The 72,089-nt window shown below is 38.7% G+C and overlaps 5 protein-coding genes across 5 annotated transcripts; 4 read left to right on the top strand and 1 right to left on the bottom strand.

Annotated features, from left to right (window-relative positions):
* Positions 1–8,579: 8,579 nt before the first annotated feature.
* Positions 8,580–9,539, top strand: LOC128123883 (olfactory receptor 52N4-like). Its single transcript, XM_052760163.1, has one exon. The coding sequence runs from the start codon at positions 8,580–8,582 to the stop codon at positions 9,537–9,539; it is 960 nt and encodes a 319-aa protein (XP_052616123.1).
* A 10,002-nt stretch (positions 9,540–19,541) lies between these two features.
* LOC128123882 (putative olfactory receptor 56B2) lies at positions 19,542–20,501 on the top strand. The gene has a single exon (XM_052760162.1). It carries the CDS (start codon positions 19,542–19,544, stop codon positions 20,499–20,501), a length of 960 nt encoding a protein of 319 aa, XP_052616122.1.
* Positions 20,502–25,978: 5,477 nt separating this feature from the next.
* On the top strand, positions 25,979–26,944 carry LOC128123880 (putative olfactory receptor 56B2). Its single transcript, XM_052760161.1, has one exon. It carries the CDS (start codon positions 25,979–25,981, stop codon positions 26,942–26,944), a length of 966 nt encoding a protein of 321 aa, XP_052616121.1.
* A 15,034-nt stretch (positions 26,945–41,978) lies between these two features.
* Positions 41,979–42,944, bottom strand: LOC128094834 (olfactory receptor 52N1). Its single transcript, XM_052713418.1, has one exon. It carries the CDS (start codon positions 42,942–42,944, stop codon positions 41,979–41,981), a length of 966 nt encoding a protein of 321 aa, XP_052569378.1.
* Positions 42,945–63,690: 20,746 nt separating this feature from the next.
* On the top strand, positions 63,691–65,262 carry LOC128123879 (ubiquitin carboxyl-terminal hydrolase 17-like protein B). The gene has a single exon (XM_052760160.1). The coding sequence runs from the start codon at positions 63,691–63,693 to the stop codon at positions 65,260–65,262; it is 1,572 nt and encodes a 523-aa protein (XP_052616120.1).
* The last annotated feature ends 6,827 nt before the right edge of the window (positions 65,263–72,089 follow it).

Raw genomic sequence — 72,089 nt, 5'->3', positions numbered from 1 at the left:
TGCAAACTCAAACCAGACACATACCAGCATGCATGGGGAGATAGGCATACAATCCCACCGTTAGCAGCTACTGAAATTTCATGACTTGTGGGAGAAAGAGAGTCAGTTTTCTTTACACTGTAGGCCACCACAGTCCAGGGCAAGCCAACATTCCCAAGAGTAGCTGGGCAGCATGAAGTGGATGTTTGTTTGCTTGCTTTAAAAAAAAAGGGAAGAAGAACTATCAAAGGTGGGCGGGTAGGGAGGTGAGGGTGGACGGGGTGGATGTGAGAGTAGGTGGGAGAAAGGGGCTGAATATTATTAGAATTTACTGCCACTAGATACAAGGATTATCTACACAAAATATACTACACTTGTGAAAAAAATAATGTCTTTTTTTTTAATAGTCTGAAAGTGGAAACAACTCATATGCTCACCCAGTGCTGAGGGATTAAAAAAAAAAAATAAGGATTATCAGAGCCAGAGGTTACTCAGTCGTAAATAAATGGAAGACTGATACTTGTAATAATGTGCTAGACACAAAACTAAATACTGTATAATGCCATTTATAATAACTATCCTGAATAAATAAATTCATGAAACAGAAGTCAAATTAGTGTTTTTTAAGATTTATTTTTATTTTATGTTCATTGGTATTTTTCTGCATGTATGTGTGTATGATAGTGTCAGAATCCCTGGAACTGAAGTTACAGACAGCTGTGAGTTGCCACGTGGGATCTGGGAATTCCATCCAAGTCTTCAGGAAGAGCAGCTAGTGCTCTTAACCACTGAGCCATCTCTCCAGCCCTCAAATTAATGTTTTCTGAGGCAAAGAGAAGGTGTAATAAAAATGGTCATTTAACTATCAAGTTTCTACTTGAGATAATGGAAATACCTTTGGACTGTGGTGATGGTTGCCCACCACAGAGAGTACACTACGAGTCTGTGAATTGTTTACGTCAAAGAGCTAAGATGCCCAACACAGTTTTCTATGAATATCATCTTTATAAAACAATGAGCTGTAAATTTTTTCTTTTTTTGCTTTTTTCAAGACAGGGTTTCTCTGTGTAGTTTTGGTGCCTGTCCTGGCTCTCACTCTGTAGACCAGGCTGGCCTCGAACTCACAGAGATCAGCCTGGCTCTACCTCCAGAGTGCTGGGATTAAAGGCGTGCGCCACCACCGCGCGGCTCCCTGTAAAAATGTTTTAAAGTATGGAGGCTGGAGAGATAGTTCTGTGGTTAAGAGTAGCCCCTCACAACCTTCTGCAGCTCCAGTTCCAAGGAATCCAGCTCCCTCTTCTGCCCCCTTGGGCATCAGGCACAAACAGAGTACAATTATATATATGCAAGCAAAATACTCATAACATAAAATAAAAATAAATAAATCTTAAAAGAAATTTTCTCTCCATGATTTTTTAAAAAAAATTTCTAGCAAAATAAAAGAAGCTATATAAGAAAATAAAAACATTCATTTTTAATATTGTATCATTGAGGCTTCTACTAAAATCTATATTTTATGTTTATTAAGAAATTGAATAGTAGAGCAGGGCAGATGAGAGATGGATCACAGATATGTATTGACTAGAAAAATATAGTTTATTTATACATCATATAATTAGAGGTTGCTTTTTATCTCCTTCAAAATACATTTACATTTTTCCAGATTTATAAAAATATGTAACATTATTGATATCTTTAAAGAAATATAAAATTAAAATCAACTATTGATTTAATATTGCTATTCTCACCATTTCATTGTTTCCACAAGATTTAACATCTAATTATTTATGATTTCACATGTATGTATATTCTTGAATTTTTGATAAATTTTGACAATGCCTTCATATTCATCCACAACCTCACTGTACCAAAACTGGAGCCTAAGTTGTCTACCCTGACTTGGGAAATACTGAAAATTCAATGATATAAATGTAAATATAGATTTGTAAAAATAAACAAACAAGATAACATATGGATGTGTACTGCTTAGTGGTAGAAACATTCTACACTAATTGCTTCCAGCTTCTTCCTTTCCTGTTTGTATCCCTTTCTCCTTCACTTGTCTTCCTGTTCTAGCTGAGTAATCAATCATATTGAATAGGATGAAGGAGAGCAACATCCTTGTCTTGTTCCTGATTTTGGTGGAAATGCTTTGAGTTTTTCTCCATTTAGCAAGATGTTCCTTGTGGGTTAGCTTTATGATGTTGAGCTATATCCCTGTATCCCTAGATTCTCTAAGATTTTTATTATGAAGGGTGATGGGTTTTTCAGAGGCCTTTCCTGGATATAATGAAATGATTCTGTAGTGTCTGTATTCCACTTATTGATTTGTGGATATTGAAACATCTTTGCATCTCTAAGACGAAGGCGACTTGATCTTGGAGGATAACATTTTTGATAGGTTTTTAAACTCAGTTTGAAAAGTGTTTTACAGAGAATGTTTGCCTCCATGTTCATCAGAAATGTTGTGCACCAGAGTGTCTAACAAAGAACCACAACTCTGTAATCAATGCTACAGTCCCTACTTTTCATAAATAGCTTTTGTTCATTTTTTCCCTCTTACTTGCACATGCCAGTAACTAGCAGGCCCTTATGTATGATCCATGCACACTTTCACATCCTCTCATGATATTGCTCCTCACACCAATGCATTCTTCTCTAATGTTCTCAAGTATTCCCTTGAGATATGTAACACAGATGTTCTTTTAAAGACTGAGTGCGGTAGTGGTTATCAAGGTGTTTAGAAGCCAAGGGCCATGCACATGCCTGTACTAGAGGACAGTGACTTTTTCTTCTGAACAAGACCCTGAACATCTGGACCACATTGTCTTGATCTTGGAGTTTGGCAGAACAGAAACTAGGTATTAAAGGGCACACCATGGTGGTAGGAGGATGGGGGCAGGATAGTTTTTAAGGCAGCATGATATAGTGGAAAGAGGCTTTGGTTGCCTATGAGTTGGTTATATTGTCCTTAGAAATAGTTTTGGTTCTAATCACTATCTTGATATTAGAAGTGTTAAGGAGAATTTGGGCTCTTAATTCTCAGATCCATAATTCAGTTAAATTTCCATGATGATTATGAGTATTTATATACTTACTTTAAGCATATAGGATATAGTATCACTGGGTTCTGCTGTGATGGAAGTCAGGTATAAATCACCCAAGGAGAAATCGAGAAAGAAAAGAAAGCTAGAAAACTGCCTTTGGTCAGTCAGAATGCTACTGTGTCAGCCCTGACTTTCCCTTAGGCACAGGTTTCATTTTAGTGACAGGAGACTCATTTATGATGTTTAATCCTTTCTGATGATACCAGAGGAACTTACTCTCATATGAAGATAAAACTGTAGATATTAAAGATGGCTTATTGAGGAGGGGCCATTATTGTCTACGGTACTTATAACAGAGAATAAACATCTTGTGATTTCTAAACTACTGTTTTATTTTATTTTTCAGGTAGGGTCTTGATCTGTAACTCAGGCTGGCCTGGAGCTCACTATGTAGCTCAGGCTCCTTGAACTCATGGTGATCCTCCTGTTTTGGCTTCCCATGTGCTGGTATTAAAAGTGTGAGCCACCACATCTGGGATAGAGTACTGCCTTGTAAGTGATTACATCCATGTATTGATGTTACTCTTTCAACTTATCTGTCCATACTCAAAATAGCATGATGTAAATTCTTAACAAGAACAATTAAATTATGATATCCTGGAATTGATTTTGGTAAAATGTATTTTGTGTTCTGGTCATGAGGTATTACTTTGACACGTGTAGGTCTCTTGCTGAGTTTGGCAAATGTACTCAGAACAAGATTTAAAGTTGTGACAATATACTCTTAATAATTAAAGCTGTAGTATGGATATACATAATACCTTGGTAGAGTTTATAAAAAGTTCTCTTCAGAAAACAGCATATTTATCAGAAATATATTTTGTATTTTTGATTTGTGGATCTCTATGTTTTTCCTAATGTCAGTATTGTCTTCTATTGTGCAGCTTCTGCACAGAGTAGAGTTGGGCTAGTTATGAACATTAAGGAAAAATGAGTCAGGATATTCTTCTCTTTGCAACAACTTGTGACAATTTAGTACATACTACACATTGTTGGGGAAATGAATTTAATCTTTATTTTCTGACAATCAATTATATATGTATATATCCTAGGTGCACATATATACAGGCACACACACATATGACACAGTTTTTATTTCTTTTAATAATATCTGTTAAGATAATCTGAAAAATATAATATATGCAAGTATGAAGCACACATTTATAGGCCTGACAAAAAGACATAATGGAATTTTGGTTTTCATGGAAACATAAATTTTATATTATTGGGCTGATTTGTTCTTTCGATAAAAATACAAATTTGTAGCTTTCTTAGCCTTCTTGTTGTTTGTTTAAGAACAATTAATTAATGCTGAAAAAATTTTAGATGCAACAAGAACCTGATTAAGTGATTTAAGTGACTTCTCCATGTAGCAATTTGTGTACTATCAAAGTAAGAACTTTAACCAAACCTAGAGATGAATCAGTGCGATCCATTAGCTGTACACTCACCACTTTCTGATTCTTGATATAGTTTTTTCTTGTTTTTACTTCCATATTACCTGGAGTTAATGTACCTCTGATTTGGGGAATAGTTTCACTATTGTAATATGTTTACCATTTACCCATATTTTAAAGACAATTTTAATTCTTAAGCACCTTCTTTATGTTCTTAAAAAAAATAACTGAATTATGACCAGTTTGTGGTACTAGTCAAATACTTTACTTTTAAAGGAAACATTTAGATTAATTCAAATCATTTTTTGCCATTTTGAGGGTAATTTTTATTTTTTCTCTAATTTTTATAAGCTTTGGAAAAATTTATGTTTCTTCTTATTTATGGGGTAGAAATTATATTTTTTATGGTGACTCCTTTTGTGTTTTGCATACAATGTTAGATTTAAGTTTAATAATGTCAGGTAATAGGGATTAATCTGGCCACCCATTCAAAAACATGTTTACATCTGATAGCTATCATGTAACTTGCTATATACTGCGAAAAGAAAAATAAAGAACATTTGTTATAAAATTAAGACTTTTAAATTTATAATTGATCCCAAAATATAAGAAGATTTTATACAACTACAGTTAAAATTTCAAACTAAGATTGATCACTCTAATACTTTTTTACTAACTACAACATTAAGTCAGGGATTGTGTATTACTCAAGACAGAGCTGAATGTTTCTAGAGTCAGTAAAGTTTTAGAAGGATTTTGGGGTGATGACGGGACCTAAAAGGAAATATTTTGCAATCATACCAGTTAGACATGAGTAGACAATATGACATCAACTAGAAGGAATTCTCTGCCCCTTTCTGTTAGACAGGATCATAATCATACTCAGATCTAAGAACAAGAAACATGTCTTGTTAGGTCGTAAAGTTTTCTTTGCCTTTATAATATTCCAAGAATATATATTTTGAAGAACACTATTATGAACATGTAAATGAGACAACAGCAACTCTCACAAAAACTGGTCTGTTAGCCTCCAGTGCAAACCCATAAGAACAAAACAGGGAGGCAGTGAGAAAAAGTGAGTAATAAACGATCAAATGCCACTGATTCATCTGTGAACCTAATGCTAAATAACCACTTGTAGTGACTGGAAGTTTATTCTGAGAGACTTTAGAAACATTACAAGTAAATACAGATCAGGTGTGACAAAGGTCATATAAAAGACATTTAATAAACTGGAGGTTGAACTCAATGTTCACACTTAAGTTTGACATCCTCTGGACCCTCCACTCTTCCAAGAACACTGGCATCCAGGTTTCCACATGCTGCTGTGGGATTAAGATCAGTGGGATCCTCCTGGAAATTTGAAGGCTCTCAGGAAAAGATATATGAAAAGTGTAATTAAAGATGTCTCCAGTGAAGGAAGCTCCTTATGTGCGAACCCCTAGCAAACCACACAGGTTCATGAGATTCCCTTATCACAGGAAGTTTCTAGATTTCTAAAGCCTCTTAGGCATATGCCGATCATCCAGTTATAACCTTAGGTATAAAGTAATCAATAAATCATCTGAATTAGCAAGATTAAATAAAAACTAATGTATGAGGAAACAAGTCAAAAGTAAATAAAATCAACTTGGAAATGACATGAAACCTGCAAAGGTCACATACATTATACAACAGTGTGACGGCCAATTTTGTCATCTTGACGAGACTTAAAATCTTTTGGCAGACAAATCTTTGGGCATGTCTGTTAGGGAGCTTCTAGACTGGAAATACTTACTTTGAATGTGGTTGACAGCTTTCCATGTCCTGGAGCTCTGGCATAAACAAAAACGAGCAAACAAGCAGAGCACTGGTGGTCATTTTTTTCTGTGATTTCTGACTGCAAATGCAATGTGATCTGCTGTCTCATCTGCCTACCGCCATGATAGACTCATCTTCTGTGATAGGCTGAATCTATCCCCTCAAACTGTATAGCAAAATAATTCCCACCTTCCTTAAGTTGCTTTTGTTGGGTATTTGATCACAAAACAAGAAATGTAACTTATATGCTTACATATTTATTGCCAGATTCACAAGAAATGGAGGGTTAAGTTTTGCCATTAATGCTTGAAGAAGTCTAATCTATAAATTACTGCCATTTACTCAGTTATAAGGGTCAGGCTACAAAAAAATATCATTGCTAGATGATAGTGAGGATCAAGTCTGTGAAAAAAAATATATATTTCTTAGTACAATACTAAGAAATGTGGTATAGTAAACATAAATATGAGCTACTAATTTAAAATGAGAAAAAAAGAATTATCCCAAACATATCTGTTATATCATGATGAGATGCTAACAAAGTTTTCTTAACTTTTCCTTAAGAAAATATGAACTTGAGACAGGCATGATGGAGCATACCTGTGATCCTAGTCATTTGGAGGCAAAAGACCAGAAGCTCAGGAGTTCAAGGTTATTGTCAGCTTCATAGGAAATTTGAAACCAGCCTGAGATATAGGAGAACTTGTCTTCAAAAAGAAAAAGAAAAAAAAACCCTCACAAAATCAAAAGGAAACAAACAACCAAATGATAATGAGTCTAGTTGTAAACATTTACGTAAGATAGAGCAATGACACTGTGAAAAAGAACAAAGGAGGTTATTACCTTTGTTCATAGTTACCCCTGAACTTGATAGTAAGATCCTATTGATGGAAACCTCATACCTGGGTCACAGAACATGGAGAAAATAGCTGGTAATGACCTGCAATTTCTCCTCTACCAGAATCTGCTACACAGGCTGGTAGAGGAGAAAAGTCATCAATAGTCTTACCCAGCTGTGGATCTGCCAGTATGGTCATGACTGACTTGGCATATTTGGTATCGTAGATGTTACAGAGGCAATCGATGGATTTCTGATTGGATTTAGGGCTCTCTCCATGGTATAGAACTCATGCTTGGTACTGTAAAACTGGCTATGAGTCCACAAATGGGTACATCATAGGCATTAGTGGAGATCTTACTACTTTTTTTTGTGAAACAGATATAATATCAAACTGCTTGATAAATACTTATCTGTATACCAACAGATTACTGCAGCTCTCAAGCCTTACCTAGAAAGCTTGTTTTAGCAGTGAACAGCCATTAATAGAGAGACAACAGGTCAGAATGCAAAGAATGAGTGACTGTGGGGTGTTCAACCCTAAAAGGGAACATCTGTACTGTACCCACTGCCGTTATGGCTTGGGGAATATTGTGGATGATGGGACAGAAATATTGCAAGAGCCAGATTGGGGAGGGCTATTGTGAAGCAGTGTCTTCTAGAAATGACAGGGTCATCACTCTCATGAACTCCTCACAGCATCTTGCACAAAACCAAGCAAGCCAAAATTTCAGCACAGATGAGAGAAGAGTTCATGAAGTCTCACCCCTACCTGAGGTGCTTTCATAGTTAAAAGACTACCAGAGTAGGGAGACTGAGTGTTCTTTAGGAAAGTGGTACCTTGTAGCTTGCCCATACTCCAGTGGATGGTGCTACCCCCATTCACATACAGAAATTTCTGATAGGACTCAATGGGTTGTGATAAGTTGAGATATGTGATAAGTTGGGTATGGCAAGTGAATTCTGAGAGGACTTATGGGGGAGAAGAGAATAGATATGACCAAAATACATTTTATGTGTGTGTGAAATTCTCAAAAAATTAAAAGTTCATAAATAGAACAACTATAAACTTGATGAATCTTTCTCCTTTCTTGTTTTAAAATAATAGTGACAAGACAAAGCACTTAGTAATTGTTAAACAAGTGGGCATGGAATTGATGGACAATTAATAAATTGGCAAACAACATGTTATCAGCTTAGAATTTATATTTTGTATATGAATTGAATTCAAAGCCTTTAGCATGCTAGGCAGATGTTCCACCAGTGAGGAGCTATATTCTTGGCTTTAAATTACTTACTTACATAGTTAGTTGTTTGGTAATAAAATGACTACTTAACAATTGGAGAAGAGAGATGAGAATTTATCTTTCTCATTTATCCTAATCTTGGAAGGTTATACTGCCAAACAAATAAAAACCCGGACATCAGAAGCCTCTTGAAGATGATTCCAACCTCAACATGCTATTGCTGAATCAAACAGAGGTGACCCCCGCCTCATTCATTCTGAATGGGATCCCAGGCCTGGAAGACATGCATGTCTGGATTTCCTTCCCGTTCTGTTCTATGTATGCAGTAGCTGTGGTGGGGAACTGTGGACTCCTCTACCTCATCTTCTTTGAGGATTCCCTTCACAGGTCCATGTATTACTTCTTGGCTATGTTATCCTTTACTGACCTGGTCATGTGCACTGCTTCAATCCCCAAAACTCTCTGCATCTTCTGGTTCTACCTTAAGGAAATCAGCTTTAGTGACTGTCTGGTCCAGATGTTCTTCATTCATACTTTCACAGGGATGGAGTCTGGGGTGCTGATGCTGATGGCTCTGGATCGCTATGTAGCAATTTGCTATCCTCTGCGCTATTCCACCATCCTCACCAACCCTGTCATTGCAAAAGCTGGGCTTGCTACTTTCTTGAGAGCAGTGGTGCTCATTATTCCTTTGGTTTTCATCACAAAGCAACTCCCTTACTGCAGAGGCAACATGATACACCATACCTACTGTGACCAGTTATCTGTAGCCAAGGTCTCCTGCGGGAATATCAAGGTCAATATTGTCTATGGTTTGATGATTGCCCTCTTGATTGGGGGCTTTGACATCCTGTGTATCACTGTCTCCTACACCATGATCCTGAGGGCGGTGGTCAGCCTGTCCTCAGCAGATGCTCGGCAGAAGGCCTTCAGCACCTGCACTGCCCACATCTGTGCCATCATTTTCTCCTATGGCCCAGCCTTCTTTTGTTTCTTTTTAAACCGATTTGGGGACCGTGTAATCCATCCATCTTGCCTCATCATTGTGGCTAATATTTATCTGCTTTTGCCTCCCACTATGAATCCTGTTGTCTATGGAGTGAAAACCAAGCAGATACGAGACTGTGTCATAAGGATTCTTTCAAGGTCTAGTGATGAAAAGCATAGCTGACAGGAAAAGGAGTGAAGAGGGATGGAAAGTCAAGAGAGCACAGGATGATAGGGTTTAAATACAAAACCATATGCTCTTGTGTTGAATTCTTTTTTTAATTAAGATTTTTTTTCATTTTACACACCAATCAGAGGTCCCCCTCTTCTTTCCTCCTGCCCCCACAGCCTTCTCCCCAACCAACTCCCCACTTCCCCTCCACAAGAAGGCAAGGCCTCCTAGGGGGAGGCATATTAAGTAGAGGCAAGTCCAAGCCCTTCCCCCTGCCTCAAGGCTGCATGACATGGTGTCCCATCAGGAGTCCAGTTGTGTTAAATTCTTTGTCCTCTCCTGGATGTACTATTTGGGAACATTTTGGAAACTTTTCAAAGTAGGGCCTCACTGGAGGAAGTAGGTCACTGGGAACCCGCCTTTAAAAGGTCTGCTTAGTACCCCTGTCCTCTCTGTGCTTTCTCTCTGTCATGAAATGAAGAGTCTCCTCTGCCCCATTCTTCTGTCACCATGACGCTCTGCTTAAATACTGGGACCTAGTAACCAGGAAGAGAATCCTCTGAATTCATGAGAAAAAATAAAATGTCCCTCACTTAAGTTCTTCTCTCAGGTGTTTTGGTCACAACAGTAAACAGAATAGTGCCGCTGAGGATCCAGGAAAATGAACCGGAAGAAACATTCTTGTCAACTGTGTAGACAGGGTCTGGAGATGTCTTTCCTAGAAGCTCATTTTGACCATGACAAGGAGGGTGTTGAGTGATGCAGTCTAAGTTGATTTTCAAATGTCCATGTCACAGCCGTCTGTATCCTCTGGGCTTTTCCTTCCTCCCTTTTCTTCCTCCCTCCCTCCCTCCCTCCCTCCCTCCCTCCCTCCCTCCCTCCCTCCCTCCCTGTGCTGTCTTTAGTACAAATTTCCATGAATAAATATGAGAAGTGGAAAGAAATGAAGGTCAACATAAAGAAATGTATAGGAGGAAATGACAAAGCAGAGGGAGGTCAGGCACCCAGACGCAGTTTGTCCTGCTGTTGGATTGTGGTCAGAGTGCCACATGGAAGGCAGCTGCTGCATTCCTTTGAGAAATGTGTGGTGTCCCCACTATAGTCCCTCTCATACATCACATTGTCTTCCTGATGGAGAAGATGGGAAACTGCCAGGTCATTAGTGTAAAACATGAGCCTTTGTTTCCAGTTGTAAGAAGTTTAGAAAGATGTGTTGTGAACATTAGAAACAATTAAAATATGTATGTGTACTGATTAGAATATAGAATATGTGCAAAAAAGGAAATGACAGTCATTTAGTCTATAAAAGCAAGAAATAAACTGAAATAAAATAACCGAGACTTAAAAGTGTAAATCAGAAAAAAATTAAAACATGCAGACTACAAGGAAATAAAGTCTGCCCGACTCTGCAGGAAATCAATTGGGGAAAGCAGTAGACTGTGTATACCTAGGGAGTACCAAAGATGTGAATGACAGGGGACAACAGCAGTAGAGGCAGAGACTTCTTAACCTCCACAGTTTCAGCACCACTACTAAAGCCATATCGGCAGTCAAGGACTAGCTCAACATAGGCATAAGGTCACATCTAGCCTTGGGTTCATCTCCCCTAAGCTGGTGGAGCCAAGGCACTTTTTGACCAAAGCCCTACAATCCCTTTTAGTTCCCTCTTTCTGAAGATCCTGGTCCTCAAGACTTGACTCTTTGTATTTCTGGGATATCCATAATTGATCCTTAAGGATCAAGATACTTCCTCCAAAGGACCTACAAATTTTTGTTTCTGGCCTTTGGGTGCCGTGGATGCTATAGGATGTGTTATGGCTCTGCACATCTCTTACTTGTCTCTGAATCCTTGGAACTGGTTGACTGTCATCTAAGATGGCAAATGGAATTTTGTGATGGTGATATTAAGGTTTGGGATGGAGGATTATTCTGGATTATTCAGGTAGGCCCATTGTCAATACAAGAGTCCATATAAGAGAGGAGGAGGAGAGCCAGAGAAGATGAGGGTAAAGAGAGAGAAGGTAGGATGGCCATTATGGTGTCCCTCTGGAGGGTCAGAAAGGGAAGGAAGGAGCATGAACTAAAGAAGGCAGGGGCCCTCTAGGAGCAGGGAAAGCCAAGAAATGGATTCTCCCCTTGTCTGAAGAAGAATAAATGCAGATATATGGATACCTTGGTTATAGTCAAATAAGACCCATTTCAGATATCTGCTCTATAAAACTGCAAGACTGTGGTGGTTTGAAAGAAAATGGCCCTGAAAGGAGTAGCAATATTAGGAGGTGTGGTCTTATGGAGAAAGTGTCACTGTGGGGGTGGACTTTGAAGTCTCTTTTCTCAAGCTTACTTAGTGTGACAGTCATTCCACTTCCTATTGTCTCTGAGTCAAGATACAGGACTCTCAGCTCTAGCACCACATCTGCCTGCATGCCAACATGCTCCCAGACATGATGATAATGGTCTGAAGCTCTGTAAGCAAACCACCGCAATTAAATATTTTCTTTATATGCATAAAAAAAGCTGTCAAAAGAGATGGACAATGTTCTCAAATCTCTAGTCAAATAGCAAAATAAAATGGGACATTAAAAATGCAATGTGAAAAATTCAGACTGCATCCCAGAAGGATTGGTATGGTCTTGGGAGCTGCCCACTTCTAGTGAGAGGTAGTGACTGCAGGCACACTTTAGACCAAACAGGAAATTAGTATTGGAACTATCAATAACTGACATGTTTAAAAGGAAAAAGAGAGAGAGAAGGAGAAAAGGCTGCATGCAGTAGCTTCAGTGTGAGGAAAGACACTGGGAACATTCTCTCCATTTGGTTTCTACTGGAACAGTGAGATACCATTTTAAACAAATCCTTGCTGAGTTCAGCAGCTCAGTGGCCCAGGACCCTTGGTGAACTGCACTCTAAGGGGATCACAGCAGATGTCACAGGATTATGTGCAAAAATGTGCCCAGCAGATTACCTGTAGAGCACAGGGAAGAAGCTTTGCATCAGAACTTGGAAGTATGTAGAAAGGTAGAAAACTTGGAGATAACATCTGCAGAGGAAAATAGACACAGGGTCTAAATGCCTTCTCAACATCAGGAAGGCCAGTCAAGGGGCAGGGCCAGCATTTGCAAAGAGACCTCACAGAACATGTGACCTGACCCGCAAAGACACTCCGCACTGATAGGACCAACATTTGTGATTTAAATTCAGCCTTGCAAAGCACCATTCGGGGCTAGGAACATATGACCAGGAAGGAACAAGAGAGGCTTCACCCAACAGTCAGAGGAGACTGCATCCAGACTCTGTGCACGCATCCCACTCCCTCCTTTTTGTGTTTGGTTTAGCAGTCAGTGTCAGTTTAGAAGGCCAGATCTCTCCTGCTCTGTTCCTGCCTTCTCTTTTTATTTTCATAGGCTTCACAGAAAATAGGCCAACCTGGCTTGTGAGCTATCTGTGTCTCAGCCGTCTGAAATGAGTTTAGGTTATTTGATTGTATTTCCTTGCTTATCTCTTTGCATTCTACCTTTAACCCAAACAATTTAATGCCTCCTCTTCAGTCCCTGCTCACCTCTATTGTTCTACCTTCTATCCATTTGCCCTCCATGAGCTTTTCTCTGTCAATCCAATATTAATCCCTAGTCTTACACTATTTATTTCATTTTATTTTTTTCTTTTCCACTCATACCCACAGTAACTCACACCTAAATGTAAACTATAATACCAGTGTTACTTTATTTCCTAAAAATGATTGGGGTTTAAGGAGTGGTTACTTGGTATTTGTCACTATATTTTCATAGTGGGCACACATTTTGATAGTGATCATTGTTACAGACAGTAATCTACTTTCAGGAGATGAAGTCTGGTGTCATGAATGCCAGCCTAGCAATGAAAATGACACCTCAAACCTAGTACAACCTACTTCCCCTTAAACACTGCAAGCTCTTCCACTGAAAGAATATGTTTTAAAAGTCCAACCAACATCCGGCACACAGTCCAAAGCACCAACACAAGAAACAAGAAAACTCAAGACAGTAGGCCTCCTCCATAAGCTATGAGGCTCACAGTGATGTCCTCCACCAAGAGGAAATTCAGATGAAATCTGAAAAATTCAAAACAATACTTATGAGTATGTTCAAAGAAATCAAAGAAAAGATGAATGAACCCTTGGATGAATTCCAAGAAAACATACACAAACAGCTGAATGAAATAAGGAAGTCAGTACAGCATGTAGAAGTAGAATTCAATAAACAGAAATACTGAAAATAAGTTAGTAAAAAGTTCTACGAAAAATCTTACAAATTGTATGGGTCAAGGGAAGGTAGAATATCAGGACTTGAAGAAAATACAGAGTGTGATGCTTAATATTAGTCATCACCTGTCAGAATCACTGAGGAGAGGAGTCTCTAAAGACATCTGTGTGGGACTGTCAGGAATAAGTCAACTGAGGTGGGGAGACACATCACAAATGTTGGTGGAATCACTCCAGAGCTGACATCCCAAATCTCGTTAAAAGAGAAAATTAGCTGGGAATGAGCATTCATCTCTCTTCACTTCCTGATCGTGTGTGTCATGTGACCAGTTGCCCCACACTGCAGATGTTATGCCTTCCCTGCCTCAATGAACTGTAAACCAAATTAAACACTGCCTTCCTTAAACTGATGTTGTCCAGTACTTATTTTTCTATAGATTTAAGGAATGTATATCCATAAGCCATCTCTACAGAGGATTCCAGAAGGCATACTTCTGTCTGAAGAGAAAATTAAACATTCCCAAAGAGGGAACAAGGAATATATAGTCCTAGAATTGTTAACTACCACAGAATAACAAGAATTAATAAACAGCATTCCCTAATAACTTGTGATATTAACAGCATGAATTTCCCCAATAAAAAGACACAGACAGACAGATTAGATTAGAAAACATGATCCACCTGTCTTCTGTCTTCAGAACACACTTCATCATCAATGAGAGACCCATTTTGGATAAAACATGGAAAAGGTATTTTAAGCAAATGGGGAAAAAAAGAGTGAGTGTACCCATTCTAACATCTAACAAAATAGACTTTAAATTAAAACTACTCAGAAGAGATAGGGAAGAACATTTCATACTCACTAAAGGAAAAATCCACCAAGAGCATATTACATTTCTAAACATTTATGTATCAGACGTGGGCACCCGATTTCATGAAAAGAAACATTATTAAATCTAAAATCACTGCTTGACCTAAAATTAGTGATACTTGATGACTTCAATGCTATATTCTCATTAATAAATATGTCATCCAAACAAAAACTAAATAGAGAAACTATGGAACCAAATAGCATCATAAATCAAGTGAGTATAACAAATTTTTATAGAACATTTTCTCCCAAACAATAAAGAATGCACTTTCTTCCCAGAAGCCCATGGAACTTTCTCCAAAACTGACCAGCGTCCTTCAGTTCTTGTTTGAGAATATTTGCATGTATGGGCAACACTGTGCCAGGTTAGCACACTTGTTTTCACATAGCTGTTCAGCTGAATAGTGACTCAGGTGGTGCCTTCCATAAATGGCTCAGGCTAGTCATCTGCAGGGTTCATGAAGAATTATACCTTCAGGCTCTGGCGTCATGGTATAAATGCTGTTCTAAAAAAGTACCGAGCTCATGCTTGCTTCTCTGCAGCCCAGTCAGTCTGTCTCCAAATCACCTCATGTTCGGTGTCGATATGGAGCAGACTGGAGGTTGCAATTGACTACAGTCCTGTACAGGTGGAGCCAAACCTTCAGCTGCCACTCCTGGCTGTTTCTTCTGTAGAACAATAGCTCTCTTTTAAAAACATGTTTACTATGTCATTCAATTACAAATGACAAAAAACTTGGTTTGAGAAGTTATTAACCAAAATTTTCTCAAAATATATAATTACATGTTAAGAGATATTTATTTGGTACCTTTTTTATCAGATCTTTTCTAAAACACATTTTTATTTATTTCTTTTGATTTTTATAATTTCTATAAACATATATAGCATAGACATTAATTTGTTACCAATTTAAAAGAATATAAAATTAGAGTTGTTTATTGTTTTTTAGTTTTGCTGTGATCACTATTGCCATTTCTACCTCAAACATTGCATATCCAATCATTTCTAATTTACTAAACTTTGGCTGAATTTCTCCATGTGATAATGTTTATTGTCAATCCCTTTGAAACTAAATAAATTTCATGAAAATCAGAACAAATGTTATCTAATGCCTTTTTTCAAGGTTTTAGTCTTACTTGTAGAGTTCTCAATAATCCATATTATTTCAATAGACATAATAATACAAAGTGAATTAAAAGATGAGTCTTCGTATGTGAATGATTCAAATATTTAGTATTTTAGTTTGTAACTCATAGGCCTTCAGTAGAATGCTGCAATTATATAAATGTCATGATTGTTATTAAAAACAACACACTTATTCTCATTGCCTTCACTATATGAATACTCACAAACAGACATGTGCATGATACACATGGAATCATTTACTTGTGTCTTCAGGAAGCAGTAGGATTGAAGGTTCTATCTACTTGTCTTCCTCCCATAGGGTTACCTTGTTTTCACAACAGCATTTTTGTCTCTAAAGCTTTGTTATGTCCTCTGGGATGCAGAACTAAAGGCTTAGTTCAACATTTCAGATATCAAGGGATTTAAACAGAAGGGCTATGCACATGTATATAAGTACAATATGTAATAGGATTCTGATGTTTTTGGATCACCAACCTGAACACCTGAACACACGTGACAGGCTGGCTAGGCACAGGGTGTCTTTCTGAATGGTAGTAGATCCATTGCTATGTTGGAGGACACAGGTGCTTTCAGTGTGTGCCAATTGATCCTCTGTTCTCAGAAAGGCAGGTTTGATTCCATTCACCTAGGTCAAAGGCAGTTTTGAAAAAGATTGCTCTTTCCTTGGAGAAACTATTCCCTACAATCTTCAGGTTTCATTTCCGTATAGTTTTTCATGATGAGGATCATGATGATGATGGTGATGATGATGATGAAAATATCTATTTTCCCTAAACAAACAGACATCATTGGAAATGGTGAGAGTCAGATGTGAATCAGTCGTGGCCAAGTAAGTAGCTACAGAAGAGATGCTGATCAGGGTCCAGACATTTGCTTGTCATCTGTGTTCTCCTTGTTCTTCAGAAGTAAAATCTAATTTACTTCCTTCTTTTGAGACATACTTAGGTACATCTGTGCTTCATCTATCTTAGACAGCAAAGCTGAATCAGGTGAGTCCATTGCCACATTGAGGGAAAAACAGACTGTAAAGATTGAGAGTGGTCAGAGAAAGACGTGGACATATTTTCTTCAGGGCTGGAAAGGAAGATGGACATCAGACGTTTTCAATGTTGTTCTGGATGCATTGAGATTTTCATGTTTCAAGTAATTATCTCTATGGACTTCTAGCATAATAGAAGTCTGGTTTTGATGCAAAAAATAAGGGTGTATAATATTGAAAGCATTTTGTATTTTTACTGGAAAATGTAATTTAATTTATACTGACTGATGAGCAATCAGGTTGCTTCTTATTTACACAGATTCATAAGACAAAGACAGACACATGATTTTTTTCAAAATATACAGATTATATCATTTTGTCCCCAGACATGTGTTTGATTTTCTATAGCATGTCTGGGGTCATAAGTTTAGTTGCAATTAGTGAGTACAGATAGAACAGATTTTGCTTTTACCATTAGTCCCATAACCCTATTTCAAAGACTCTATAGACTGTTTTGCTAAGGCAAGCATACTTAGTATTTAGCAGCCTGTTTCCAGGCTGTCAGCACTTGTGGTTTTAAAGAGCTAGGTAAATAGAAAATATCTGAGCCAGTTCTAGTGAATCGTCATGGCTTGAAAAGTACACTACCAATCCTTAGTGTACAAAGTGCTACTCATATATCAGCCTGTCACTGAACTTCTATTTTTCTAACGAATACCCTACATAACCACCTATTAGTATGTTACTTTTCAGCAAACTCTGATCGTAATATAAGAGGAGACCTGTGATCTGTTGCCAAATTTCCTGGTCAGTTGGAGCTCATCAGTCTCCTTTAAGTTGATATTATTTTAATTGCTCTGTTTGAGTTCACTTAGAGGTGGGTGTACCAAGAAGATCCTAGAGTCATGGAATCATAAAAGAGTTTTTAGTGTTCTTGTGCTTATCTCAATCTCCAGGACATATGGAAGATTTCTGAATAGGGCCAGATAAAATGATCTCCCTAAAGGAGGGGTAATAAGTTTAGGACTTTCCTAAAGAGACTCAGTCATAATTTTCTCAGGGAAAGGCATTAAATGAATTATGATCTAGAAAGCCCATCATCCAAACATGCAAAACACAGAGACCAAAACTGAAAGTGGGAGACAGTGTGACAGTGATGGTAGCACTCAGCTCAGCTCTGCTGGAACTGTGTCACACAGCTGTGCTGGCTTCATGAATCTCACCTTTTCCAGTGGACACGGCTATGCCAGTCATTATGAGATTGAATCCTTGAAAGAGATGTTTGAAAATATATTGAAGATGTAACAAGTAAACCAATAATAGTCATTAGAACTATACCAATAAGGAAAACATGGGGAATATAAATGGCATTTATCTCACATGTGGGAAATAAACTTAAGGATACAGAATAAGCCACCTTGAAGATACATTTCATATTTTCTTACATTTTTGGTTGTGAGTCTAGCTTTTAACGGCTGAGCTATCCCTCCAGTCCATTTCATATTCTCAACTCACACGTGTTCATGGATTCCTTGATCTTCCAAGTTGGTTGTGATGCATAAACAAACGCATTGAGAGTTGACTGTTCCTGGGTGTGGTGGCACATGCCCTTAATCTAGCACTCAGGAGGCAGAGGCAAATGGATCTCTGTGAGTTCAAGGCCTACCTGGTCTACCTAGTGATTTCCAGTACAGTCAGGCTAAATAATGACACCCTGTCTCCAAAAAAATAAAAAAAAATGTTGACTGTTATTTTTTTGAGGGGGGCAGTGATAAGTAATGATCTTTAAAAAATAATTTGTGACAATTTTCAAGCTAAAAAAGTAAGTATATAATTCTGTTTAATTTATTTTATAGATTTTTTAAATGGTCTTTGTATAAAAAGGCAAAGTTGATTACAACAAGATCTTGGCTTCCTTTAGCAAGGAGGAAAGAGAAAAGTGGCTGTCAAGGAGTGTGGGGAAGCTGGTGTACTTCCTGCTCACACAAGTGCATTCATCTAGTTATAATGCATCTAGTTTCACATAAATGTATGCATGTTAATTTGTGAATGTACATCACATAACAATAAATATATTAATGGTTAACTGTTTTGGATATAAATCAGTGGCAGAGTATCCAGCACGTAGGAAACACTAAATGCAACACACAGCAAACAAAAGAAAAATAAAAACAAACAAAAATTAACTATTAGATCCACATTCCACACTCTAGCTTATTTCCTATTATGAGATAAATACGTATTTGATTAATCACATGTCCATATGTACACACTATTAATAAAAGTTTCTCATACATGTAAGTAGAAATATTTCTGCTCTAAAATACACTGCAATTTAAGATTATAGCAAAGAGAAATTTATACATAAAAGTTTCCATTGGGGTCTATATTTTAGGTTTCCAAAGAAACCATTAGCCAACTTAAATACAGCCATCACACTGTGATATCTGGTTATTTCCACCATGCACAGAGTCAAGACCTACCACATGAAAGATCATAAACAAAATTCTGATTTCTTCTAATTTTCTGTTTCTCAATTAGGAAATAGAGGGAAAAAAGGATCCATAGAATTTTTGGTTATTTGATGAATTAAAAATATACTGTACCACCTACAAGAGTTCTTGCATCATAAGAATAATAAGTGTCAGTAACAACAGAATGGAAAGATGAAGATGCAAAATCATCCTTCAGTATCATACCCTGGGTAAGTCTGCATCCAACACTGTCACACAGATAACCAGGAATAGTACGGCAGCACTTTTCATTATTAGCAAGAGATGTTCCAGATCCTCAGAGATTTCAACAGCTCTAGGTTCCAGGTATCTGAGTTCATTCTGATGGGATTTCCAGGCATCCACAGTTGGCAGCACTGGCTCTCCCTCCCCCTGGCTCTGCTCTATGTCTTGGCTCTCATTGCCAACACACTTATCGTGACTGTCATTTACCAAGAGGCATCACTACACCAGCCTATGTACCATTTCCTGGGCATCCTGGCTGTTGTGGACATGGGCCTGGCAACTACAATCATGCCCAAGATTTTAGCCATCTTATGGTTCAATGCTAAGACTATCAGTTTCAATGAATGTTTTGCTCAGATGTACGCCATCCACTTTTTTGTTGCCATGGAGTCAGGTATCTTTGTCTGCATGGCTATAGATAGATATGTAGCAATTTGCAGACCACTGAGATACCCTTCAATAGTCACTGAATCTTTTGTGATCAAAGCAACTTTGTTTATGGCCCTCAGAAACTGTGTGGCTCCCATGTCAGTTCCTGTGTTGGCTGCTCAGAGAAATTACTGTTCCCAGAATCAAATCAATCACTGTTTTTGTACTAACCTGGGGGTTACTAGCTTATCTTGTGATGACAGGAAAATCAACAGCATCAACCAGCTGGTCCTGGCTTGGGCAATCATGGGCAGTGATCTGGGTTTGATTATGATTTCATATGCTTTGATTCTTCGATCTGTGCTGAAGCTGAACTCTGCAGAAGCTGCATCCAAGGCCTTAAGTACCTGTACCTCTCACCTCATCCTAATCCTTTTCTTCTACACTGTCATCATTGTCATGTCCATCACTCATAGTGCAAAAATGTCAGTTCCTGTCATCCCGGTTCTGCTGAACGTGCTGCACAATGTTATTCCCCCTGCTCTGAACCCCATGGTCTATGCACTTAAAAACAAAGAACTAAAACAAGGCTTATACAAGGTGCTTAAGCTAGATGTCAAAGGAGACTAAAAATGAGAAAACACACATCATCTTTACTTTCTCAAAACTAGATGTCTGATTATACTAATTAATCTTAAGGGCATAATATGCAATATCCTTGAAAAATCTGTATAGCATTTTAATATTTATCTTCCACGTCACTTAAAATAATTATTTTTGAAACAAGGTCTTACCTTTGTGATCCTGGCTGGACTAGAACTTTCTGTATAGACCAGGCTGGCCACAAATTCTGAGAGGTCTGCTCACTTCTGTTTTTGAGTATTGAGATTAAAGGCATGGGCCTTCACATTCAATGAAAATAAATTTCTTGAAAAACCACAAGTCATGTTATCTAATACTTTTCTCAAAGTCATTAGCCTGGAATGGACATTACTAAATACAATAAAATTAATTAAAATGGACATGTGAAACCATTTATGAATAAAGGAAAATGTAATTGTGTATGAGTCTGAGACACTTTTATGTATATTAAAAAATTGTGTCCCCTTGGCAGAAAGAACATCTGTGAAATGATATTAATTATGGCTTTTAATTCAGATTCTTTGCCTTTCTCATGTGTATACACAGTCACACACATACATGTGTATTGATTGATATATGAATATGAAAATATTCAGTTGTTTATGAGCATCATAGATGTAGTAAGAATGGAAATCCCCCACTCTTACTCCTTCTATGCAGGGTGTGTTGATCCTCATACAGGCACTTTTAACTCTGAAGTTTGTAAATATAACATTGGATTTTCCCTTTAAGGCTAAGTCAGTTCAAATGTGTAACTATCAAGGGACTGAGATGTTAAGGGATGAACATACACATATATAGCAGCATCAGATGGTTTTTGACCAACACCCTTTTCTTGGACCAGGCGGCACTCAGCTCACTGTTTTCATATCCTGGAAGTAGGCATTACACAGGGTAAGGTGGGAGGGGAGAGAGTGCCAATATGCTTTTGTTGTTAGGAGTAGACACATGGAGAGAGGCTTTGAGCAAATACTAATTGGTTGGAGCATTCATTCCCAGAACTATAGATTAGATTTCAATCATTCAGCTAAAAGACATTAATTAATTTGCTTTTTCTTGTGCAATGTGTATTTGCTAATTTCTAAGATGATAATTCAGTGTAGCCTTTCATAGGGAATGTAAATATTGATGTTTTCAATGACCTAATGGAATCACCGGAAGTGGCACCAGTCATGTTACATTATCAAAGGGCAGGAAGAAGCAGCTGGAAATGAGTTCCTTATATTTTCAGAGTGCTGTTGCTTCTCACTTGCCTTCACTGCTTTTCAGAAAGAGAATATAATTAACTTTCCTCAGGTCCAAAGGGAAGTAGTTATCATGTTTCAAAAAATACTTTAGATGTCTAAGTAGTCCAGATGAACCCACTACCATGTTGAGAGAAGATGTTTTTCAAGTTTCGGGACAGGCAAGTAAGGATAGAAACTGACCATCTGTGGGGCTTGGGGTAAGGATAAACAGTAGATCCCTGAAAAGTTATCTCTTTATAAGTGATGATATTTATGTTTAAACCTATTGCATCAATAGACCTTCTTACACACAGAATAATGACTTTTTTCTTTCAGAAAAGTAATCTAGTATTGACAACCTTTTATATGTGTTGAAAATGTATAAATCATTTCATAGTTAACACTCTGTTATTTGTTATCATAATGCATCTTTTATTCAAAGATTTGAAATCATATTGAAAAGACTAAAATTACTTGTATATCATTAAACCCCATGCTACTTATTAATTTATATCTGTACTATAAGGGAAACACAATATAAATAAACAGGACCGTTATCTTACATGTTAAGTAATAATCACTTCAGAATATAGCACATTGCCTTTCCAGTATATAATTCCCCTTCCCAGCTTAAGGGTATTCACATTCCCCCCAGTTTTCCTATTTGTCACTGTCTTATGAAAACTTAAAAGTCTATCTGTTTATACTTTGTGAAGGAGAAAGAAATAAAGATTCCTTTCTTTGGGGCAATTAAAAATTTTAAGTTTATTTATTTCATGTTATGTGTATGAGTGCTTTGTATACATATATATGTTTGTGTACCATGTGTGTGCCAGGATACCCTGGAACTGGAGTTATGGATGGCTAGGAGCCATTGTGAGGGTGCTGGAAACCAACCCAGGATTCTGTGCAGGAGCAACAAGCACTCTTAACCACTGAGCCATCTCTCCAGCCCATCTTGTGACAATTTTAAAGGCAAGAAGCAGATCTGTTATACTGTTTTATTATGCAGATTCTTTCATTTCCATAACTAAAAATTAGTTAAAGTTATTTACAGTGTTAGCTGCTAATATTCTTGCTCTGTTACATTGTGGAGAAAAGAAAGAAGAAATGATGGGCAGGTAACATAACAAAAGTTGATTGCATTTCTTGGCTACAAAATGTATTCATTCTGATAATAAGCTTATTTTTAGTATGAATGCTTTCTATATGAAGTTACATTATAGTAACTACTTTAGGTATTCAAGTAAATTTCAAAGTGTGTCCTAGTTGCACAGCAATCAGTTATAAGTACATGTGTTTGTATAAATATTTGTCTGTGTGTAGACATACACATTTTTAGTTTTCTTTTTAAAAGCTTTGCTTTTTCATTTTATTATTTTGTTTTGTGTAGGTTACATGTATGCCTACATGTATGTCTATGCACCATGTGCATGCAGTGCCTGTGGAGGCCAGAAGAGGGCATTAAATCTCCTGGAACTGGAGTTTCAGATGGTTGTGAGTCATGTGGGTGCTGGAGATCAAACCCATGTTCTCTAGGAGAGCTGTCAGTGCTCTTAGCCACTGAGCCATCTCTCTAGCTCTGAGTTCTTGGTTTTCTTAATGAATTTTTTAGAAAGAAAAAAAATTAAATGTAATGTTGAATACAAACCAATGAGAACAGATGCTTCTGTAGTGGTACATTCATGAAATAAAAATCCATAAGCCTGACAGAAGGAACGTGGTGACAATTCTTAAGTAAAAGGAAAGACTTTTTTATGTAAATAATCAGCGTTAATTTCTTTGTCTACGTGCAAATTGTACAACTGTGTGCAGACTGTGGATTGTTAACAAAGTGGATACCAGCAGGGACTCAGAATCAGCTCACAGACTGAATTAGTTAGGTTCTCCATTATTTTATTTTACATTGTGGGTTAACAGATTGAGGAAGGCATTTTCAGCATGTCCTATTATTTGTTTGTGGGAAACTGTGTTGAACATAGAGATAAATCAATTTGACAGCACCAGCATTATTTACCTCATACTTGGTCTTAGCTCTAGGGCTGAGAAGTGGTAGATGTAATTACTCTATTTGGTTGGTTTTTTTCCCCCTTTAACCATGGGAGTCCTAGGGATCAAACTCAGGTTGCTGGGCTTGTTCCTGGGCAAGTGCCTTTGTCTGCTGAGTCGTCTCACCAGTCCTTCTATTAGATTTTAAAGAACTGATGGGGTTGCACAGAACAAAATATTTGTTTTTCTTGGTGTTTTTTTCTACTACTATAGGACTTCCTCACAATTTCTCTATTTTATAACAGAAAAATTTTTGAAATTTTTATTTATTCCTATTTATAAAGTATACTTAAAATTTTTTATGTCTGCTGCTAGAGATCCTCATGTTTTCAATGAAATTATATATGGACAACAATTTAATAGTCTTTAAATTCTTATTATATTTCTTTCCTTTGTTGATTTCTCAGTTCTTAATCATTCATTTGTTAAATTTGTTGACATCAGTGGACTATAATACCTTGTTTGATTCTGAAAATATAAATATGAATTAAATATGTCCATTAAAAGTTGTGTTATTTAATGGATGTTTGAGTACAGTAACGGATTTTCATACTCCTGTGATATTAAAGTGGCAAAGCAGGTGGATTCCCATAATAAATATATTCTTACCTCAGGCTTATCATTTTTCTAATTCCATTTTATAGAAACCTTTAATGGTAGTTACTTATCTTCTCAAAGAAAAGAGATGAGTTTTGCTGAGGAAGGTAAATCTGTAGGCAGATTTGATGGGGTGGGAGGGGTGAGAACACCTCAGAAAACAGAGGGTTGCTGGAACATAAACTTTAAAATAGCAAGCAGGAAATAAGTAACCTAAGAGAATGGGGCTAGCAAAGACCAGCCAAGACTCAGGTATAAGGCCATTGGTCTTTTCCTCTGTGAAATTAATCATCATCGTCTCCAGATTATGATGCACTCGACATTTCTACCAAATCCTGTATGGTTCTAAGGTTTTATCATGGCTGAGGAAAAGGTCTCAGAGACCACCCTTACAAGCAAGCTTATCTTGTATTATTTTTCTTGTAGCAGAAAAAGTTACCTTGAGCCGTGTCTAATGACACTCCAGTGAAAAATGGGGGAAGAGGTAGAAAAAGTGAACAGGGGGAAATTTGATACATCAAATTTTCCCATCACCCTACCCACTAAGTAGTCTCTTGTGATGTCTGGAAGTTTAGTCTAAAGAGGAATTTTAACAAATGCTACAGGTTCATTCACATTAGATCTGACAAGGATGAAGGTGAGCTTTCCTAAGGATAGAGGGTTGAATTTAATATTGGTACTTCAGTGTGAGATTCCCAGTAGGATTATGTTACACCAGGATGGCTACAACTGCACCCACATTTCTAAATTATGTATGTATATAAACACACACACATACATATGTATGTTCTGAAACAAAGACATTTTTATACATGTTTTTCAATTGTGTTCCATGAATTATAGTGTGTTTGCATGAACTGTTCCAAGAACCAAAATAATTGTTACAGATAGGGTAAGCTACTTATAAACAATCAACAGAACTTAGACATCACAGGCCTTCAAATTATACTACTTTTTAAGTGTATATCTAGCTTTAGAGAGGACTTTAATGTTTTTCTAAATCAGTTTCCTTAGTATAAATAGGTCTAATCCATTGTCTCAGCATAATTTAATCATTTTACATTTTAAAATATACATAATCTCATTCTAAATTAACTATATGAATAAAGTATGCATATATATATATCATAATGTAATTTCATATGCAAGAAGTCTCTGTGAATCAAAGACTTTCATCCCAAATGCATTAGTTTAAGGAAGCAATTAACACATTAGCAAAACTGGATTAAAAAATAGGGATGTGATATCACATTTCTGTTATCTTTATTGCTTGTATGGCCTCTATAAGGGTGATGGTGGGCAAGGTTCTGATTATCTGTAATATCCCATGTGTCTGTATTAAGATAGCATAAATACAGCCTTTATTATGGAATTTGAAGGATGACTTGAGTTAACAAAGCGAATGTTCCACGTTACAGAGATGAATTTATTTCATAACATATCTGACTAAACCAAGTGTCTGACTAACAAAAGTGGAAGGATGAGAATAACAAGTTGCCAGATCCTCCTAAATATAAAGATCTGTGTTAAACTCCTTTCTGATATTACATTGCTAATCTAAACTAACATTAACCTTTTCTCTCTTAGCAAGAGATGTTCCAGGATCTGACCAATTCCAACAGCTCTAGATTCCAAGTGTCAGAGTTTATTTTGATGGGATTTCCAGGCATCCACAGCTGGCAGCACTGGCTCTCCCTGCCATTGGCTCTGCTCTATGTCTTGGCTCTCATTGCCAACATACTTATCATTACCATAATCTACCAGGAAGTGTCACTACACCAGCCTATGTACCATTTCCTGGGCATCCTTGCTATAGTAGACATGGGCTTGGCGACCACCATCATGCCTAAGATTTTAGCCATCTTATGGTTCAATGCTAAGACTATCAGCCTCCCAGAGTGCTTTGCTCAGATGTATGCCATTCATTGCTTTGTTGCCATGGAGTCAGGTATCTTTGTCTGCATGGCTATAGATAGATATGTAGCTATTTGCAGACCACTGAGATACCCTTCAATAGTCACTGAATCTTTTGTGATCAAAGCAACTTTGTTTATGGTAATCAGAAACTGTGGGACTCCCATGTCAGTACCTGTGTTGGCCGCTCAGAGAAATTACTGTTCCCAGAATCAAATCGATCACTGCCTGTGCTCTAACCTGGGGGTCACTAGCCTGTCCTGTGATGACAGGAGAATCAACAGCATCAACCAGCTGGTCCTGGCTTGGGCAATCATGGGAGGTGACCTGGGTTTGATTATGATTTCATATGCTTTGATTCTTCGGTCTGTGCTGAAGCTGAACTCTGCAGAAGCTGCATCCAAGGCCTTAAGTACCTGTACTTCTCACCTCATCCTAATCCTTTTCTTCTACACTGTCATTGTTGTCCTTTCCATCACTCACAGTGCAGGAATGAAAATTCCCCTCATCCCGGTTCTGCTGAACGTGCTGCACAATGTTATTCCCCCTGCTCTGAACCCCATGGTTTATGCACTCAAGAACAAAGAACTCAGGCATGGCTTATACAGAGTGATTGGCCTGGAACTGAACAGTAACTATGAGTGAGAAAATACTCCTTTTTAACTTTCTGCACAACTACCCTTTATATTCTCCAATGATGGTAAGTGTTAAAAAGGTAAATACTATGGACACAATAGGAGGTGTGACTTAGCATCAGGAACCAACTAAATTCAGAACAACAATAACAACAACAAAAATCACAATATTACTTGAAGTCTCTAGATGCTGAAAATCTTCAGTACAAAGAGTAACATAATGATGCTATCTTTGTTCAAGAATCCAAAGGAAGGACTTGAAAGATACACATATCAATAATTTGTCTGTGTTCCTGGCTAGAATACCCAGATAATTTTGAATATATTGGCAGAGATCTTTGCCAATTATCCTTTTAAATTGGAAAGTTCATCTCTTTATTTAATTCAATTGGGGGTGGGGACATGAGTTATTTCTACCATTTGCTGCTTGTGTTTTTTTTTTTTTTTTCAGGTAGCATCTTTTTTTACTGAGAAAAGTGGCTTGAATATAGATTTCCCTAAAAAGATATGCAATTACCCCCCAAAAAACAACTGATAAAATGTTCCACACCATTAGTTACTAAACAGTAGGCACAATCCAATAAAACCACAACAGCTTACCAAATACAGCTTCTAAGATAGGCATTCATAAATACACAAGAAGTCATACAGTATTTTCTTTTTCATGGATATGGGGATCCTTTCATACTATTGTTGGAATGTGAACAAAATTTTGTATTTGCCCAGGAAATTAAGCAATTTCAATTGCCACAAGACACAGTAATTAAGTAGTAAGTGTCAATATACATTCATCATATCCCAAAAGAAGGATTTGAACAAAAACTTGTGTGTGAATAATTTTTAGCATTTCTTGTTAAAAAGTAAACAATGTATATACCTTTTAAATGTTTTAATATGGATACATAAATGTGGATACATGAAATAAAGTTTATTCTGAGAAGGGGTTAAGGGAAAGGGGCCAGTGGGATGGCTTAGTGGGTAGAGACGACACTTGTTGCCAAGCCTGGGGAACCGAGTTCGATTACCAGGACCCATATGGTGGAAGAACAGAAATGACTAAGGCAAGATGTCTTAGGGCTTCCACTTGTGCCCTCTCCCATGAAGAGATAAATATAATTTTTAAGTTAGAAAAGAAACCCTGTGATAACAGCATCCATTTCATTATCATCATCATTTTAGTATCTGATGATGTATCCAATAACATGATATAAACTTCAAAATGCAGAATAAAATTGACTCTCTTAAAAATTCAGAAAAATTGTTTTTATTCATCTATTTACTTTGCATCCCAGTCGCAGCCTCCCCCCACCCATGCTTCCCTCCCAGTCCCTCTCACCTTTTCCTCCCTCTCCCACCCCAAATCCCTCCTCTTATGTCTCCATCCAGGAAAGGGCAGGTCTCCTATGAGTATCAATAAAACATAGCTTATCAAGTTGCAGTAAGACTAAGCACCTCCCCGTATATTAAGGCTGGGCAAGGCTGACCAGTATGAGGAGTAGGCTCCCCAAAGCCCCTGTTCCCACTGTTAGGAGTCCCACAAGTTGACCAAGCTACACAACTGTAGCATATATGCAGAGTGCCTAGGCTAGCCACATGCAGGCTCCCTTGTCTGTTCAGTCTCTGTGAGCCCCTGTGAGAGCTCAGGTTAGTTGGTTTTGTGAGCTTTCCCATGGTGTTCTTGACCCTCCTGACTCCTACAACTCCTCTCTTGTTCCTCCTCCTCCTCCTCCTCCTCCTCCTCCTCCTCCTCCTCCTCCTCCTCCTCCTCCTCCTCTTCCTCCTCCTCCTCCTCCACAGAATTCCCAAACTCCATCTAATGTTTGGCTGTAGTTCTCTGCATATGCCTACATCAGTTGCTGGATGATGCCTCTATCGTGACAATTGGGCCAGGCACCAATATGGTTACAGGAAACTGGCCAGTTCAGGCTGCTTATCCACTATTGCTAGGAGTCTAAGCTGGGGCCCTCCCCATAGACTCCTGTGATATTCCCCTGTGCCAGGCTTCCTACCAATGCTGAAATGTACCCCAGCAGTCCCCCTCAGCACTTTTCCCCTCCATTCCTTCCGCAACCTGATCACTCATATTCTTATCCCTCCCTGCCCTGTCCACTCATGCAATCTCTTCTATTTCCCCTTTTCAGAGCGACCTGGATGTCCCCTCCCCCCCATGAACTCTCTCTCCTTGCTACCTAGTCTCACTGGGTCTGTGGATTGTAGCATAGATATCCTTTATTTTACAGTTAATATCCACTTATGAGTGAATACATACCATGTTTGTCTTTCTCAGTCTGGGTTACCTCTCTCAGGATGATTTTTCCTAGTTCCATCCATTTGTCTTCAAATTTCCTGGTGTCCTTGTTTTGAACAGCTGAGTAATACTCCATTGTGTATATATACTACATTTTCTTTATCCATTTATTGGTGGAAGGACATCTAGATTGTTTCCATGTTCTGTCTATTTCAAATAAAGCTGCTATAAACATAGTTGAGTAAGTATCCTTGTGGTATGATTGATCATCCTTTGGGTATATGTCCAAGAGCAATATAGCTGGGTATTGTGGTAGGTTGATTCCCAGTTTTCTGAGAAACCACCACACTGACTTCCAAAGTGGCTATACAAGTTTGCACTCCTACCAACAATGGAGGAGTGTTCCCCTTGATCCACATCCTCTCCAGCATGAGCTGTCACTTGTGTTTTTGATCTTAGCCATTCTGACAGGTGTAAGATGGAATCTCAGAGTTGTTTTGATTTGCATTTCCTTGATGGCTAGGGATGTTGAACATCTCCTTAAGTGTTTCTCAGCCATTTGTGATTCTTTTGTTGAGAATTCTTTTTATGTCTCTACTTCATTTTTTAATTGGATTATTTGGTTTGCTGATATCTAGTTTTTTTAGTTCTTTATATATTTCAGAAATCAGTCTTCTGTCGGATGTTCAGTTGGTAAAGATCTTTTCCCGTTATGTAGGCTGCCATTTTGTTCTAATGATGGTGTCCTTTGCCTTACAGAAACTTTTCAATTTCATGAAGTCCCATTTATTAATTGTCTGTCTTAATGCCTATGCTATTGGTGTTTTGCTCAGGAAGTTGTCTCCTGTGCCAATGCGTTCGAGATTATTTTCCATTTTCTCTGCTATCAGCTTCGGTGTATCTGGATTTATGCTGAGGTCTTTGATCTACTTGGATTTGAGTTTTGTGCAGGGTGAAAAATATGGATCTATTTGCATTCTTCTACATGCTGACATACAGTTAGACCAGCACCATTTGTTGAAGATGCTTTCATTTTTCTATTGTACAATTTTGGCTTCTTTGTCAAAAATCAGGTGTCCATAGTTTTGTGGGCTTACATCTGGGTCTTCAATTCGATTCCATTGATCCATGTGCCTGTTTTTATGCTAATACCATGCTGTTTTTATTACTATAGATCTGTAGTAGAGCTTAAGATCAGGGATGGTGATACTTCCAGAAGTTCATTTATTGTACAGGATTGTTTCAGCTATTTTGAATTTTTTGTTTTTCCATATGAAGTTGAGTAATGTTCTTTCAAGGTCTGTAAAGAATTATATTCGGATTTTAATGGGGATTGCATTGAATTTGTAGATTGCTTTTGATAAGATGACCATTTTTACTATGTTAATCCTACCAATCCCTGAGCACAGGATAGCTTTCCATCTTCTGATATCTTTATCAATTTCTTTCTTCAAAGACTTGAAGTTCTTGTGATACAGGTATTTCACTTGCTTGGTTAGAGTTACACCAAGATATTTTATATTATTTGGGCTATTGTAAAGGGTGTAGATTCTCTGATTTCTTTCTCAGCCCATTTATTGTTTGAATATAGGAGGGCTACTTTTTTTTTTTTTTTTAGTTAATCTTGTATCCAGTCACTTGACTAGAGGTGTTTATCAGTTGTAGGAGTTACCTGGTAGAGTTTTGGGGGGTCACTTATGTATACTATCATATCATCTGCGAATAATGATGTTTTGACTTCTTCCTTTCCAGTTTGTATCCCTTTGGTTTTCTTTAGTTGTCTTATTTCTCAAGCTACGACTTCAAGTGCTATATTGAGTAGGCATGGAGAGAGTGGACAATGTTATTTTGTTCCTGATTTTAGTGGAATTGCTTTGAGTTTCTCTCCATTTAATTTGTTGTTGGCAATCAGCTTGCTGTATATTGCTTTTATTATATTTAGATATGTCCCTTGTATTTCTGATATCTCTAAGACTTATCATGAAGAGGTGTTGGATTTTGTCAAAGGCTTTTTTAGCATCTAACAAGATGATTATGTGTTTTTTTTTCTTTCAGTTTGTTTATATAGTGGATTACATTGACTGATTTTCATATGTTGAACCATCCCTGCATCTCTGAGATGAAGCCTACTTGACTACACTGGATAATCTTTTTGATGTGTTCATGGATTCAGTTTGCTGTACTTTATTAAATATTTTTGCATAAATGTTTATGAGTGAAATTGGTCTGTAATTCTCTTTCTTTGTTGCATCTTTGTATGGTTTGGGTATCAGGGTGACTGTGACGTCATAGAAAGAATTTGGCAATGTTCCTTCTGTTTCTATTTTGTGGAATAATTTGAAGAGTATTGGTATTAGCTCATCCTTGAAAGTCTTCAGTAAAATTGTCTGGTCCTGGGCCTTTTTTTTTTGGTTGGGAAATTTTTAATGACTATTTCTATTTCATTAGGGGTTATCAGTCTATTTAAATTGTTTATCTGATCTTGGTTTAACTTAGATAAGTGTATCTATCAAGAAATTTTCCATTTCTTTTAGATTTTCCAATTTTGTGGAGTACAGGTTTTGAAGTATAACCTAATGATTCTCTGGATTTTCTCAATGTCTTTTGCTATGCCCCCTCTTTCCTTTCTGATTCTGTAGCTTTTTGTTTCTGATTTTGTTGATTTGGATATTCTCTCCCTGTCTTTTTGTTAGTTTGGATAAGGGTTTATCTATTTTGTTGATTTTTCTCAAAGAATCAACTCTTTGTTTTATTGATTCTTTATATTGTTCTCTTTATTTCTATTTTATTGATTTCAGCCCTTAGTTTGATTATTTCCTGTTATCTACTCCTCTTAGGTGTGTCTACTTCTTTTTGTTCTAGAGCTTTCAGGTGTGCTGTTAAGTCACTAGTATGAGATTTCTCCAAATTCTTCATGAAGGCACTTAATGCTATGAACTTTCCTCTTAGTACCGCCTTCATTGTGTCCCATAAGTTTGGGTATGTTGTGCTTTCATTTTCAGTGAATTCTAGGAAGTCTTTAACTTCTTTCTTTATTTCTTCCTTAACCCATGGTAACTCAGTAGAGAGTTGTTCAGTTTCCATGAGTTTGTAGGCTTTCTCTTGTTTCTGTTTGTTGAAATCCAGTTTTAATCCATGGTGGTCTGATAAGATAACAGGGGGCGATTTTAATCTTTTTGTATCTGCTGAGACTTACTTTGTGGGTGTGCATGTGGCAAGTTTTGGAGAAAGTTCCATGCATTGCTGAGAAGAAGATATATCCTTTGTATTTGGGTGAAATGTTCTGTAGATATCTGTTAGGTCCATTTGAATCATAACATCTGTTATTTTCATTATTTCTTTGTTTAGCTTCTGTCTGGATGACCTGTCCATTGGTGAGAGTGGGGTGTTAAAGTCTGCCACTATTATTATGTGGAGTTCTATAAGTGATTTAAGCCTTAGTAATGCTTCATTTACAAATGTGGGTGCCCTTGCATTTGAGGCATAGATGCTCAAAATTGAGACATCATCTTGGTGGGTTTTTCCTTTGATGATTATGAAATGCTTTTCTCCATCCCTTTTAATTAATTTTGGTTGGAATTTTGTTAGATATTAGGATAGATACACAGCTTGCTTGTTAGGTCCATTTGATTGGAAACTTTTTTTTCCAACCCTTTACTTTGAGATAATGTCTATCTTTGATTCTGAGGTGTGTTTCTTATATGCAGCAAAATATTTTCACATCCTGTTTTCATATCCATTCGATTAGTCTGTGTCTTTTTATTGGCAAATTAAATCCATTGATATTGAGGGATATTAATGACCAATGATTATTAATTCTTGTTATTTTGTTGTTGGTCATATTGTGCATGTTTGCATATGTGTGTGTTTGTCTTTGTGTTTCCCTTTGTGTTTTGCTGGTGTGAAATTATCTATTGCCTGTGTTTTTATGGGTGTAGTTAATTAGAATTTTCCTTCTAGTACCTTCTGTGGGGCTGAGTTTATGGATAGATATAAAAATTTGGCTTATTTAAAGAATAAAAGAAATGCTAAACTTAGCACAAAACATCATACTATTTTTAAAGATTCAAGTTAATAAAAAGCATAAATCTCAGAAAATGAAGTACAATGAAACTCCCAAAGTAATGAAGTACTGGGATCGCTGCAATACCATGAGCCCTGAAAACATTAAACTTGATGAAGGGAGCAGACACATGAGGCTGCCTATTATACAAAAGTATGTGTCCCAAACAGGCAATCTGAAATATCAGAAAATCAATTTGTTTGTTGTCAGGAAATGAATGTCGAGTAATAATGAGAGAAGCTGACTACCAGCTGTGTAGCTAGCTTCCTGCTAGGAATTCCTCTGGACTCTGGGAGCTACATAGTGGCTACTTGCTTGGAATTATGAACAAAAGGAAAGCCATTTAGTTGTCTGCTTTCAAATCATGTAAAAAGACTAGGTTTACAATCTGTGACTTTTAACTCAATAAAAATGGGAAAGCGTGACAAAATTATTTTCTCCATATGTATTTTCTCTAGTTTCCTGTAAAATAAAAACAGATTTCAATGAATTAGAATGTTATCACAGGAGTGTGTAATTACTCAATACACTTTTATTTATAAAGAGAATCATAGTCTAACCCTGTTATAAATCTCTTTAATGCATTGTGATGATTGATAACAATTAAATTTAAATTTTAAAACAGTGTTATTTAATTGTCTTGCCAGAAACATACATAGTGATTGCATGTTTAAAATGCATTTTAAGACTCCAGCCAGGGAGGCAAGTAGCCTAACTGCAGATCTTCACCCATCCCTCTTCTCTTCCAAATCCAATCTCCCAGTTTCATCCCCAGCTTTGTAGCAGACCACCTGCTGCAGCCTCCCTTTCCTCCCTGCCCCCATCTATACTGGATCATACAGTTCTTCCCCACCAACCTTTCTTCCCCCAATTTATGGCTTTATCCCAGGCTCCAACTCAGCAGGCAGTCTCTGGGAACCTGCTGGCCAAGCCTGCCAGAGAAGCAAGCAGGCCAGCGAAGCAGGTAAGCAAGCTTCAGATTTTCATTCTCCTTCCTCTCCTCTGTGTCTAATCCCCTAGTGCCATCCACAGTTCTGTAACAGACTACCTCTCCTTGTGGTCTCTCCCACTCTCTGCTCCCATTCTTAGAGAACTAAACAGATCCTCGTAGAAACCCTGCTTTTTCCCTTCTATGGACCCACTCAGTCCCTCCCAAGCCAATCCTCGTTCCTAATTGTCAGCTCCCAATACCTAGAAATACATTTTACCTGGAAATTCCAGTGGCCACACCTAGCAGAATCCCAGGAGAATTTAACACCAGGCAACACAACCACAACACCCAACCAAGAACCAGAGAGGGCAACTAAGGCATAAAACACCCACCCAACAAAGACAAGACCAGATATCAGCACCTAGAGCTATAATCTTCCCAAGCCCATTTTCCTAGACACCAGTGTAAAAACATAATCAATAAGAGCCAAGACAAAGTGTCTCCACTAGAGCACAGCAATCCTACTATAGTAGGTCCTAAGTATTGCAGTATAGCTATAGCACAAGGCACAGACCTTAACACAGCTATTATGAATATGATAGAGGACCCTAGAGAGGAAATAAATTAATCACTTAAAGAAATATATGAAAACATAAATAAAAAAAATAAGTGGAAGGAAATGAATAAAACAGTTCCAGACCTGAAAGTGGAAATATTATAATACTACTACTACTACTAATAATAATACTAATAATAATCACAAACTGAGAGAAATCTGGAAATGAAAAATTTAGGAAATAAAGCAGGAACCTTAGATGCAGGCCTCACCAAGACAATTCAAGAGATGGAAGACAGAATCTTAGGCATTGAAGACATAATAGAAGAAATGAATACTTCCATTAAAGGAAATCTAAAAAACTTCCTGGCACAAAACATCCAGGAAATATAGAACACTATGAAGAGACCAAATCTAAGAACAATAGGAATAGAGAGACGAGAAGAAACCTAATCAAAGGTACAGAATTTTTAAAAGCAAATTTATAGAAGAAAATTGCCCTAACCTAAAGAAGGAGATGCCTAACAAAGTAAAAGAAACATATAGAACACCAAATAGACTGAACCAGAAAAGATATTCCCCTAGGCCTAAGTACAGAACAAAAAAAATATTAAAAACCGAAGGGAAAATTACAAAAGACATTCCATGATAAAACCTAATTTAAGCAATACCTATCTACTAGTCCAGCCCTACAGAAGACCCTAGAAGGGAAACTTCAACCTAAAGAAGATAACTCTATCTAAGAAAACACAAGGGAAAAATAATCTCAAACCAGTGAATCAAAAAAGAATCAAAAAAGGGGAAACACACACACACACACACACACACACACACACACACACACACACACACACACACGCCACAGCAAGAAAACAGAAGGAATCAACAAACACTGATAATTAATATCTCTCAGTATCAATGGTCTCAATTCCCCAATAAAATTTGTTTTTTAATCCACTAAGAGGACATTGCACTTCTTAACATCTGTGCACCAAACACAAGGACATCCAAGTTCATAACAGAAATACTACTACAGCTTAAATCACATATTGGACATCACACAGACAACAGGAGACTTCAGTACTCCATCCTCTCCAAGACTGGTCATCCAGACAAAAACTAAATAGATAAATGCTGGAGCTAACTGATAATATAAATCAAATGAACCTAACAGATATTTAGAGAAGACTTCACCCAAACACAAAAGAATATATATTCTTCAGCACCTTATAGAATTTTCTCCAAAATTAAACAAATACTTAGACACAAAACTTATTCTTTCTTATTCTGTCTTTTCTCAAACCCATTTTTATTTTTACAATAAATAAAAACATACAGACAACAATTTTCTAATTAAAGGCATATAAATATTTATACTTCATCATTGCATTGATCAATATCATATTTACTGTTAAAAATTAGGACATTTTCTCAGTGTGGTGATGCCTCTAATCTCAGCACTTGGGAGGCAGAAGCAAGTGGATCTCTGTGAGTTCAAGTCCAACCTGTTCTACATAGTGAGTTCCATGACAGCCAGGGCTATGTAGAGAGACTGTCTCAAAAAAATTAGAGCATCTAATTATCCCTAATTTTAATTTTAAATATAATATCCTGAACTTCCATGATGTTATATGATGTCTTAATACTCCTCATCCACATATATTGAAATAAATTTCTTGTAAACCATAGTCATCTATGTCAAAATTGTTGAGTCTTTCTTAAATAGACAGGCTATTCTCGGCTAAGATTTTTGTGGATGCTTATAGTAACCATTTTCTAGACCTGCCTAAATTAGCCTTGGTTTCTGAGGCCAGTCTTTTGCACAGTGGTGCCTATCCTTCGTTATGTTACCTAAATCCGTATCTTAAGGATCTTGTCTTATATTCATCAACCTTATATTGATTACTTTATCATAGCCAGTGTCCCAGTTCTCATTCTGCCCAGGTCATCATGTCTATTTCCTTAGCCTATGTAAAAAGAACTTACACTTTTAGCTGAGAAATATTTAAGAGTGTACACCCAAAATATCCTCAGAAAAATATTCATGAAATTCATTTCATAGATACAATAAATAAGTGTCCAAACTATACAAATCAATAAACAAGATACCAACAAGAATGGAAGACAAAAAGCTTATGACCATTTAATGAAACATCATTCAGGATAGAAATCGAAAACTAAATTAGTTATTGAAAAGAACATATCCCAATACAATAAACTTTGGCAAACTTATGCCTAATCTTGGCATAAATGGGGAGACTTTGAAAGTTTACCATTAACATCCGGAACAAGGACTCTCACCCATTTCTATTCAACAAAAGGTTGATCTTTGAGCAATTACATAAGAGAATAAAATAAAAGTCATCCAAATTGAACAAGAAAAAATAATTTCTTTTTTTTTTTTTTGGTGGCATAGTCATTTAGATCATCAAACAGTATCAGGACTATCAAATCTGGTCATAAATTCAATAAAGCTGTAGGACACAAAATTAAATTAACAAACAAAACACAGTAGTGCTTGAGGATACTGCCAGTCAACCATTTGAGTGAAATCAAGAAAACAACTTCATTTACACTGGATTCCAAATAAGCCATAGGGGTTTAGTCAAACAGATGTTTTAGAAAAGCTACATAGTGGAAGTTACCAATTATTGAAGAAATAAATTGAAAAAGGCATAAACAAAAAAAAAGAAAAAAGAAAAAGGCATAAACAAATGAAAAAAAAACCCAATTGTTAGCTGTTTATCAGAATTAATGTTGTTACAATTTACATGCTATACAAAATGACCTACAGATCCAGTCTAGTCCCTATCAAAACACCAGTGAAAGTCTTCTCTGAGGACCAGACTGAAAATAACAACAAAGCATTTCAATTAACCAAAGCAACTGTGGGCAACTGTGGGCAAAAGGTGCGAAGCAGGGAAGTCACTGTCTGACTTCAAACAAAACACATGCTGGAGTGACCCAAAAAGCATGCTGATATTATAAAAACATAACAAACAAAATAGGAAGCTACAAACACATCCACACATCAGAGCCAAAGTTGTTTTTAATTGTTTTGACTTATTATTTTATTTTCTATGTATGGGTATCTTGTCTGCATGTACGTATGTACATCACACACATGCCTGGTGCCCACAGAGGCCAGAAGAGGACAGCAAATCCCCTGGAACTGGAGTTATAGACATTTATGAGCTGGCATGTGGGTGCTGTAAATTGAACCTGGATCCTCCTGAAGAGCAGCCAGTGCTCTTAACCACTGATCCATCTCTCTAGCCCCCAAACTGGTTTTTATAAATCAGTGAATTAGACCCTTAAATGGCATATGCATTAAAAAAAACCCAGATGAACTACAGTCTTATGTGTTACATACCTACCTTTTGAACATGAAGAGAATACCATTTTCTTGAAAAAGAGTTTCCAGAGCTGAGTTAGTTGTAGCCATTAAATTCCCTGCTGAAATCATATACATACAAGTAATATTGTGTGGACAGATCTGATTGTATTATATATTTATAATATGTAAATATGTATTTATATATATAAAGAAATATATTTATATATTCACATATATATATAACTGCAACTAAAGAAAAGAGGGAGGAAAGAGAAGGGAGAAAAGGTTATAATTAAATTTTAATTTCAAAATTTGAAAAATCCTTCCTATGAGAGTGTACATTTAATGTGCTTGCACAAAGCTACTCGATAATTCATCTTTTCATCTGATTTAGTGTTTGGTTTCTTGTGTGTTTATTTTCTCTGGAGGAAGATGGTATGTTATGTCTTTCAAGATCCTCACAATGCCCCCTTTATAATGCTTATCATTTCCCCCTTGCCCCACACTCCAGTCATCCTCTAGGTTGAGGACTGTGTGGAAGGATTTTTTGTTTTCCATCAGAGTGAAGGTAATTTGGTTAAAAGCACCATTCAGACTTGTCCAGAGCCTCCACCACTCTTCATATTTTTTGCTTTTATTGGAGAAAATGAAAAAAGGAAAATCTAGGAGTCTGTTAAAGGTATAATAATGAGAATGAAACATTATATTATCCCAACATGTGACAGACAAATTCAGAAACTATGATGTATGTAGGCAATGTGATTTATCCATTGCTAAGGGATGACTTACTGTGGCAACATCAATGGTCTTAGAGGACACAATTCTGAGTGAAGTATACCAGTCAGAAAAAGACAGGGACTGTATTATTTCAACTACATATGAATCCAAATAGCTAAGCTCATAGAGATCTGAGAACACAATAGTGCTTACCAGAAAATGAGGGCATCTTGAGCAGAAGACAGGGGAGCCACCATGTACAAATTCATATATACAAAGAATAGTATCTATAGTTCTACTGTACATTTGGGAAATGATAGGATTGTGAGTGTTATTTTGAGAAAGAAATGACATATAAGATAACAGACATGCTCATCAATCCAATTATTCATCATTTAACTATACATGAATTGTGACATGATATTGTATCCTATAAATATGTCAGCTGTTAGCATTCAAATCTAAAGTATGTATTAAAAAGAAAGTATTTTATGGTAGTTAAGATCAACTCTTCTGTTGTTTTGACAGTTGTTTATTTCAATGACAACTCAAAAAGGCAGATATTTGTATTCCTAGGCACAATATCAATACATACTCTGAGTTATTTTTGTATGAGTTTTAAACCAGGTCTCACTATGTGTGTAGGATGGCCTAGAGCTCATAGTTTTTCTACCTTAGCCTCTTGAGTAGCTAGTATTAAGGATGTTTACAATTTGGCCAGGCTTACTTTGAAGTTTTTTTTTTAAGATTTATTTATTTATTATGTACACAGAAGAGGGTGCCAGATCTCATTACAGATGGTTGTGAGCCACCATGTGGGTGCTGGAAATTGAACTCAGGACCTCTGGAAGAGCAGTCAGTGCTCTTAACCTCTGAGCCATCTCTCCAGTCCCTTACTTTGAGTTTTTATTCCTGTGGTTTTTTTCTTCCTTTCTACAAGACCTTTGCAATGTTATTATCTTCTCCTGAGATATTTTAACCACCACTTGTTCTTATATATGATGTAATTTCTTAATATTTTAAGGTATCTGCTCTATCCTATTCCATACAAATGCCTCTACTGTTTAACTAGTAAAACATATTCTCAGACATCTCTGAAAAATGTTGACCCTAGAAATGCACTTCAGAAAAGATAGGGTAATGGTCCTGGACCAACAACAAAGGAGTCCAAATCCTGAATTGTTTGTAAAGTGATCAATATTCATATTCCACACTCATTAATATTCATATGATGACACCAATCCAAGAATTGTTTATTAGTTTTCAGTTATTACACTGAAATTATAAATAAATTCAGGAAGAGTTTCAGAATCATAGCAAACAAAACCTTCCTAAGATCAGAAAAGTCAAAGATACAGCCTCCTGACATTGATGTCTGGGTAACAGAAATCTATTCACACATCCTGTGTGTACCCCACATGTTAGAGTACACAATATATGTGTACCAGATGGCTTATAGACTGTCTTGAGAGGAGAACGGGTACAGATGTAATAACTGAGTTAAATCCTCATTGTATGTAACATAATGATTAATAATCTCCCTTAAGGTTCAAACACATCTTGGAGAAGAATCATCAGAGAGAACAGTGCAAGCACATGCATGTGAACACAACCTCTTCAAAAAAGCACACTGGGTAGGAATTGGATGAAGGAGATTTTGAACAGAGGGAGTTTTTCACTGTGATCTTGTCCACACTTTTATTATAATTTGTACAAATATGCAAATATAATTTACACTAAGTTTAACATTCATCCAAAAGAAAACCAAATATATACATGTATAACTAGCCTAAGAGGTAAAAAGAAATGTTGTAGTGGGTAGCCATTCCAGCTTTGATCTGGAAGTTCCAACCCCCATTGAGACTTCGGCAACTGTCACGCCTACAAGGCAGGGCCAAGGGAGGCGCCTGGGGACCTGAGAGCTGTATCGGCAGGCGCTCTCTCTGTTGCTGGACCCTGGATAGTGGAGGTGGACCAAGCAGAGCTCCAGAGAACACCGCTGGACTGTGATACACCTTCCCCAGACTCCGCGACCTACCTATCCCTTAATTTGTAAGTTATGCCATTAAATAAATCTCCCTTTAACTACGTGGAGTGGCCTTAATAATTTCACCAATAAAATGTTCCAAAGATTAGACAGTCAGAACATTGCATAACTCATGTTATTAGAAACAAAAATAAGATCAAAGTAAAGTATGTATGAAGAAAAAGTTCACAACATAAATAAAAGATTAATGATTGATCACCTGTCATCCATGTCAAGAACTGAATCTAATGTATCTCAAACACATTCCTCCTTACATGGGGTCTTAATCTCAAAGGCAAAAATGATCCTAATTCTTTTTTTTTTTTTTTTTGGTTTTTCGAGACAGGGTTTCTCTGTGCAGCTTTGCGCCTTTCCTGGAACTCGCTTTGGAGACCAGGCTGGCCTCGAACTCACAGAGATCCGCCTGGCTCTGCCTCCCGAGTGCTGGGATTAAAGGCGTGCGCCACCACTGCCCGGCATGATCCTAATTCTAACAACATAAATCAGTTTGCCTGCTACTGAGTTTTATACAAATGAAAGCATATATTGTTTCTTTCATTCATGATTACATTGATTAATCTCAAACTATATATTCAGTTAGTTTGATATGGATGAATATTGCTATCATACCTACCTTTAGACAGTATAAGTATTCCATGATTCACATCTCTTAAAAGTTTTCTTAGTGAGCAGGTGTATGAATCACAAATGAATATATAGCTAGGAAATTTGAGTTTAGAAACAGATAACATAGGACATAAGAATAAACTTCAAGTGATTTTTGTGAACACAAAGTTGAGATGAGGAAATAAGCACAAATATTGCTGAAGATAGGCAATATATTGTTAGTTATGAATATTTTTGAAGCAGTCAACTATAAGCCTAGTGATCCAAGCACTACTGTAATGTTTGTAAGAATGTAACTGAGGAGAGAGATACTTGTCCACTTGTCCACGAAGATCAAAATCGGTGAACTCAGTGAGAGCTCAAGGGAAGAAATTTTGAACTCATAATAGGTTTTCTACTTACATTAACATGATTGCTGTTGTTCGAAACAGAAGAATCTGAGTCGCATGTATGCACTTATTACAGCCAGACACAGGCTTTAAAGTCTGTTTGCTTGGTTTTTGTTTTTGAACTGAAAGCAGGCTTCTAAGACATATCCATTAAATTTCGTGAGAAGACTTTTCTTTCCCTTTAAACAAGAACCTAATGACACTCTCTCGTATCTGCTTGGTTTTCACTCCATACACAATAGGGTTCATGGTGGGAGGCATGAGAAGATAGAGATTAGCCATAATGATGTGTATATGGGGAGGGATGGTATGTCGCCCAAAGCGGTGTGTAAAGAAGGTGAAGAAGGCTGGGACGTAGGTAATGACAATGGCACAGATGTGAGCAGTGCAGGTGCTGAAGGCCTTCTGTCGAGCATCTGCTGATGACAGACTCACAACTGCCCGTAGGATCATGGTGTAGGAGACGGTGATGCATAGGATGTCAAAGCCTCCAATCAGGAGGGCAACCATTAGCCCGTAGACGGCATTGATCTGAACATTGCCACAGGATATTTTAGCGACAGACATGTGGTCACAGTAGGTGTGGGGGATGACATTACCCTTGCAGTATGGCAGGCGCTTGGTGAGGAATGTGAAGGGGATGACAAGAATCACACCCCTAAGGAAAGTGAGCATCCCTGCCTTGGCAATGACCACATTAGTGAGGATAGTGGCATAGCGCAGTGGGTAACAGATGGCCACATATCGGTCTAGGGCCATGAGCATCAGCACCCCGGACTCCATCCCTGTAAAAGTGTGCACAAAGAACATCTGGGCCAGGCAGGCCTTAAAGTCAATCTCCTTGAGATTGAACCATAATATGCAGAGAGTGTTGGGAAGAGTGCTGGTGCACATGAGCACATCTGTGAAGGAAAGAAGGGCTAGGAAGATGTACATAGGTCTGTGTAAGACCTCTTCAGAGTAGATAAGATATATGAGTCCAAAGTTCCCTGTAAGAGCGATGCTGTACATGGTAAACAGTGGGAAGGAGATCCACAAATGTGCCTCTTCCAGACCAGGGATGCCATTGAGGAAAAATGAAGCTGGAGTCAGGCTGCTGGCATTTAGAAGTGACATAATGAGCGTTGGAAGTTCATGGTAGAGCAGTCCAGAATTCCAGAATTGTCTCTGTACAGAAAAATACCCCTAAAGATCACAGACTATGTGATAAACATAATTTTCTTCCCCATAATGGCTAATTTGTCTTTCTTGTGGGACCATCTCCATCTGACTATATGTGCCCTCCACAATTTTTTTTTGCATGTGGTACATATAGTTTGTGTCCATTCTTTTAATGTTAGGTGTTCAGAAGGTAATGTCTGGTCCCTGTGTCTGAGTTGTGTCATCCATTCCACAGACTACAGATGACCTCTATTGGCACAGCTAGGCTGACAAAACATTTGTTGTGTTCCAGACATTACTCATCTACCTCATGATGCCTGTTCTGCATTGAAATATCAGCAATCATCAGTAGTTTTTATATATCTCACTTTCAAAAGTTTTACTTTAGAGTCATCCTGGCAATGATTTCAACTATGTTTTAGCTTAAACTATTCCATTATGACTCATAGAAAAGTTAAATTACCTAGGATATAAATCATCTATGTATACCAACATATTTTTAAATAAAAAACACAGAACTCTTTCAAAAGTAAAACTGGAATACTGTAGATAATAAATTCCTTCCTAACCCTACCAGATGACCCTCTATTTGATAAACAATAAAATAAACAGATGATAATGAGTCACTAGAAATACAACTTCAAAAGCCAATGTTTTCCTTACATTACTTTCTAGTCTAATGGATTCTAAAGTCAATTGGTTGAGAATGAAGATGATTCTTATCATAAACCAAAGCAACTGACATTCCCATAACAATATAGTGTTTTATTTTCTATCTGGATCACAATCTCACAGAACCATAGATTCAAAATTTTCTCAGGTCGTGTAATCAAACTATGCTTTTGTATGTAAAGTAGATAATATAACTTTATACTCTGTGGCAAAACAGCCTAGATATTAGGGCCAGAGTTCACAAAATAATCATATATAGCAAGAGAGGGGAACACTGGATGTTATAGCATGTGTTGATGGAATCAAATGAAGTTATGAATGTATGCAGGTAGGAAACACAGATCTGGAGAAGTGGCCACATTGACCTAAATGTGTGGGTTGAAAGCGGTAACAGAGAAACAAATGTAATCGTGGGAATGGTTATAGTTCCATGGAGGAAGACAGTGAAGGAAAGATAATAGACTCTTTAATTCGAAATTATCAATTTAAAATTTATAGTATCTTTTGATAGTTTGGGAGAGACCCACATGACATCCCAATAGATGGCTGTACTGTAGGTAAATTAAAGGTTTATGAAATTTATTCTCCTTTCCTCATATCCTTTATTAATTTCATATTGTTTTTTTAGAACAACAAAGACCGGGGCACTTTGAGTTGAGAAATAATAAATATATCATAACTATGGAATAGAAGCATTTCTCTGAAAAGAAACACAGCATAAAAATAGACAGTTGTGGAATAGAACTATATCATTCTTTTCTTTCTTTACTTGCACAAGATAAATATTTTTCTCTCATAACTGCTGTGATTATGTGTGGTTTGGCCAAGAGCTTCTTTTGTTAAAACACCCCCTGTTGGAGTTATATTTTAGAAGTCAAAAGCCAAATGCTTAATTCAAAAGGAAAACTGAGAATATTGTATGGAGATGTAGCCTTCTAAGAGGGTCCACTGAGCCTTTTTCAAATGTTAGGAGATAAGACTATCTGAAACTCACCCTCCTTCCTAAGCTGTATTCATTTCTTTCACAATAAGAATATACCACCAATGTAGAAACTTGATACTTACCCTAAAAATTAGTGATGTTTCTCAAGAAACCAAATATTCAAGGGAGAATCTCATTCACATCTTTAGCATTCAGGAAAATAAAACTTATATTGAGACCTTGAGAGGCAAGCAGCAGAAGGAACATGGTATTCTCTTATTCTTTTTCCTCCTTCTCTTCCCTTTCCCCCCTCCATGCCTGAGAATTTGTACATGTGTTCATGAGTATACAGGGAGGTATGAGAGAGAGGGAGAGAGAGAGAGAGAGAGAGAGAGAGAGAGAGAGAGAGAGAGAGAGAGAGAGAGAGAGAGGCTTTGAAGCTCAATTGGTTCTTTCTCTTTTTACAGTAATCTCCAAGGAAAAGTAATTTTCCATAGGTATGGGTGTGGATGGCCTAAAACAGCTATATCTGGATTCTAAGGATACTAGCTGAGCCACTGGGAATTGTCTGATAAACAATTTTTATCTTGCATCATAGTCCTGAGGGTGTAATCTCTCCTAAGTACATCAGGGACTAGAACTTTATATGCTCTTTTAAAATTTTAGTGTATCACATGCAAAACTGATTTTATATATATATATATATATATATATATATATATATATATATATATATTTGTTTTTTAGGGACAGGGTTTCTCTGTGTATCCCTGGCTATCCTGGAATTTGCTTTATAGACCAGATAGACCTCAAACTCAGAGATCCACTTGCCTCTGCCTCCCAGGTGCTGGGCTTAAAGGTGTGCACCACCAGAGCCTGGCTTGATATTAAAATATTTTTAAAATCAAACAGCTGAGTGTTACATATGATATACTTAGTGTCCTTGACAAATTTTCTTATTTATCATAAATTTCTGTAGATTATTTGGGATTATCTGGAGGTACATCATCATGGTGTCTGTGAAAAAGGAGAAGATTCTTTCCTATTTTGATGCCTTTTTCTTACCTCTGTGTAATGCTAGCATCTCTCTGTTGTGCGGTATTCGCCAGAAGTAGTGATAACAGACATCTTTGTTTGTTATTGGTGATGGGGTGTGAAGGCTTGAAGGAGATATGTCCCCTAGTCTCAGGTCTTTGAACACTTTGTCCCCAAGCAGTAGCACTGTTTGGAGAGGCTTAGGTGGTAGAGTCTTGCTGGAGGAAGTATGCCAAAGGGAGCAGATTTTGAGGTTAAAGGCCTTGGCCACTTCTATTCTGTTCTCTCTGCTTTGTGTTTGTGAATAAGGATGTGAGCTCTCAGCTTCCCATTCTTGCTTTCAAACCTGCTGCTTGCTTCTTCTATGCCTCCCTACCATTCCTCTGGAACCATAAGCCCAAAAAACTCTTCCTTCTATAAATTGCCTCTAGCGATGGTATTTTAACACAGCAATAGAAAAATAAGCAATAAACCTAAGTTTAACGAAGTCTTTTGGAGGTACAGAAAACTAGTTCTAATGGTCATATGAAGAGTTGGACTTACAATGTAGAAGGATAAGCCAGATAAAATAAAGCTACAATCACTTAAAATCTATCTTGAATGCTGAAGGAATAGTCCTTGGCTAAATGCTTGCAGGCACACATACCAGTTTGCAATGTGTTTATATGTTTATAAAACTCACATGTTTTCAAGTACACCTTTGTACACACCCCAAATGCCAGTTTTTAGTGTCCTGGCTCTACATAACTTTAGTTAAAATGTCAAAAAGTTGTGTTTATCCTTTCTCTCTCTCTCTCTATTTCTGGCCTCTGTCTGTCTCCCAGTTTGCCTCTGTGTAGCTGTGTGTGTATGTGTGCTGCATTCCTGTAAGAATAGGGCACCTGGAGTTTTACAGCAGCATGTGGAAGCTCTTAGAAGGTGTTGGTTGGTTTCTTCTTTAATTTTTTTGTGACTTATGTGTTTGAGAAAGTGACTCACACTGGACTGGAAGCTCAACAGTTTGGCTTTCCTGGCTGCCTAGCACACTCTATTTACCTCCTTATCTCTGTACTACTACCCAGGGTGAAATCTGTCAGAGTGATATTTTCTTAGTTAGGTTTCTATTGCTGTGAAGAGACACCATGATCATGGCAACTCTTATAAAGAAAATATTTAATTTGAGGTGGCTTTCTTACAGTTTCAGAGGTTCAGTCCATTATTATAGTTTGGAGCATGGCAGTGTGCATGAAGACAGTACTGGAGAGGTACCTGAGAGTCCTACATGTTGCTGGGAACAGGAAGTTGACTGTGGTATCCTGAGCATAGGAAACTTCAAAGCCTGTGACACACCTCCTCCAACAAGGCCATACCCATGCCAACAAAGTCACACCTCCTAAAAGTGCCACTCCCCGTGTGATTATGGGGGCCAATCACATTTAAACTAAGACAGATGTCTATATCTTTATGTGGGTGGTGGGTCAAAAACCAACAACAACCCACACCTCTCTGCTTGGACATCTTCTGCTTGACCCTCCTTTCTGGTACGGTAACCTCAATTCCCTCTCATATGCTATATGCTATGTTCTTCTCCTGGGATCTCATCCTGAGTTCATTTCCTTTTCTAGATCAGCAGTTCTTTTGTCCCCACCAACTTTCTTTTGTTTCATGCTCCTTTCTTCTCTTCATTCGCTAATGTAAAAATTCTTTTCTGAGCTTACTCATTATGGTTTTTGTTTCCCTGACCCACTGCTCCAGCCTGTGTATCTGTTATTTCAGTCAGAGGAGTCCCATGTTTGCACCAGTTATATAGCTAGAGAGGAACTCTGATGGACACCCTCAGCCTGCTTCTAAAATCCCTAAAGGAAACTCCTTAAAAATCCCAGGAGTTGAGGCCAGCCTGTAGGTTCAGGCCACCAATATCATCGCTATGATAGCACAGGTCAGGATGTCAGGAGTTTAACAAAAGCATCAAGAGGAAGCTCAAGGGCAATATGGTCCACAAGGGACCTTGACTCAAACAAAACAAAACAAAAAACAAAAAAACCCAAAACAAAACAAAAACAGACAAACAAAAAAACCCACAAAAAACCAAAACCACAAAATACAATTTGCTTGGTATGGTCTATCTAAACCTTAATCTTATTCCTTTTGAGCAAAGGCAAGAGGATTGCTGAGGGCACCATACCAGTCTACACTAAATGTGAATTTGGGTAACCCTAGCCTAGGACTTGGGACCCCATTTTATGATAAACACAAATCACCTCAGTATTCTTTTTTGATAATTTTAAACACAAGTATTGAACTTAAATCATTTCTAACCTTTCTTCAAAGGTTCCTACTCCTATGTTGCTCTCCTCATATTGTCTAATTCATGACCTCATAATTTTTCTAGAAGTCTCTTTCTTTTTTGAAGCCATGATTTCAAAGCTATTCTAGGTTGTCAACTTGATTACATCTGGAATTAAGAAAAAATGAAGTGCACACCTGTGAGGAATTTTTGCTTCATTTTAAGTAGGACAAGTACTTTCTAATCCAGATTTCTGAGGTAGAAAAGCAAACCTTTAATCCAGATATTTTGAGCTGGGAAAATCAACCTCTAATTTGAGCCATGCCTTCTGCTGGAAGCCTGCATTAAGGACTTGGAAGAAAGAAGTTTCTGCTTCTCACCTCACTTATCAAGTCAATTTCTTCACTCACATTAGAGACAGATTCTTCAGGATTCTGGTCTGTACTGGAGATCAGCGGAGACATCCAGCTTTGAGGACTGAACAACTATTGGATTCTTGGACTTTCTATTCATAGCCAGCCATTGTTGGATTACATAAACCATGGTCTGTAAGGCATTCTAATAAATTACCCCTCTGTCTCTCTCCTTCTCTTTCTCTTTCTCTCTCTCTTCATTCTGAAAGATCTGTTACTCTAGAGAACACTAAATAATATAACTACCTCCCATTTTCTATTGAATATATGAAAATTTCCAGTTGAAAACCCACTGTGTGTCATGTCTCACATTTATCCATGGAACCAACCACCATTAAAAAAGAAACAGAGCCGGGCGGTGGTGGCGCACGCCTTTAATCCCAGCACTCGGGAGGCAGAGCCAGGCGGATCTCTGTGAGTTCGAGGCCAGCCTGGACTACCAAGTGAGTTCCAGGAGAGGCGCAAAGCTACACAGAGAAACCCTGTCTCGAAAAACCAAAAAAAAAAAAAAAAAAAAAAAAAAAGAAACAGAATCTCTATCTCTTTCCCTTCTTCCCCTCCCTTTCCCCCTTTTTTCTACCTTTATATCCTCCTCCCACTCCCCTGCCCTTCCCACATCTCTTTATTTCCCTCTCTGTGCCCCTCCCACTCCGATTCCTCATCAGCTCCCTCCATCTGCATCCCCTTCCCCTCCCCCTCCATGTCTATGTCCATCTCAACTTGCTCCTGTCCATCTCAACTTGCTCCTCTCCATCTCACTTCTCCTCCCTCCTCAGCTTTGCCTACCTACTCTCCCACACCCTCACCCTCAAGCTCATTCTTCTCTCCTTCCACTGTCATAAACAGGGTCTCACTCTATATCCCTGGCTAGCCTAGAGCTCTTTATGTAGCCCAGACTGGCCTGGAACACACAAAAATCCTCCTGCCTCTGCTTCCTGAGTGTGTATTGGGAAAGACAGTAGACTTGTTACTTATTTTTATTTTATTTGCATTGGTGTTTTGCCTGAATGTATGTCTGTGTGAGGATGTCAGATCCCCTGGAACTGGAGCCACAGACAGTTGTGAGCTGTCACATGGGTGCTGGTAATTGAACCCAGATCCTTTGGAAGAACAGCCAATGCTCTTAACAACTGAGCCATCTTTCCAGCCCCAACAGTAGACTTAAATTGTGGAAGAAATGGGCAAATATTCTCCTTATATTTGACTACAATGTCAATAGGATAACTGTGGTATATCATGAATGCATATCATGAAAAATGTATATGTTCATCACTATACATGTACATTTAAATTACAAAATGTTACCAAATAAAACCTGTGGGTCAAATGGTCATGAGTGTAGAAGATCAGATCCAGGATGATTAACTAAGTAGAAAGGGTGACACTAATTACGTACCTGTTTTAGTCAGGGTTCTCTAGAGTGACAGAACTTGTAAGATGAATGTCTCCCTATATGTAAAAGGGGATTGATTAGAATGACTTACAGGCGAATCCAACTAATGGTTAATCTAAGAATGGCTGGCTATAGACACAAAGTCCAAAGATCCAGTAGTTGCTCAGCCAGAACACTGAATGCCTTAGCTGGTCTTCAACATATGGTAGAATCTCTAAACAGTAGGCTCTAATGGCAGTGAGTAAAGGAATTGCTATCAAGGCAAGAGCAATAGGCAAAGAGAAAAGCTGCCTTGTTCCCAGTCCTTAGCTAGGCTTCCAGCAGAAGCTGTTGTCTAGATTAGGTCTGGATTAAAGATCAGGATTTAAGATGTGTCTTCCTACCTCAAAGATTCCTATGAGAGTCATACTCGACTTCTCAATGGAGACCCTAAAATCCAGAAGAGCCTGGAATGATGTCTTGAAGACTGTAAGAAATCACAGATGTCAGCTCATACTACTAAACCCAGAAAAACTGTCAATCACCATAGATGGAGAAGGCAAGATATTTTATGACAAATCAAATTTAAACAATATTTATCCACAAACCCAGCCCTACAGAAGGTACTAGAAGGAAAACTCCAACCTCAGGAAGTTAACAACACCCACAAAAACACAGGCAATAGAAAATCTCACACCAGCAAACTCAAAGAAGGAACACACACACACACACACACACACACACACACACACACACACACACACACACACTCTACCACGACCACCACCAAAATGACAGGAATTAACAATCATTGGTCATTAATATCCCTCAATATCAATGGACTCAGGCTGGGAGCCATGTGACTTCTTCAGGGGACAAAGCCTGAAAATAGCACCAACAAATTCTTCCTGTGGCAAGGCCCTGGAGAATCCGACCCATTTTGGCAAGGCCGATGGATAGTTCACTTCATAATTCTGGGCATGACCCCAGGAGCGTATATGCTACCTGTTCTCCTTGCTTTCTTTATACAAACCATATTGCTGGCTGCCTCTAGTTTCACATTCTCAGAAGTATGGCCAAAATAGTTATTACAAAAGGAAAGCTTCCTCCTGATGACTCTCCTCTGAGTAAGCCAGAGGAAATGTTATTAAAACAGTGGACCTGATTCAGCCTCTAAAGCCTTTGTTGTTTCAAGTGTGACCGTGGACAGGATTCTTAAGAATAAGATATTGCCTTTCCAATGCACCTTGTGAGTAGCCTGAAAGAGTCACAGTAGTTCATGATAATATTACAAATTTGCATAACTGTTCTGGAAAGAATGATTTTAACCACCAGAGTGTAGGAGAATTGCAAATAAATTGATGATATCAAGAATTAATGGCAACAGTCTGGGAACAGAGAATGAAGCATAATCATAGAAATCCACAATGCCCTTGTTTCTAATAGCTGTGTCAACACTGTAGGAAATTGAGAGGAAGAGGACATGAGAACAAAAAATAAGCAGTGCCAACTCTTAAGAGTAAGCTTTTAAGTTATATAGTCTAGAGGAGGATAGGAAAAATCTGGTATATCACCCATGGGAGATAGAATAGTACAGCATGAAGAATAGATTGATTTAGTCTTGGCTGATGAGTTAATTGTGAGAACTTAGATTTGACTGGAAGTAACCATTAACCACTAGAGGCAAAACTCTCACGTTGCATGATGCTGTAACCACAAATGCTGCCAACTGGGCACACTGTTTTACCTGTGGGTATGCTTAGTTAGAAAACTTCCTTTGTTGCTTGCAATACTGCCTATGCTTCTAATATTAGAGCTATGAATCAAGAAGGTAATGATTACTGGTGGGAAAGTTAGGGGATGAAACGGAAATTAGGTAAAGAGCACACTAGCAATTATTGTAATCATTATTAGAAACAAACTTGATTGTAAGACTGTTCATGCAAACTATTGAAACTGTATAAATAAAAATGGCCCAGGCTGTCTGGGACCACTTGTTTGAAACAGATAGTCATTGTTTGTTTGTTTGTTTCTTTCTTTCTTTTTAATTAAGAAAAATGTTTCATTCATTTTACACACCAATCAAAGATCCCCCTCTTCCCTCCTCCCGACCCCCCAGCCTCCTCTCCCAACCCATCCCCCACTCCCTCCCACAAGAAGGCAAGGCCTCTCATGTGGAGGCACATTCAGGAGAGGCAAGTCCAAGCCCTTCCCCCTGCCTCAAGGCTGCACGAGGTGTCCCATCATAGGTAGTGGGCTCCATAAAGCCTGCTCATACACCAGAGATGGATTCTGATCCTACTGCCAGGGGGCCTCCCAGGCAGATCAAGCTATACAACTGTCTCACCATGCAAAGGGCCTAGTCCAGTCCCCTGTAGGCTCCACAGCCTTTGATCGAGCTTTCATGAATTCCCTCTAGTTTGGTTTGGTCATCCTGCATGTTTCCTCATCATGATCCTGATGCACTTGCTCATAGAATCCCTCTTCTCTCTTTTTGACTGGACTCCTGGAGCTCTGTCTAGTGATTGGCTGTGGATCTTTTCATCTGCTTCCATCAGTCATTGGAGAAAAGTTCTGTGATGACAGTTAGGGTATTCACCAATCTGACGTCTGGAGCAAGTGAGTTCAGTTCAGGCACCCTCTCCACTATTGCTAGTAGCCCAGGCTGGGGTCATCCTTGGGGATTCCTGGTAACTTCCCTAGCACTGGGTTTTTCTCTATCCACAAGATGTCTCTCTCTATCATGGTATCTCTTTCATTGCATTCCTCCTCCCTCCCTGTTCCAGCTCAACCATCTCATTCCCTTATGCTCTCATCCCCCATTCCCTACCCTCCATTGACCACCTCTCATCCTCCCTAGTTTATTCATGGAGATCTCATCTATTTCCCCTTCCCAGGGCAGTCCATGCGTCCTTCTTTGGGTCCTCCCTGTTAGCTTCTCTGGAGTTGTGGGTTGTTGCCTGATTACCCTTGCTTTATACCTAGTATCCACTTATGAGTAGATGCATACCATGTTTGTCCTTCTGAGTCTGGGTTACCTCACTCAGGATGATATTTTCTAGTTTCATCCATTTGCCTGCAAATTTTATGATGTCATTGTTTTTCTCTGCTGAGTAGTACTCCATTGTGTATATGTACCACATTTTCTTAATCCATTCTTAAGTTGAGGGGTATCTAGGTTGTTTCCAGGTTCTGGCTATAACGAATAATGCTGCTATGAACATAGTTGGGCATGTGTCCTTGTAGTATGATTGAGTATTCCTTGGGTATATGCCCAAGAGTGGTACAGCTGGGTCTTGAGGTAGATTGATTCCCAATTTTCTCAGAAACTGCCATACTGATTTCTGAAGTGACTATACCAGTTTGCACTCCCACCAACAGTGGAGGAGTGTTTCCCTTGCTCCACATCCTCTCCAACATAAGCTGTCTGCAGTGCTGTTGATCTTAGCCATTCTGACAGGTGTAAGATGATATCTCAGAGTCATTTTGATTTGCATCTCCCTGATAATTAAGGATGCTGAGCAATTCCTTAAATGTCTTTCTGCCATTTGAAATTCTTCCTTTGAGAATTCTCTGTTTAACTCTATAGCCCATTTTTAAATTTGGGTTGTTTGTTATTTTGATATCTAGTTTCTTGAGTTCTTTATATACTGTGGAGATCAGCCCTCTGTCAGATGTGGGGTTGGTGAAGATCTTTTCCCATGCTGTAGGCTGTCTTTTTGTCTTATTGACTGTGTCTTTTGCCCTTCAAAAGCTTCTCAGTTTCAAGAGGTCCCATTTATTAATTGTTGTGCTCAGTGTCTGTGCTACTGGTGTTATATTTAGGAAGTGGTCTCCTGTGTCAATGTGTTCAAGACTATTTCCTACTTTCTCTTCTATCAGGTTCAGTGTAACTAGTTTTATATTGAGGTCTTTGATGCACTTGGACTTGAGTTTTGGGCCTGGCAATAGATGTGGATTTATTTGCAATCTTCTACATGTAAATATCCAGTTATGCCACCACCATTTGTTGAAGATGCTTTCTTTTTTCCATTGTACAGTTTTGGCTTCTCTGTCAAAAATCAGGTGTTCATAGGTGTGTGGGTTAATGTAAGGGTCTTCAATTCAATTCCATTGGTCCACACGTCAGTTTTTATGCCAATACCAAGCTGTTTTTGTTACTATAGCTCTATAGTAGCACTTGATGTCAGGGATGGCAATGCCTCCAGAGGTGGCTTTGTTGTACAGGTTTCTTTTAGCTGTCCTGGGTTTTTTGTTTTTCCAAATGAAGTTAAGTATTGTTCTTTCTAGGTCTGTGAAAAATTGTGTTGGGGATTGCATTGAATCTGCAGATTGCTTTTGGCAAGATTGCCATTTTTACTATGTTAATCTTTCCTATCCATGAGCATGGGGGATCTTTCCATTTTCTGAGATCTTCATCAATTTCTTTCTTTAGAGACTTAAAGTTCTCATCATACAGGTCTTTCACTTGCTTAGTTAGAGTTACCCCAAGGTATTTTATATTATTTGTGGCTATTGTAAAGGGTGATGTTTCTCTGATTTCTTTCTCAGCCTGTTTATCATTTGTATATAGAAGGGCTACTGATTTTTTTTGAGTTAATCTTGTATCCTGCCACATTACTGAAGATGTTTATCAGCTGTTGGAGTTCCCTGGTAGAATTTTTGAGGTCTCTCATGTATACTATCATATCATCTGCAAATAGTGAAAGTTCGACTTCTTCCTTTCCAATTTGTATCCCCTTGATCTCCTTTTGCTATCTTATTGCTCTAGCTAGAACCTCAAGTACTATATTGAATAAATATGGGGAGAGAGGACAGCCTTGTCTTGTTCCTGACTTTAGTGGAATCTCTTTGAGTTTCTCTCCATTTAATTTGATGTTGGCTGTTGGCTTGCTGTAAATTGCCTTTATTATGTTTAGGTATATTCCCTGTATTCCTGATCTCTCCAAGACCTTTATCATGACGGGGTGTTGGATTTTTGTCAAAGGCCTTTTCAGCATCTAATGAAACAATCATGTGGGTTTTTTCTTTCAGTTTGTTTATATGGTGTATTACATTGACAGACTTTTGTATGTTGAACCATCCTTGCATTTCTGGGATAAAGCCTACTTGATCATGGTGGATAATGTTTCTTGATATGTTCTTGGAGTCTGTTTGCCAATATTTTATTGAGTATTTTTGCATCAATGTTCATGAGGGAGATAGGTCTATAATTCTCTTTCTTTGTTGCATCTCTGTGTGGCTTGAGAATAAGAGTAACTATAGCCTCATAAAAGGAGTTTGGTAACATTCCATCTGTTTCTATTGTGTGGAACAATTTGAAGAGTATTGGTATTAACTCTTCTTTGAAATTCTGGTAGAATTCTGTGTTGAAACCATCTGGTCCTGGCCTTTTTTTTTTTGGTTGGGAGACTTTTAATGGCTTTCTATTTCCTTGGGGGTTATTGGTCTATTTAAATTGTTTATCTGGTCTTGATTTAACTTTGGTATGTGGTATCTATCCAGAAAATTGTCCATTTCTTTTAGATTTTCCAATTTTGTGGAGTACAAGTTTTTGAAGTATGACCTGATGATTCTCTGGATTTCCTCATTGTCAGTTGCTGTATCTCCCTTTTCATTTCTGATTTTGTTAATTTGGATGCTCTGTCTTTCTGCCTTTTGATTATTCTGGATAAGGGCTTCTCTATCTTGTTGATTTTCTCAAAGAACCAACTCTTTGTTTCATTGATTCTTTGTATTGTTCTCTTTGTTTCTATTTTATTGATTTCAGCTCTCAATTTGATTATTTCTTGGTTTTATTCCTCCTGGGTGAGTTGCTTCTTCTTGTTCTAGAGCTCTCAGGTGTGCTGTTAAGTCAGTAGTGTGAGATTTCTCCAACTTCTTTATGTGGGCATTTAGTGCTATGAATTTTCCTCTTAGCACTGCTTCCATAGTGTCCCATAAGTTTGGGTATGTAGTACATTCATTTTCATTGAACTCTAGGAAGTCTTTATATTCTTTCTTTATTTCTTCCTTGACCCATTGGTGATTCAGTTGAGGATTATTCAGTTTCCATGAGATTGTAGGCTTTCTGTAATTTTTGTTGTTGTTGAAATCTAACTTTAAGCCTTGGTGGGCTGATAGAATACAGGAGGTTATTCCAATTTTTTCTATCTGTTGAGATTTGCTTTGTGACTGAGTATGTGGTCGATTTTAGAGAAAGTTCCATGGGGTGCTGAAAAGAAGGTTTTTTTTTTTTTTTTTTTTTTTTGGTTAGGGTGGAATGTTCTGTAGATATCTATTTAGTCCATTTGAGTCATAACATCAGTTAGTTCCCTTATTTCTCTGTTAAGTTTCAATCTAGCAGATCTGTCCAGTGGTGAGAGTGGGGTGTTGAAGTCTCCCACTATTAATGTATGAGGTTTGATGTGTGATTTAAGCTTTAGTAATGTTTCTTTACATATGTGGGTGCCCTTGTATTTGGGGCATGAATGTTCAGAATTAAAACTTCATCTTGGTAGATCTTTCCTGTGATGAGTACGTAATGTCCTTCTCAATCTCTCTTGATTGATTTTAGTTTGAAGTCTGTTTTGTTAGATATTAGGATAACTACACCAGCTTGCTTCTTAAGTCCATTTGATTGGAAAGACTTCTCCCTAGCTTTTTACTCTGAGGTAGTATCTGTCTTTGAAGTTGAGGTATGTTTCTTGTATACAGGAGAAAGATGGGTTCTGCTTTTCTATCCATTCTGTTAGCCTGTGTCTTTCTATAGGTGAATTAAGTCCATTGATATTAAGGGATATTAATGACCAGTTATTGTTAATTCCTGTTATCTTTTGGTGGTAGTGTGTATGTGTTTCTCTTCTTTGGGATTTACTGCTGTGGGGTTATCTATTGCCTATGTTTTCATGGGTGTATTTGACCTTCTTTAGGTTGGAATTTTTCTTCTAGTGTTTTTTGCAGGGCTGGATTTGTGGATAGGTATTGTTTAAATCTGGTTTTGTCTTGAAATGTCTTGTTCACTCCGTCTATGGTGATTGAAAATTTTGCTGGGTATATTAATCTAGGCTGGCATCCATGGTCTTTTAGTGTCTGCATTACATCTGTCCAGGACCTTCTGGCTTTCAAAGTCTCCATTGAGAAGTTGGGTGTTATTCTGATGGGTCTGCCTTTATAGTTCACTTGGCCTTTTTCCTTAACTGCTCTTAATATTCTTTCTTTATTCTGTATGTTTAGTGGTTTAATTATCACATGTGAGGGGACTTTTTTGGGGGGTCTAGTCTATTTGGTATTTTATAAGCTTCTTGTATCTTCATAGGTATTTCCTTAAATTGGGAAAGTTTTCTTCCATGATTTTGTTGAATGTATTTTCTGTGCCTTTGAGTTGGTGTTCTTCCTCTTCTATTCCTATTATTCTTACGTTTGGCCTTTTCATGGTGTCCCAGATTTCCTGGACATTTTGTGTTATGACTTTTTTGGCTTTGGTGTTTTCTTTGACTGATGAATCTATTCCCTCTATTGTATCTCTCCACTAGAGATTCTGTCTTCCATCTCTTGCATTCTGTTGATTATGCTTGCATCTGTGTGTCCTGTTCATTTACTCACATTTTCTATTTCCAGCATTCCCTCTGTTTGTGTCTTCTTCATTGTTTCTATTTCAATTTTCAGATCTTGAACTGTTTCCTTCACGTTTAATTGCTTTTTCATGGTTTTCTTAGCTTTCTTTAAGGGATTTATTGATTTCTTCCAATTTTTTGTTTGCCTTTTCCTCAATTTCTTTAAGGGAATTTTTCATTTTTTCTTGACAGGCCTCTAGCATTTTCATGAAGCTATTGTTAAGGTCACTTTCTTCTGCTCCTTCTACATTGTGATGTTCATGTCTTACTGTTGGAGGAGGGCTAGGTTCTGGTGATGCCATATTGCTCTTTATGTTGTTGTATATATTTTTGCATTGACGTCTGCCCATCTCTTCCTCTAATAGGTGCAAGAGGTGCCTGTGTCTGAGTGAGCTGCTATTGATCCACTCTGTGCTTGTTGTGTCTGTGTCTCAGGGGGCTCCTTTTGGTCCAATCTTAGCTCTTGGTCTAAATGGAGCTGGCAGATTCTGAATCTCAGGGAGCTGCACTTGGCCCAATTCAAGCTAGCTGATTCTGTGACTCAGAGAGTGGCTCTTGGTCTTATCAGGGCTCTTGGTCCTGTCAGAGCTGGTGGATTCTGTGTCTCAGGAAGCCTTTCTTGGTCCAGTGAGAGCTGGAAGATTCTGTGTCTCAGGGAACCACTCTTGGTGCAATGAGAGCTGGTGGATTTTTTGTCTCAGGAAGTTACTGGGGTTGCAGGTAGATGGGTATTGGGGTAGGGCATGGGTCTTGTATATTTCAGGGTCTGATGGGGTTTTGGTGGGAGAGCCTGGCCTCAGGGAGTTTTCCCTGCTGGTCAGCAATTGGGGCAGAGTTGTGTGGGGGTTCCTGGGGATTGGCCGTGTCCCAGGACCTGGGTCCCAAAGGAAGGACTCTCTGGGAGGGAGAGGAGTCATTCACCTCTTGGTCCAATGGGAGCTGGAATATTCCTTGTCTCAGGAAGTTACTGGGGTCGCAGGCAGATGGGTGTTTGGGGAGGGCTTGGGTATTGGAGATTGCAGGGTTCGATGGGGGGGGGTTGGTGGGAGAGCCTGGCAATGAGGAGTTTTCCCTGCTGGTCAGCAACTGGGAGACTGGCTTATAGTTTCTTTGCTGTACTGACTTCACACATCCATCCCAGGTCATTGGACCTGTTTGGAATTAGACTTCCAGCAGACTCAATTTGCAAAAAAAAAAAAAAAAAAAAAAAAAAGACACAGGCTAATGGATTAGATATAAAAATAGGATCCAACATTTTGCTGCACACAAGAAACACACCTCAACATGAAAGTTAGACATTACCTCAGTGTAAAGGGTTGGAAAAAGATTTTCTAATCAAGGAGACTTAAGAAGCAAGCTAGTGTAGCTATCCTAAGTTCAAACAAAATACTTCCATTCAAAATTAATCAAAAGACAAGGAGAAGGGTGAAGAGGCCTAACTTAACATTAGGCAGCCATGACAGGCAGCAGAATAACAATACTGGGACTAGGCCTCACCCTTACAATAACCAGGAGAAATCACAAACTGTATCCTGCAGGGGACCAATCAGAAATGAGACAAGAAAGTACTAAATGCTCCAAGATATAAAGGATAGCTTGCATTACTTGTGTATAGGTTGACAGTTTCCTTGCAGCAATGCCAGTACCAATCCCTGTTTGACAAGACTTCTGTTGCCCTACTCCTGCCCAATCAGGAGTTTAACACACATCTGAATCCAGAATTCTCATACACCCCCATCCTTTATTCCTTAAAACTTTGCCATAACTGAGCTCAGGGCTCTCCCTGATCTAACTGCCATGTAACTCTAACTGCTATATAACTCTAACCAAGCAAGTGAAACACCTATAGGACAAGAACTTCAAGTGTTTGAAGAAAGAAAATGAAGATATCAGAAGATGGAAAATCTTCCATGCTAATGGGTTGGTAGGATTAACATAGTAAAATTGGCACTCTTACCAAAGGCAATCTACAGATTCAATGCAATCCCCATTAAAATATCAAAACAATTCCTTACAGATTTTAGAAGAATAATACTTAACTTCATATGAAAAAGCAAAAAATCTAGGATAGCTAAAACAATCCTGTACAATAAAAGAACTCTCAGAGCTACCACCATCCATGATTTCAAGCTCTACTATAGAGCTATAGTAATAAAAATCACATGGTATTGGCAGAAAAACAGACAGGTGGATCAATAGAATCAAATCAAAGACCCGGATATAAATCCACACACCTACGGACACCTGATTTTTGACAGGGAAGTCAAAATATGCAATGGAAAAGGAAAGCTTCTTCAACAAATGGTGCTGTTCTAACTAGATGTCAGCAGGTAGAAGAATGCAAATAGATCCACATTTATTTCTCTGTACAAAACTCAAGTCCAAGTGGATCAAAGACCTCAACATAAATCCAGTTGAAGTTGAAGAAGAGAAAGTGGGAAATAATCTGGAGGGCATTGGTACAGGAGAAAACTTCCAGAACAGAACACCAATACCCCAGGCACTAAGATCAACAGTTAATAAATAGGTGTAGCATGAATTCTAATTGGACTTATTAATAAAATACTGGAGTCAGATATAAGGGTGAAAGCTGAAAGATCAGAGAAGCAGAGCAATCAGCCACTAGAAAAACTTCAGACTAGAATCCTCAGATTGAAAGGGGCCAAGCTTCTGTCTCCAATGCCCCTTATCACTTCCTCTCCCCACCCATGCATATCACTTCCTGTATCCACCTCCCTAATGCTGGGATTAAAGACATGAGCTTCCACCACCTGGCTCTGTTTCTCTTTTAGACTGGATCACTCTGTGTAGCCAAGGATGGCCTTGAACTCCTGATCTTACTGCTTCCTTCTCCCAAGTGCTTGGATTAAAGGTCTGTGCCACCACTGCCTGGCCTCTGTGGTTAACTAGTGGATAGTTCCACCCTCTGATCTTCAGGCAAGCTTTATTTGTTAAAGCACAAACAAAATATCACCACAAATGGGACCTCACGAAATTGAAAAGTTACTGTAAGACGAATGACACCATCAATAGGGCAAAATGGCAGCCTACAGAGTGCGAAAAGATCTTCACAAACCCCACATCTGAAAGAGGGCTGATTTTCTAAATATGTAAACAACTCGAGAAACAACAAGATATCAATAAACCAAATAATCCAACTGGTTACTGAAGTTCTAGGACAGTGGTTCTCAACCTGTGGTTCATAACCCATTCAGGAGTAGAAAGGGTTACATATCATCTATACTGCATATCAGATAATTACATTACAACTCATTAACAGAAACAAATTACAGTTATGAAATAGCAATGATAATAATTTTATTCTTGGTGTTCACCACAACACAAGGAACTGTATTAAAGGGAAGGTTGAGAACCACTGCTCTAGGACCACATAGAGAGATTTTTAAATGGAAAATTCCATTTTAAACACCAAAACAATTAAATTTCAGTTCTCAGACACCCACTGTGAAGTGATTAACTATGGTGAAAAGGGAAAGGATGTAGATTGCCACCCAATGTGAATTTCTTTGAATGGCTGTGCTTGAACCAGAGACATCATTAGAGGCCATATCAGGAAAGTTGTAGGCTTGACTTTTTTCCTCACAGTGTGTGTATCCACAGAAGGTGGCATTTCTGTCAAACTATCCCATAGACACTAAAGCTCTCTCACTGATCTCACACTTGTTTGAAAGTCAACCCTGTTCTAGCATGTCTTCTGAAATTCTGTGTGAAAAGTGAGTCATGTCTTATGATTAGTATTATTAATAAGATACAATTTGGGTATAAGATGTTGACGAATTTGTGATTTAGCATAGTGAACTATAGAGTAACATCTATGTTCTTGTAAAATTAATAACCCAGATCTTTAGGAGCATATTAAAGTAGGTGAACTGGAATTTGTGTCCTGGGTATATCTTGTATACACATATATCTTGAAGGACACTCCAGAAATAAAAGGACACTCCAGAAAACTTACACAAATCCTGACTGAAAATAAAAATGGAAAGGGATTGTGGGGACATGACAGAGGTAAAGGATTTAGCCAAAATGTGCAGGGTCTAAGATTGCACCATTGGTACACACATACTCATCTAGAGCCACAAAATCAATATGAAGGTATTGGATGAACAACTAAGGCAGGGAATTGATCTAACAGATAGCAAGGATAATATAATGAAACAATAAATAAGATGGTAATGTTACTGTTGTTTACTCTGCTTAGGAATGGAAAAACAGGAATCTGGTTTCATTGCTTCAAAAGGGAATGAAATCCATCCAGTGTGATTGTGGCAATATGATGGGATTAGATGGGTAATTTAATCACTTGCAAAGTAGATGGCACTGTAAAAATTATTATAACTAGATACTTTGTTGAGGGTAACACTCCTACATTAATATGCTTGGTATAGTTGGACAAATGCTAGGTCCCCTCCTAACTGATATTCACTAAAGAAATGGACTGGTAGGTTCAATGTCATTTTTTTTTTTTTTTTTTGTCAGTGAGGACAGCCTAAATGCAGACAATAGTCTCCTTGGGGATTAGATGACATCATTGATCATATGACCTTGACTGGACCACATAAAAGAGATTATGAAGCAATTTGGTCTCTGTACTATTTCAGCCAGCCTACTGAAAGGAGTATCAAGTCCAGTATGGGGGACTGGATTACACAGATCAGATTATCTCCTCCATAAATGAGGGAGAGACAGCTAGATCTCAGATGTGATTTCTTCATCAAATTTTGCTGGGAAAAGCTTGGATAGAAAGTAGGTGGTGCACATTTTCAATCCCAGCACTCAAGAGGCAGAGGCAGACAGATTTGTGGATATCTGTGTGTTTGCGAACAGACTGATTTACAGAGTCAGTTCTAGGACAGATAAAGGCTACACAGAGAAGCCTTGTCTCAAAAAAATAAGAAACAAAAACAAACAAGCAAACAAAGGAAAAAAAACAAAAGCAAAAGAGGGAGAGAGAGAGAGAGAGAGAGAGAGAGAGAGAGAGAGAGAGAGAGAGAGAGAGAGAGAGAGAGAGAGAGAGAGAGAATTGCCTCATTGCATACTAGGGTAAAAAGCCACATTGTTATAATGTCAGAATAAATTGTTTCTATTTGCTACAAATTTCAAGTTTGACTCAGGGGTACTCTACCCGAATAGCTAAGATGTTAGTTATGCCAAGGAACCCTGAGAAGTTTTGCCAAGATGATCTGTCAAATAATCTAATCTGCTATCTGCTTCTGTAAAAATTCTCCTGCAAAATCCTTGTTACAAAATCCACATTTTACATGTTTTCCCTATAAAAGGGGCCTGAAAAGTTAAGCCACATTGTACTCTGAAATCCTGCTTTGCAGCATAGTAAATATAAATGCTTCATTAATAAAGCTTGCTTATTTGGCTTTAATTAGGTTGGTAGTTTTTGTTCTTGAACTACAGGGTCACTAATGAGATTTTGGTGTGAGAATGATGACTTTTCTCTTAAATCATGTTTGCTTTCTTTTATTTATTCTTCTCTCCTACAATACACCCCCAACAGCAATTTCCCCGCCCTCCACTCCTCCCAGTTCGCTCCCCCACCACCCTGAGAACACCCTAGGACATTGGTGAACCAGCCTGACTCCATCTTAAGATCAGGAGCTGTCTTACAAGGTGAAAATGAGATCTTTTCAGTTTGCTGTAAAACTTAATTTTCTATTTCTTGGAAAGTGACCTGATCATACCTTAAACCTTCCTGCAATTCAACTTGGTCCCCATCTGACTGTGCCTTGAAATACACAATCCCCACACCGCCTAAACTTTTTGACAAAGACCACCATCTCCTTTTATATTTTATTTGCCAAGTTTCTATGTTGACAAATTTCTATCTGGAGACCCTAGATTTTGCCCTGTAAAAGGAGCTTAGAGTTAACTTGCTGATGATCTCCTGAGCCCCACATTGGGGCTAAGGTTGAGGTGGAGAGTTATAACATGCCTTGTTGCTGTACACACAAGTAAAAGTTGCTTTCTTCAATCCAAAACAATGCATGTTGGTGGGTTTTACTTTTCTTCAGTGGGATCAACAACATGAAGGAGACTCTTGTATGGCAGGGCTACCATCCTGTCTTTATGTGATGTGGTTTTTAAATTTTGTTACAGGGAAAACCCAAGCATAAGACACCTTGGGCAAAGGACCTGATTTCAGGGAAGTGGAAACCAGAGATCAGATTTCAGTGCCGCTTTGTATAAACCACACCCTAAATTGCACTAGGCAGTTAGAGGCTTGCAGGGGATTGGCTGTCCCAGCGGGATTAGTGGGCGTGGCCACGAGGCTGAAGTATAAAAGGATCAGCTTTTGGACACAGTCCTCACTTGTAGAGCTTCTTAGAAGGGAAAAGCAACCTTCTACTTGCTGAGAAGACTCCCGCAAGGTGTTCAGAGTTGGCGCCTGTAGACATGGAGGCAGCTCTGCGGCTCTCAGAAGGTGAATCTCACTGTAAGATCTTTATAGCATGCAGGTCCTCATTCAACACTGTAGACCCTCAAGTCTCTTTGTGTTTTTATCCTTCAGCAGGTTCAAATGAATCAACTCCTGCCACCCCAGACCTGTATCAGGATGGAACTCAGGCAGCAGCTGAGCTGGCCGCTAGGAACAAGCAGAGTGTGAGTTGGGAGAGGCCCGAAGGTGTGGGTGCAGGTCTCCTGAACACGGGCAACACCTGCTACCTCAACGCAGCGTTGCAGTGTCTGACACACACACCACCTCTTGCCAACTACATGCTCTCCCGGGAGCACTCTCGGAGCTGTTGTCACCAGGAAGACTGCACAATGTGTGCCATGGAAACTCACGTGACCCAGAGTCTCCTCCACTCCGGGGATGTCATGCAGCCCTCGAGGAAGCTGACTGCCACCTTCCACAAGGACAAGCAGGATGATGCCCATGAGTTTCTGATGTTCACCTTGAACGCCATGCACGAATCCTGCCTTCGAGGGAGCAAGTACTCAGAAGGCCCCTCTGAAGACAGCAGCCTGATCCATGAGATATTTGGAGGCTCATGCAGGTCTCAAATCAAGTGTCATAGCTGCCAGGGCACCTCAGATTCTGTCAACCCCTTTTTGGACATCCCCTTAGATATCAACGCAGCTCAGAGTGTGAACCAAGCCTTGGAGGATTTAGTGAAGCCTGAAGAGCTGTGTGGGGAAAATGCGTACCACTGTGACCATTGCCAGGAGAAGATGCCAGCTTCAAAGACCCTGACAATTAAAACTGCCTCGAAGGTTCTCCTGCTGGTATTGAATCGCTTCTTAGACTTCATGGGTGGCAAAGTGGACAGGCACGTAAGTTACCCACAGTCCCTTGACCTGCAGCCATACATGTCTCAGCCTGAGGGAGGACCGCTGGTGTATGCCCTTTATGCTGTGCTGGTCCATGCTGGTGTGACTTGTCACTTTGGACATTACTTCTGTTATGTCAGAGCTGGCAGTGGGAAGTGGTATAAGATGGACGATTCTAAGGTTGAGAGGTGGGATGTGACTTCTGTCCTGAGTGAGCCTGCATATGTGCTCTTCTACGTCTGGGAGACTGAGCTAAAGAAGGACAGTGTCAAGGGGCCAGTAGGCACAGTCAACCAGGCTCAGGTTGGACAACGCCAGAACAGAAATCTCAACAGAGGATCTTGGGTGGGAGCTGTAGAACCCCAAGGACACATGGAGAATAGAGCAGCCATAGAATTCTCCTTACATGAGTGGAAAGTGCTTCAGGAACAGAACAGGCAGAATCCTGTGCTGAACCTCAGAAGAGCTGTACCCACTCTACCAGCCAATGCAGTTGTGATTCACCAGCCCAGATACAGAGAATACTGGTACAAGAAAGATCCCAACAAGGAGAACTACCCATATCACAATTCTGCCAGATTTCTGTCTGCTCATGGAGCCATTAACTCTGGACAGCTCTGGTGTCAGGGAGGAACATCAAGTTCAAGAAGAAGAAGAAGAAGAAAAAGAAGAGGGAAGGGTGGAGGCCTCTAACTGTCTACTAAGGCTCACTGCAATTACTGACCATGTGTCCTGAGGACATATCTGAACTTGAGGAAGGCCTTGGAGCAGAAGATTTGGACCTGTGGGCCAGGAAAGACAGAATGTCTCACACTCCTTCTGTATCCCTGTCTGGCCTTGCCAAGTCCCTAAAAATGATTGTTTGGATGTAGAAGAAACTTCCCAAGGTCCCAGGATGAGTCAAGCCCCACAAAGCTTCTGGTTTCCTAGGGGAGATCTACAGAGGCCTGCCTGTACTGGAACTCATGGAATCTGATCATGGTAGAGGCAGCTCACCATCCACAGGCTTTTGATGCAGGATTTGTATTCAGCCAGCAAGGTTCAGGCCACCCTGTCTTCTCTAGCTCTTCCCTATAAAATCTTTCTTTTGGGTGTGCTATGTAGAACACACTGTGGGGACTTTTTTATTCATTGTTCTTGAGCAGCAATTCTTTGGAGCAATAAAATTCTGGAATTTCACACTCTTTGTTGGTCTTTTCTTTTTGGCATGCACTCAAATCAGTTTGGAAATATTCTTGAAAGTGTCTACCCAGCGTTGGAATGGAAAAAGAGGAATCTGGTTTCATTGCTTCCAAAGGGGATGAAATCTAGTGTGACTGTGTCAACATGATGGGATTAGATGGGTGATTCAATCACCTGTATAGCAGTTAAACAGCAGAGGGCTCAGGGCTCCATAAAAATGTTATTATCAGTAATTAGAGGTTTTGTTGAGGGTATCACTTCTATATTAATATGCTTGGTAAAGTTGCTCAAATCTTGGTCCCTCTTTCCTCATATATGCTAAAGAAACAGAATGTAGGTTCAAGGTCATTTTTTTTTGGTGTGGACATTCTAAATGCAAACAACAATCTCCTTAGAGATCATATAACCTCTTTGATCAAGTGATCTTGACTGTGCTATACAACAGAGACTGTTAAGCAATGTGGCCTTTGTATGGTTTTAGCTAACCTCCTGAAAGGAGCACCCTGTTTGGTGTTGGCATCAGGATTCTATAGCTCAGAGAAGCTACGTGATAGACCAGTGCAAGACACCTAGGTCTCAATTTTGATGCCTTTATCAAATTTTGCTTGGAAATCTTGGTTAGAGACTTTAGGTGGCTGTGGTGATATTTTATTTGTGTGTTAGTTAATAAAGTTTGCCTGGATATCAGAGGTCATAGCCAGGCATAAACAAAAGTCAGATGGTGGTAGCACATGCCCTTAATCCAATCACGTGGCAGGCAGAGTCTGTGTGTGTTCAAGGACACAGCCAAGCGTGGTGACACACGCCTTTAATTCCAGTACCAACCATAGAGACCTGCAGGTCTGTACAGACAGGCAGTGACCAGGAAGTGAGGTGGCTGGGCTAAGAGCCAATGAGAAGGCAGAACATCAAGGCAATAAAGGAGCAGGTTAGACAGAAAGAAGCTGGGTTCTCTTGGGAAGCTATGGTGGTTTGGTGAGCTAAGATTAAGTGGTGGCTATCACTTTTTCTCTGATCTCTACAGCTTTCATCCCTGTATTTGGCTCTGTGTTTCTTATTTAATAAGACTGTTTAGAAATTCATCTACAGGTGGAACACACCTTTCATCCCAGCACTCAAGAGGCAGGCAGATCTCTGAGTTCCAGGCCAGTCTGGTCTACAGAGACAGTATTAGGACAGCCAAGATTACACAGAGAAAAACAAAAAAAAAAATGAAAGAATGAAAGAAAGAATGAAGGGAAGGAAGGAAGGGAAGGGTAATGAAGGAAGGGAGGAAAGATGAAATAAAGAAAGCAAGAAAAGGAAGGAATAAACTTAGGAGTTCTTTGGAATGAACATGGCAACCTAATGGACCAGCCGGATTCCATGTTAGTGTAAAAAGCCATTTGTTATAAGTTGTTTCTTAGTGCTACAAAGTTCAAGTTTGACTCACTAGTACTGTACCCCCAACAAGATAAGGTGTTCTGTCAAGGAACCTTGAGACATTCTGCTAAGATGATTTGTCAAATAATCTAGTCTGCTATCTTCTTCCATAAAAGTCTCTTGCACAATTTTATGTTACAAAATCCCCATTTTAAATTTTTTCTGTAGGAGGTGGGCTGAACCCTAGGTTAACCCTCACTGTATTCTCAAATCTCATTGTAGAGTCAGCTATATGCATAGTAATTAAAGCTTGCTTAATTGGCTTTAATTGGACAGGTGATTTTTGTTCTCAGTAGGCTGGATCAACAGCTCCCTGATGAAATTCTGGTGTGAGGGTGACAGCATTTCACTTAAACCATGTTTGCTCCCTTCCTTCCTTACTCCCTCCCTCCCTTCGTCCTTCTCTTCCTCCCTCCTTCCCTCCCACTTCCCCTTCCTACCTCCTTTCCTTCTGTTCATTCTTTTCATCACATACATTACATTCAGGCTCCAGTTCCCCTTCCACCACTTTTCTCAATTACCTCCACACCTCCCCTCCCCCGCAGACCTGCTCCTCCTCCATTTCCCTTCATAAAAGAGCAGGTCTCCAAAGGATATCAACCTAACCGAGCTTAGCAAGACACAATGTAACCAGGCACAAACCCTCATATCAAGGCTGGATGAGGCAACACAGCAGGAGGAGAAGGGTCCCATGATCAGACAAAAGACTCAGAGAAACCCCACTCCCACTGTTAGGAGTTTTACGCCACCACCAAAGTGAACAACCATAACATATATGCAGGGTCCTAACTAAGACCCCTGCAGGCTCCTTGACTGCCCCTTCAGTCTCTCTGAGGACCTTTGAGCCCTGCTAAATTAATTCTGTGGGTCATGTTCTCCTTGAATCCCTGAATTCTCTTCCTCCTACTGCCCTTCTGCAAGATTTCCTGAGCTCTGCCTAATGTTTGGCTGTGGGTCTCTGTATATTCTCCCTTCAGTTGGTGGGATGATGATTAGGAACTAATTTATGTATATTGAAGAATGTTATGGTAGGAATTATTTCTTTATTCATATTTGTTTGCTTGTAAGTTTGTATGTCTATTTTGCAAGTTATATTTGGTTCTACTATCCAGCCTCAGGTTCCAGCCCATCCTTGCAGTGTTGGGCATGGGCTCCTCATGACATGGTCCACAGGTTAGACCAGTAATTGGTTGGCCACTCCCACAAGTTCTGAGCCACCATTGCTCCAGCAGATCTTACAGGCATGACAGATTGTAATTTGAAGGTTTTGTGGTTGGGTTGATGTCCAAGTCTCACTGATAGGAGCCATGCCTGGATATAGAAGATAGATAGTTTGGGGTCCACATCCCACATTGCTGGGAAACTTTGCTGTAGTCACTCCCGTGGATTCCAGGGAAATTGTGTTGCACTGGTTTCTACATTATCTTCCAAATATCCCCTTAATTCCATTCATCTCTCCCAGTCCTCTCTCCCTCCTTCCTCCCAGTCCTGCTGATCCCTCTTGTTCCCATCCCCAATAAACCCCAGTCCACCAACAAAATCTATTCTATTTCACCTTCTTAGGGAGATCGATGTGTCCCCACAGAGCTCTCCTTGTTACTTAGCCTGTCTGGGTCTGTGATTGCAGCATGATCATCATTTACTTATGAGCTAATTTCCCAATGGTGTTCACAGTGGCTTCATTTATAATAGCCATAAACTGGAAACAACCTTGATGTCCCTCAACTGGGGAATGGGAAAAGAATATGTGGTACATTTATACACTGGAGTGTTAATCATCTGTTAAAAAAATGGCATCATGAAATAATCAGGCAAATAGAACAACAGCGAAAAATCATCCTGAGTGAGGTATCCCACACACAGATAGACAAACGATGTATGTACTCACTTACAAGGTATATTTTCTTTTCTCTTCCTTCTTTTTCTTTTCTTTTCCTTTCACTTCTTTTTTCTTTTTTTCTTTTTTTTCGAGACAGGGTTTCTCTGTAAAGCTTTGTGCCTTTCTTGGAACTCACTTGGTAGCCCAGGCTGGCCTTGAACTCACAGAGATCCTCCTGGCTTTGCCTCCCGAGTGCTGGGATTAAAGGCTGCACCACCACTGCCCGACTCAAGGTTTATTTTCTTGAACAGAGTTTGATAGCATTAATCATTCTTAAAGTAAAAATGTCACAGAATGCTCCATTTTCAAGCACCTAAGCACCAGTTTTGAAAATGTTGGGGAGGTAGAAAACAGAAACAAGGACATTGTAGGATAAGCATTAGTGGCCACACATTCTTGTCATGTCCCTCAATTAAATTTCTTTGGTTATTTTGTTTTTATTTGATTCAGGATATCAAGGACAATAGGATGGTCAGGAATTGAAGCCAGCCTTCGTAGAGAGTAAGCTCAATGTCAATATGTAGGATTTCCCTGGTGTGGTCCACCTAATTATTAATCTTACCTCTTTGGAGTCTAAGGTAGGAGGATTGCTGAAGGAATTGTTTCAGTCTGCACTACAGAGTGAATTCCAGGCAATTCATAGTGTACAATTTGTGACATCATAATTTTCTAGACTTCCCTTTCTTTCTATAATCATGTCTTCCACAGGTCACAATTTCGACTGATTTGTGCATAGTTTCTAGATGAAAACTGTTTGGCAGTCACACATTTACCCTTGGAATCCAACCATTTACTTTGTTTCTAGACAGGCTTTCTCTCTAGTTGTGAAATTCCCTAAACTCACTCTTGAATTCACAGAGATCCACCTGTCTGTGTCTCCCGAGTGCTGGGATTAAAGGCATGCACCAATATACCTGCGCTATAACCACCATGAAGGGTCCCAGAATGTAGAAATATAAAACTATAAACTTAAGAGATAAAAACTGGCAGTCATGAGATCTAAAAGTTAACTGCTAACACTGTCTACAGACAGCTCCACTGTCAACATCCAGGGGTTAGCCTTTAATCCTCTTGCTGCTTTAGGCAACAACTGCCTGGACCAAAATTTAAATTTTAATAGTTGTTTCTATGTGACTCCTAGCATGTACACTATAAAAGGGGTCAAGTAGCCGCCTCCATTGCCACAGCCCCAGAATTTCAACATTGGCTGTGGTCTCAGCTAGCTGATAAAACATCAAGGGACACAAAAGCTTATTTCAATTTTTATTTTTTATTTTTATTTTTCTGGAATAAAGTTTGATCTGGTTTTATAGACTTTGGTGGTCTGTCCCCCATTATTGTGTGATCCCGGACCCAACACCATTTAAAAAGAAACAGACAGTCTCTTTCCCTTCTTCCATTCTCATCTTTGTGGACATCTTTTTCCTCCTCCATCTCACCCTCCCTGCTTCTCTACTTTTCCCTACCCCCTTCTTCCCCCCTCTACAGCAATCTTATCCCCCACTTCCCTCCTTGTCTACCTCCACCTACTCCTACTCCTCCTCAAAGGAATGTTGCCTCTGGGCCCTTTCCTTTCCCATTCTGATATCTAATTAAAAAACAGAGTTGAGTTCCACACTCCCTTATTTGAAGTCCTGCCTAAGACAGGAGTGAAAATCTTCTTATGGCAGATCTACTCATCCTTTCTTTATCTGATATGGTTTTATATTTCTATGACAATGAAAACTCAAGCTTAAAACACCTAGGGAAATGGACCTGTCTCCAGGGAAATGGGCCCCAGGAAGATGCAACTTCAGAGTTGCTTTGCATAAACCACACCTACTGAGGCAATTAGATATTTGCAGGGATTGGCTGTTACACCACCATGTTAGTGGATATAGCCACAGTACTGAACTATAAAAGGGTAAGTATTTGGGAATTAGAAGGTTTTGTTGAGAGTATAGCTCCTTCATTGGTGTGTTCGGTAAAGTTGGGCAAATGCTAGGTCCCTTCATTACTGATATGTTGCGGGGAGTTTCTCAGTCCCACCCAGGGCCAACAGTCTGGACAAATCTCTCCCACTCACAGTCCTGCAGCCACTTATAAAATAATTACTCAGAGGCTTATATATTAATTACAAACTGTTTGGTCCAGGCTCAGGCTTCTTACTAGATAGCTCTTACATCTTCCATTAACTCATTTCTATTAATCTGTGCATCACCACATGTCACGTGGCTTTACCTGTGTTACATTACATCTTGCTTCCCCTGGGATATTTGGATTTCCCACCTGCCTCTATGCTGTCTAGCCACAGGCCAAAGCAGCTTATTTATTAACCAATGGTAGCAATACATATTCACAGCATACAGAAAGACATTCCTTAGCACTGATATATTTTTATAGAAATATAAAAACTTCTCTTTTTAGAAAGAGGCTGTAGATTTGAGGTCATTTTTTTTCACTTTTCATTTTTCTTTTTCTCTCTTTTTTTCCTTTTTTTTGAGACAGGGTTTCTCTGTGTAACTTTGGTGCCTTTCCTGGAACTCTCTCTGTAGCTGTAACTCACAGAGATCCGCCTGGCTCTGCCTCCTGAGTGCACTGTCCAGCTGGACAGCAGGAAATTTCAAGGCAAATGTATAGAACTAGAAAAAAATCATCTTGAGTGAGGTAAGCCAGACTGAGAAAGACAAACATGCTATGTACTCACTCATAAGTAGATATCAGCTGTAAAATAAAGGAAAACTATGCTACACTCCACAGACCCAGCAAGACTAGGTGACAAGGAGGGTTCATGGGGGGACACCCGAATCTCTCTGGGAAAGGGAACTAGAAGAGATTTCATGAGTGGATTGAGGGCCAATGGGGATAAGAACATGAGGGATCCGGTTGTGTCGGAACAGAGGGCGAAAGTGCTGAGGGGGACTGCTGGGGCAGCATTTTGGGGTCAGGTGGAAGCCAGTCAGGGGCATCTACTAGGAGTCTACAGGGAGGACCCCAGCTCAAATTCCTAGCAATAGTGGATGAGTAGACTAAACGGGCCATCTCATGTGACCAGATT

Source organism: Peromyscus californicus, unplaced genomic scaffold (assembly GCF_007827085.1).
Source record: "Peromyscus californicus insignis strain IS unplaced genomic scaffold, ASM782708v3 Scaffold_4__1_contigs__length_199733344, whole genome shotgun sequence".
Classification (NCBI taxonomy): domain Eukaryota; kingdom Metazoa; phylum Chordata; class Mammalia; order Rodentia; family Cricetidae; genus Peromyscus; species Peromyscus californicus.
Note: the sequence above shows the minus strand (reverse complement) of the source record. Positions and strands in the feature narration are given on the sequence as shown.

What these genes read in the sequence shown, in the direction of transcription:
- LOC128123883 (XM_052760163.1), top strand. Translation starts at nt 8,580, where the DNA reads ATGCTATTGCTGAATCAAACAGAGGTGACCCCCGCCTCATTCATTCTG.
- LOC128123882 (XM_052760162.1), top strand. Translation starts at nt 19,542, where the DNA reads ATGTTCCAGATCCTCAGAGATTTCAACAGCTCTAGGTTCCAGGTATCT.
- LOC128123880 (XM_052760161.1), top strand. Translation starts at nt 25,979, where the DNA reads ATGTTCCAGGATCTGACCAATTCCAACAGCTCTAGATTCCAAGTGTCA.
- LOC128094834 (XM_052713418.1), bottom strand. Translation starts at nt 42,944, where the DNA reads ATGTCACTTCTAAATGCCAGCAGCCTGACTCCAGCTTCATTTTTCCTC.
- LOC128123879 (XM_052760160.1), top strand. Translation starts at nt 63,691, where the DNA reads ATGGAGGCAGCTCTGCGGCTCTCAGAAGGTGAATCTCACTGTAAGATC.